The 72,089-nt window shown below is 44.1% G+C and overlaps 1 protein-coding gene and 1 pseudogene across 2 annotated transcripts; both read left to right on the top strand.

The window, feature by feature from the left end:
• Positions 1-6,099: 6,099 nt before the first annotated feature.
• LOC147602998 (membrane-bound O-acyltransferase gup1-like) lies at positions 6,100-11,987 on the top strand (annotated as a pseudogene).
• A 25,703-nt stretch (positions 11,988-37,690) lies between these two features.
• On the top strand, positions 37,691-68,802 carry LOC147602997 (PHD finger protein ALFIN-LIKE 2-like). 2 transcript variants are annotated; one of them, XM_086797055.1, is made up of 5 exons: positions 37,691-38,006; positions 38,120-38,152; positions 38,806-39,028; positions 68,026-68,143; positions 68,364-68,802. In XM_086797055.1, exons 1-5 carry the CDS (start codon positions 37,844-37,846, stop codon positions 68,613-68,615), a joined length of 789 nt encoding a protein of 262 aa, XP_086653181.1. In that variant the 5' UTR covers positions 37,691-37,843; the 3' UTR covers positions 68,616-68,802. The 2 variants fall into 2 exon arrangements, with proteins under 2 accessions (XP_086653181.1, XP_086653180.1); XM_086797054.1 differs by lacking the exon at positions 38,120-38,152 and having other exon boundaries at positions 37,772-38,006.
• Positions 68,803-72,089: the final 3,287 nt, after the last annotated feature.

The raw sequence follows: 72,089 nt of genomic DNA, 5'->3' as shown, positions 1-72,089 counted from the left end.
ACGAAAGATGAGGAGGATGACACACTAGACCTACTGTCAGACCATTTCAAAACATACACCATGGATGAATGAAAGGTGGTCCAATTGATGGCTAAAAGAGTAAAGGAAGATGGCCAATTGACGTCTTACAATGGTCTAGCTAAAGTTAAGGACGTTGATATTGCAGAGCCAAGGGAGGCCACCAAACCTATCTACATTGCTAAAGACTTAACTGTGGCTAAAGAAGAAGAGCTCATTACTCTCTTAAAAGAATTTAAGAACTATTTTTATTGGAATTACATGGAAATGAAGGGTGTACCACTCAAGGAACACACTATCCTGATCATGGAAGGATCGAGACCATCCAGGAAAAAACCGTATCAGATGAATCCGAAAGATGCGACAATTGTAAAGGAGGAAATTGATAAACTCATGCGGATTTCATCCATGAAATTGAGCACAGAGATTGACTTTCACCAATCGGGATTGTGCCAAAGAAAAATGGAAAATTGAGAGTCTGTGTTGACCTCAAAAAGGTCAATGCAACCACAAGAAAAGGTGACTACCCATTGCCATATACAGAACATGTATTTGAATGGGTAGCAAGTGAAGAAGCCTACAATTTCTTAGATGGATTTTTAGGCTATAATCAGGGGTCCATAGCACCAGAAGACCAGCACAAGATGGCTTTCAATACGATGTGGGGGACATATGCTTATAAGGGTATGCTTTTTGGCCTCAACAATGCCCCAGCAACGTTCCAATGGCTGATGTACACGGCCTTCAAGGACTACTTGCAAAATTGGCTAGAGGTATTCATTGACAATCTGTGTGCACACTCACGCTGGACTGAGCACTTGGCTTGCTTGAGGAATGTGTTTAAGAGATGTCGATTATATCGTATATCCTTAAACCCTTTAAAGTTTCAATTCTAGGTCAAGCACATGGTGTAATCTTAGGGCACATTGTGTCTAAAAATGGTATTTCCACAGATGAGAGCAAGGTAAAATTGATCTTGGAATTACCCCCCACCAACCAACTACAAATTCTATGTTGAAATTGTCATGCCATTGTATAGACCACTCATTGTCTTTGAATGGACTGAGGAATGCCAAGAGGCCTACGATAAGTTGAAGAATACACTAGCTAGTGCACCAATCCTCAAATCACCCAACTAGGATCTTGTATTCCACGTGCACATCGATGCATCAAACTTCGCTATAGGATGCGTATTGGCACAACCTAGGGAATTCAAATTGGATTACCCAGTTTGCTTTGCCAGTTCATCAAAATTGAATGATCTAGAGATAAACTACACCACCACTGAGCGTGAAGGGTTGGCCATCATTTATGCTGTAAAGAAATACATACATTACCTGCTGGCCAACAAATTTGTATTCTTTGTGGACCATCAAACCCTATTATATCTGGTGAACAAGCCTTGCACCATAGGAAGAATCACAAGATGGTCGCTTCTACTCCTAGAATTTGACTTTATAATCACGGAGAAAAGAAACACAACATTTTTTGGCGGACCATATGTCTAGAATTCCTAACAAAGAACCGACAAAACAGGCATTGATGTGAGCAATCTAGATGCTTGTCTATTCAAACTTGACATGGTGCCTGAGTGGAGTGAGAAAATATCCAACTATCTAGCTCATGGGTTCCCACAAGATCAACCCTTGAACAAAGATAAGATGTGTTGGCTTATTAAGCTAGCCACACCTTATTGATTGATTGCTGGAGAATTATATAAGCTAGGCAAGGATGATATCCTCAGGAGATGTCTGCGAGAAGATGAGTTTATCACACGATCTTAGAAGAAGCACACGTAAGAATAGCCGAAGGACATTTTGCTGAAAAAGTTACAGTTTGCAAAGTGCTTCTTCAAAGCGGGACTATGGTGACCTATGGTATTTGGGGATGCCATAGAATTTGTGAAGAGATGTGAGGAATGTCAATGTTTCACTATCCCACAACAAAAGGACAGGATGCCACTCGCCCCTGTGATTGTGAGACGACAACCCTTTGAGAAATGGGATATTGATTTTGTTGGACCCATTAGCCTAGCAGCGCATCCATCATTACAAGCCCATCATGTGATCGTGGCCACAGATTATTTCACTAAGTGGTCAGAGAGGCGAGCGCCTCTAAAAGAGCTGATGCTCAAACTATGACCAAGTTCCTATATGAACACATCATTTCCAGATTTGGCTGCCCACTTGAATTAGTTAATGATCGGGGTTCACATTTCATTAATGAGATGATTGAACAATTACTTTTACAGGATTCCTTGTAGTACACCGTAAATCATCACCTTATTACCCACAAGCAAATGGCCAAGTAGTAGGGAGCACAAATAAGATTTTATGTGTTATCTTGAAACCTTAGAAGCCAGTCTCACAGATTGGGAACATAAGCTGACTGCAACACTATGGGCCTATTGTACATCATATAAGGTAGCAACGAGATATACTCCGTTTCATCTAGCTTATGGCATTGATGCAGTAATTCCTATGGAATCTTCAGTTCCAAGCCTACGAATTGCCGTACAAGAAAGGCTCACTGAAAATGTGTTAACCAAGAGGTTGGTTGACTTGGAGAAACTCGATGAAACCTGACTGATTACATCGTATGAGCTTATGGTCAATAAACTACAGAGAAAACAGTAGTTTGACCATAACCTAGAACACAAAGAACTGAAAACGGGGGACCTCGTCCTCATGTATGGTGTGGGAAGCACCAAGAAAAAGAAACTAAAATATAGAGGGTTGGGGCCTTTTAGAGTATCCGAAATCACCCCTCAAGGGTCAGCCCGAATTGAAACTAGCAAAGTGGTGGAAATGGAAGGGTATATCAATGGAAGCAAACTCAAGAAATATTATGGACCCCTGAGGTCCAGGAAATGCTCACACAAGAGCATCTCCTAAAATAAAAGAAAGAGCTAGTCAAGGAAAAGATCAAACAAGCTTAAGAGGAATCTAAGGCGAGGAAAGCCAAGGCAAAACAAAGACTCCAAGGGAGAACGCTACACGTAAACATGGCTTCACTCACCTTGTTGGGCAAGGATAACTTGGATATTGAACCTGCATGACTCAGTGTAAAAGTCTCTACAAAGTCACATGACAAGCATCGCACTAATTGATACAAGGTCAAGTCATAACTTGATACCTTGCTGGACAAGGATGACTTGGATATTGAACCTGCAAGAAGCAGTGTAAAAGTCTCTACAAAAAGGAGGGTCACATGACAAGCATCGCACTAATTGATACGGGGTCAAGTCATAACTTGATTTCCTATGAGACATGGGTAGCCTTAAACAAACCCCCCCTAGAGGTAACTAATACATAGGTTCATAGTGCGCATCCATCTGTTACACAAACAATAGGACTTTTGAGTATAAACATCTCAATCAAAAATAATCCATTGGTTGGGAAGGTGTTTGTGATGCTTGCAAGAACCATGGAAGAGGAAATGCTTCTTGGACGATCCTAGATTTGCGCTAGCCAACTGCCACATCCAATGGGAAAAATGGAAAGTATAACTCAATGATGGCAAGGACATCATCACTGTGCCATTATGAAGTCTATTAAATTAGGGAAAATAGGCAGTGGCATATGACATGAAGTCTCCAATGCCACGAAAAACAGAAGGCTTAACAGAACAAGCATCCACATTGAAAGATCATCCCTCTTCAAGAGAACCAAAGCAAAGGCAGCAAATGTATCCAGGCAAAAATAGTGGGTTCCAAAAGCCTAACTTCAAGTACAAGGATACTATGAGACAGAGAAAAACTCATCGTTAATCAAGGCAAAAAAGCCATGCTACAAGCAAGATATAAGGAAATCCAAACAAGGACAGTAAGCTGTATTCCAAGCAAGCCTGCACACAACCCAACATTCAATAGTTGTGGGTCCAAAAAGACTTACTAGTAGCATGGGGCTATTATCAAGGAAATGAAACGGTATGGGTACCAAAAACCAATCCAAAACCCAATTCTGCATGTACCTCTAGAAGAACAGAAGAGAGCCATGACCACAAATGGGAGAGCCATGAGCACAGATGGGACCAAGGCCTAGCTAAATCAAGTGCTAAGGAAGCACCAAAGTTGGTCTAGAGAAAGAAACAAGTTCAACCAAGTAAACAAGGGAGTGCGACACCGCCAATGCCACCACCAATGAGGAAAAGCTGAACCAAGCCGTGGACTAGGGTAAGGAAGACGTGCACTCACATGCACAGGAAACAAAACAGGTTCACGAGGATTCGGTGGATGTACTCCACTAGGTGGAAGGAAAAATCAAAAGTTCTCACTCAAAACTTAAGTGGTTTCTGTTAACAACACATACCCACAGGCTCCAAAGTATAACATGGTTCCCATGGCAATAAAAGAAAGGAGAATGACGAGGGGTACCCAGCTCCAAAGCAACCAGGTAAAGGTAAAGGGGCATGCTTTTCATGCCATGAAACATGTTCATTTATTTCATGTGTACACTTCTACTCCTCAGAATGCATAACATATGGCCTTGGAGTGTTTGAGCATATAGGAAACAAGAGAGTATCAATATTTGCATGCATAAAGGTACAAGTTGTTTCACGTCACTCATGAACCGGTTCTGGCTAGTTCACGTCGTGAATCACTCAGGACTATTTCATGTCATGAAACACTTCAAAATAGTTCACATCGTGAACCGACTCTCATGCCAGCTTACGCCGTGAAACGGTTAAAAAAACTCCACAAATTGCAGGCAAACATGTGGCATACCCAATTAAGATGGCCGCCAGGGCCAACGGCTAGATCATAAATACATCTTTTTTTCCTTTTTTGTCATTTTTCATCGATCGGCTTCCATCGCTTCTTGGCATCATCATCTTCATCGTCTTCTGGAGTGCATCCGTCAATCAATGTTCTTGCTCACTTGATTGCTTGCGACCATCGATTCTTCGGTAGTAGGAGCTCCTCACATGCTTTTGATTATTTCATTCCTTTTCATAAAATCATTGGTGAACCATGGAAACATCTTTGTGCTTACGCACACATTGCATGCATCTGTGCCTTTTCTTGTTTTCATCTTGTCATTCCATCATCACTCAAAGTGACATCACCCACCAAATCTCATCATAAAGGCATACAAGAATGGCCTGTGAAATAGTAGTTTGCTATTTTACGGAGTCAACTGAAAATCTTGAGTTTGGGGAGAATAGACTAATTGCTAAAATTATATTGCTTACACCATAGGCTACATATCAACACTTATTCAACACTAATAAACCATCACAACACAACCTACTATTTCACGAATTAACAACTGCTCTCCTGCATGTTTTAAGCCTTTCACGGCTTAAGCCCTTCATGGGTTAATCCTTTCACCGCTTAAGCCCCTCACATCTTAACACTTCACACTTTAACCTTTCACGGGTTAAGCTTTCACGAAATAACCTTTCACGAGTTAACACCTCATGGATTAACCTTTCACGCACAACTACTTCACGCTCGGTCATTTCACAGCCTGCTACTTCACGGATTAGGACCAATTCCTGACAAACACTAATTCACACACATCCCTTCTTGATTCATTGCTCACCACACTAATACTCTTCCCATCATACACCCACGAATAAAAATCACTAACACACACATACAAAAAAAACCCCCAAAAAAAACGAGAATAAGAAAAAGAAGGACCACGAGCTCCTACCAGTCACAATGACTGATGTTCTTTTCACATGTAGATGGCCTCCTCGGCTACTTCCGAACCAGAGGTTGAGGGAAACCCGAACGTAACTCAGGCCAGTACCACAAGGTCACTAGCAGAAAAGAGGAAAAGAGCACCACGTGGCACCAAGTTCACTTACCTTGGGCCGTATGCATAGACGGTCCAAGGTACCATCATCCACAAAGACATTTAGATAGCTCATGGGAAGATTATGTTCTAGTATCATAGCCCAGAGTGTTTGAAGATCTTAGAAGATACAGATGTCAAAATAAGCTGGAGAAGGTAGGACTTGGCAGAATGGTAGAGGTCCTCCCCCACAGTAGGTCCTCATCACAGAGGAAATGATACAAGAATCTCTGTAGTTACCCCCACCATACCGACACATGTACATACAATCGATCAGATGCCCATGGAGGACATGTTGAAGAGGGTTTCCTTTAACTCAAATGGGGTGAAGTACGAGAATATAAAGGATGAAGTAGATGAGAAAGCTTGTAGAGTAATGTCAATGCTAATGAAAGTAAAGCCAATGGACAAATATAACAAGGTCCCTCTCAATCGCATAGCAAAGGTCCATGAGGAAAAACAAGAGGATTGGGCTTGGTATATCCATCGTAAAATGGAGAATCACCTCAAGTCACTCCAATCCAAGGTGTGTAATCCATATCTCCTAACTAAAGTACTCAGCCATACAACTAATCTTCCCATTTGGCACTCAAGAGGCAGGGGTACCTTAGGCTAAAGGATCCATGGAGCCATCTACCCTCATTTCAAAAGAGCTACAGAAGGGACAAGCGGTCCTAAAGGAGACTAAGAAGTTAATTCAAGATTTGTGAAGGGTGGTAAGAGGCCAAAGAAATGTAAAAAGATGTGGGGCAACCTCCAACAATTAGAATTAAAAATGCAACGTATGGAAGAAGAGATACCAAGGAGAAAGAAGAGCAACATACACAGCAACTAAAGGAAGCACATGCCACATTCCAAGAAAAGGAAGACGGATATATAGGGCAGATCAACACACTCACTGAAGCCATTACTAAAGTAGAACAGAGAGTGGTAAGCCTTCAAACAGAAAGAGAGAAACTGAACAAAGCATATGCTGAGAAATTGAAATCCCTCAACGAGGTGATCGCTGCAAAGTCGATGGAGATAGATCAAATACTACCATCAACAAGTGCTTGAGCATGTACACCAGCAATTAACTAGTAGCCAAAGCTTGGTAGAGGAGTGGCAAAGGCAAATTGAAGAGGCTAATGTTCAAGCCATATTTTCCAGGATTGCAACAAAGGACGTTGCACGAAGATATGCAGAGCTGGCCGCTACTTGAGATGTGCGGGAAGCAACCATATCCACACTACTCACCACCAAAGACTCCAAAATATAGGATCTAGAATGTCAGCTCACCCTCCAATAAAGATCTCAAAGAACTAATCAACCGGATGAATTACGCCAACTCATTGAACGTGCCTTGAAGATAGGTTCGTTTTGCCAGTAACTCATCGGGCCTGTCACATCAGAATCTAAATTTATTTTTATCTACACTAACCCTCTCTCTTCTTCAATGCAAAATTAACTTAACCAAAGACCTTAGTTTGGGAGACCTAACCCTAATACATTAGAACATAGAAAGGGATGTAGACCCAACCATAATAATGGAAATCCTACAGAGGGATATAGTTCTAATTGACCCAGCTGATATTTTCTTTTTCCCCTTACATCCCATAGTGCTAAACCTTTGTAATTGGTGTCGGGTGCTACAACAATCAGATATCCTAGATGACAATGTCGATAAACTCGACCTATTTCTACTAGCAGATGATATCCCAATGACATCGGCCAACTACGAGGTTGTTGCACAAAGATACCAATGGGTTATTAGCCATGGTTGGACTGAAGTATATAATACCCATCAGCATCTAAACCTCTCAGAATCCACATTAAATCATCCTTTTAGTATTATAAAACTTTATCAAAATATCCATAAGCATTTGGAGGCTATGCTCACACTAACATGATTTATAGTTTTGATAAAGAGCATATAGAATATCCTAATATAACCACCAATGATATAATTGACCTCCAAGAATTTATGAAAACTAACAAGCCCAACTTACCGCCCCCCAAGTTTCGGAGAGGTTCAAGAAGACACACCAGGAACCTCCTCATCTTTTACTTATCCAATGTTCTCTCTGCCATCTTCAGTAAGTTATTAAATCCCTTTCCTAGTGTATCTCCTGCTAACAAAACTGAGGCCAATTGTATCTTCTCTCATTTCTCTTCTATCCTCGTTGATTTTCCCACTAACACTCTCACCCCCGAGGAGATGCCGGCACCAACTCTATCTCCACCAAGGCCGATCGATGAGGTATGTAACCATCTCCCTCAGGATGATATCCAAGGTTTTCCTGATGCAAATATTCTTGAAACTTTGTCAGCTCTACAGTACAAGGGCTTCATCCACGCAGACAACCCACTCTTGAAACCAAAACTCATGTTCAAGGTGCTGATGCAAATCACACCATTTGAGCCTACCAAAAGGATCCTACCGGATGCAAACTCCAACATGGAGTCATGGAGGCATCCTTATGTTCCATACCCTCTCTGAGCCCCAATGCTAGAATTAGAAGATATTTTACCAATAGGAGGAGAGGGGACCTTGTGGGAGAATGTGGCTCGTCACACCAAGCTGGCCAATCCACACTTGGCTGATCTGCTAGAGATCCAAATTGTGACATTCATGATCAGCTATTGTTTCCATAGATTGCGCAAAAAACAACACCCACTGCATACAAGGGGAGGCCATACGACAATCCAAATAGATGATACCAAGCATACAGCTGGATTGGTGCAAGGAGTATCTGGCAGTCCTAGAATACAGTTATCAGTACCAGTGCTCCCCACTAACACAATGAGTGAATCCCTTATTCATGCCAATCAAAAGAAAACTGACTCCACTCCAATTCCATGAAGTAAAGAAACAGGACTCTCATGTATGTTATAACTTCCCTCACTTCTCGCCATCCACATTCGAGGATATAACAAGTCAACGACACTAATTGCTCACATAGATATGAGCATGGCATAAAATTCCAAATCTAGATATAGTAGCTACTGTATAAGATTCATGAATTTGATCATAGTTCTCATCAATCAACCAAAGGAAAGGCATGATAGATTTGAGGCAGAGCAGCTTTGCTTTGACATGAACAAGGGCCTAACTGAAGGAGGCATGATGCTTTATTATCATCGCCTAAGGTGTCTTCCGAGTTACATACATGTCACGTTTGAAGACCAGGTCGACACCGGGTTCTGGACGTCCCACTCAGCATTCCAAAGTACCCTTAAAGCATCAATCTCGCTGTTGCAACTTCTACAGACACGAGTTCGATGACCAGGTCTTTTGACCTAGGTAAAGGTTGTGTGAGGAAAGAACCTACATTAGGTAGGGGGGATGTTAATCCCATCTTGGATTAACAAAGATGCCTCTCCATTAATAATTGTTATGTAAAGGCACTATAAAAGTTATACATTTTGAGGTATTGGCCACCAAAGGCCTGTAAGTTTTGGACGCCCAAGTGTGAATAAGGGCCAGATGTATAAAAGGTAATTTCTCATAATGAAAGAACACAATCCCCCTTTGTGCTATGAGAGCTCTTGCTTTATCTTGTGTGTGTGTGTGTGTGTGTGTGTGTGTGTGTGAGAGAGAGAGAGAGAGAGAGTGTGTGTGTGTACGCTAGTGCATGTTTCTCTTCTATGCATGTGTGTGTGAAAGAGTGGAGCTTCTAAAAGTGAGCTTGGGGAGCCTTAAAGGACGTGAGCTCAAAACATTGGTAAGTACCCAACGATCACCTCTCATCCCCTTTCTAGGGAGATCAAGGTCTTGGCTTCAAAAGTTATATAAGGTGTGAGTGGTGATGATGCGAGTGTCGCACGTGGAGGATCGTACCTTGTGTCAACTCGAATTATTATTTCATATGGTTATTTTATGGCAATGTGCCATGATTTTAATGTAATATTTTATCCGCCCCTTATGTGTATAGGCATGGACATTTAAATTATATATGCACGTTAATAAAGTCTATGGTAGAAGGCACATAGGTGTGAACAGAATAAGTGCCTTACCAATTTTGTAAAATAAAAACCCCAATCTTGTATGTGCACTCTCTTATTAGCTCAAGGGCTAAATTTTGGAATATGATTAAAATACCCATGTCATAGAGAGAGAGCCTCAACGCATGGGAGGGGGGGGAATGGTTTGTCTTGTGTGGTGAAGTATTATTTCTATTCAAGTGTTTACATTCATCTCTTCTGTGCTTTTTATATTATTTTCTCCATTCAATTCAATTAAGTTATTGAGAGTATATGGTGGTATTACAGCTTTTGCAAGTACAAAGGGGATCTCTTCAAGGTTTTAAATCAAAAATATATTTTTAAAGCAATTCCAAAAATTCAAGGTATGCCTATTCTCTTGTAAATTTTGATTTTATTTATTCAATTGAGAAAAAGCCTATCAAGTTCAGTGTCAAGTTCACCCTAAGGGAGAACAAGTTATTAAAAAGAGAGGACAAACAAAAAGGGGTTTAACCAATGGTTAAAGAGAAGCAAAGGGGTAGAGACCTTGGGGGCAAAGGATTGTAGACTTTGCTAGATTTTCTACTCCATGGGATCAAATCAAGGGTAAGGACCCTTATATGAAGAAAACCACTTTTGCAATTAAGAAAACCACTCTTCAGGTTTAAACGTGGTTTCTCCAAATTAAGCTTGGTAATCAGATCTATAGATCTATCCGTATGGATTGGATGAGCTAGTCAAAAGCAAGAACATCCTACTCTCATCAGATTCTGAATTGGTGTGGCGAGAGCAAGGAATCCATGAATGGCCACTAGAAATTCCTGTGTTCTTCTCTTAATTTGCATGTTGTGCAAGAGGAAAAGAAAGAATATATATATATATTAAAGGAATTACGCAATGCTGCCCGGCACACAAATCCGGTTGGTGTTTTTGTTGTGTCTTGAAAAGAAGTGCCAACTTAAAAGGGCGATATTATTATTCCATCAGAGGAGGGATCCTGTATCTTTTCAAGACAAGGCTATGAATTCGCACAAAAGAAAGCGCGCCTATGGAAACATCGTGTTCCTCTTGGCATATGCTACGTGCGGGCGATCGCTAAACTCACGAACACACACACAAGCAGCTATTAAAGTGGTGGATCGCGGGGGTTGTGATAAAGAAATATTTTAGACACCCCTCAATGATGTGTTTGATATAGCAACATTCATGAGAACTTGCTAGTACTCACACTAGTGATGGTTGTTTTCCTTCTCATAGGCAACGCTGTCAAAGGACTTTTTTTTTTTTACATGATGGCAAAGTGTGTTGCTCCTATCCTGACTCGTTTATATTCTTTACATGCATGGAGCATGCTCCTTTTTTTTTTTGCTTGCCACCATTGTGGTAGGCAATTATGTGATGTTATAAATGAGCGCACTGTTGGTACATCAATTTATAAAGGAGCGCACTGTTATGTGATGTTATAAAGGAGCGCACTGTTGGTACATCAATTTCAATTTTATCATGTTACGCATGGTTAGCTTTGGCCTAAATTATCATTGGACTTGCATTTCTTGGTCATCAACAATTGATTGGGAGAAGCATAGCAAAAGCTGTGACGTTTGTCGTTCAGAAGCAGCATGTTACTTAATTAAGCAAGAGAAATCCCTATGCTTGAGCAGCTATTCACCTGAAATTTACATGCCCTATCTCTTCTACCCACCTATATACATTGCAAGACCCATAATATCATTCAATGCTTTGCTTCACAACTAGGCTCACCTCATAAAAGCCATGGCAAATTTGACATCAGTTTGTATGGCTTGTGGTTGGGGATCAATTGCTTAGTCTTGATGAGATGCTGACCCATTATTTCTAGTATAACAGTTTGGCAACCAATGGAGTTTGGCAAACTTTATCACCATGAGAGATATTCATTGTCAAATATGGGGTGTTGAATTTTACGTGGCTCAAATTCCTTTTTATTTGGCGCTTCTTCAAGTTTTGGGTGTTAGTTGGTGGTGTTGAGGTCGTAGAGAACATGCCACATTACATCCAACAACTGCTATGATCTTGAGGGTTTCTGGAAGAGTTAGCATGCATCTTACAACTGTTGGGGCTTGTGAGATACTTATACATCCCTCTTGGAGTTTGTTGGAGATTTATGAACATTTAGGTAGTGTTTACATTGGTTGTGCAATATGGGACAATTTGAAATGGAAACTTGGGGCTAGCTACTAATGAGCCTTAATAACCACATGACTATAGCCTCTCAGGCTATTAATTAAGCTGTGAAAACCTCTCACACCATTGGTCGAGAACTAAACTCTTGATGAGCCTAAGAAACATAATGGCACTAGTGAGAATTGTAAGGTACTATGGTTGACCTCAATTACCTATAGGATTTTAAATTTTGATAGTTAAAGAATTTTAGTGAAAAAGTTAAATTTATATCTTCATTTACCATTTAATCAAAGCTACTAGTCAACCATTATTGTATGTTTATATCATGTTTAAAACTTTGAGTGTATCGAAAGTACTACTTACTCTCTTCACATTGCCATGGGATTGGGGGGGGGTAGGTTGGTTGGCCCTCTTGAAATCTGTGAAAAGGGTGGGCAGCCAAGTCGAAGCATTAAAATATATTCCTACGTAGGTGGCACTACTACTACTACTACTACTACTACTACTACTACTACTACTACTACTACTACTACTACTACTACTACTACTACTACTACTACTACTACTACTACTACTACTACTACTACTACTACTACTACTACTACTACTACTACTACTACTACTACTACTACTACTACTACTACTACTACTACTACTACTACTACTACTACTACTACTACTACTACTACTACTACTACTACTACTACTAGTCTTATAGTAACTGACGACGACGAGACACTTAGGTAGTGTGCTATCAATCAAGATCATGGGCCGAGCCGGAACAAAGGTTGAGTGAGTGAGCCCTCAGGCTCACCTTTACTTGCAAGCTACAAATATGATGATGCGAGGCTTCTGGAATGAATGTAGATCTCCCTCGCTCTCTCTCTTTGAGTGTCTTATTTTTAGTATTAGCTCTGCAAGGAAGAGAACTAAGGGTGGCTAGCCACACGGACATGCTCATGTATGTATTAATATTATTATGTTTTTTACTACTTCTCCAGACTCTAAAGAACACTCATTACATTTGATTGGACGACGAGCAGTTTGCAGTTTGATTTGTTAAGGTATGGTGGAGAGCATACCTATGCATTCATTCACACATACACCCGACACTTGTCTGTTACCACTTCTCTCCCCCTCTCTCTCTCTCTCTCTATATATATATATATATTACGGGTAAGTGCCTTTAGACTTACCATGGAAGGAAAGGTAGGTCAATGGTTCCAATCTTTGAAACCAGAAGAACAGGCTGACTTCGGCACCATAAAGATTGTTTTCACAATTGGTTACTCCCACCAAGGAACTTCATAGAATCCAATCGATCAACTTAACCATGTCAAACAACAAGAGAAAGAATCGATCATAGACTACATAAATAGAGTGAGATACCTTCACTCTCAATTCTCTAGCAATGAAAATTATATGATAAACAATTAACTGGGAGATTCTTGGAAGGAATCCTCGATTCAACCTTGCATGATGCCTCATACTCAGAAAAGCATAAAAACTTTGAGCCATGATGTAAAAGTGCCATAGACTTTGACGATAAAATTATGGGAAATTCTTCAAGGAATCTCTCTGAACCCCTTCTGAAGTATCCTTTGGCACAATACCTTCAAAGATTGACAACAAAGGAAAAGAGCCACATGTCCCACCAGTTCCACTGAAGACCTAGCGGCTACACTCATACAATAAATGACTGAGCAGTGGAAGGTTGGGGTAAGAAAAGATAAACATAGGCCAATTGCTTATGTACCCTAGACGTGAGTTGGTCTAGTGTTCAATATGCCACATCAGCCACATAAGTACAGAATTCCCCCGCTAGACAAAAAAAGGAGAAATCAGGTATAGGCATGCATTACATGAGGATGGGAAACCATGATACTATCCATTGCTTACAAGAATCGACCTCAGAGACAATAGCTCGCTCTAGTAACAAACAATTTCCCCCCACCCAACACTTAGCTTTGCTGGCTCCATCAGTGGGCCCATGCTTGCCAACGCACCTCACTCGGGGTAGTATGTGCCTTAAAGAGGAGTTCTAAGAATTCCAAAATTACTCCCACTGCCTTTGCCATAATAACCACCCATTCTTAGAGTGGTCACCCCATGAACTAATTAACCCTTGACGGGAATACCTAAGGGAAAGGAAGAAGGAATGGGGGGACGCTAACTACCTAGAACCACTAGAGGCCCAAAGTCCTCCAGTTCAAATCCTAAGTCACTACATTCAAGATGGCGATAGTGTCTACCCTATATATATATATATATATATATATATATATATATATATATATATATATATATATATATATATATATATATATATATAGATATAGCCGCAATACAATCAAATAAGGGGAGGGACATCAATGTCTTAGGTTCCTAACACTTGCTAACCTTAAAAAGATTAATGTAACCATGGTGAACAACCATTACCCATTACCATTCACTAAGCATGTGCTAGAACGAGTAGTAGGCAAGGAGGCCTATAGCTACCTTGATGGGTTCTCAAGCTATAACCAAGTGGAAATATATTTAAATGATTAACATAAGACTGCATTTGCCATAGAGTGGGGCACTTATGCACACAGAGATAGGCCATTTGGCCTATCCAATTTCCTAAGGACTTTCCAAAGGCTTATGTGCATAGCATACAAGAAATACCTTAAAGAGTTTCTTCAGGTTTTCATGGATGACCTTTGCGTCAATTCCAAATGAAAATCACATCTCCAGTGCCTTAGAAAGGTACTGGAAAGATGCAGATTGTACAGAATATTCCTTAACCCACTCAAATGAAAATTTTGTGTGAGGCATGGAGTGATACGAGGCCACATTGTTTCTAAACATGATATCTCTACTGACAATAGCAAGGTGAAGCTAATACTTAAGCTTCCATCACCCACTAACTTTAAGGGTGTCCAACATTTCATGGGAAATGTGATATACTATTGAAGATTTATAATCCTATACGTTGACATATAGCAAGACCCTTGTATAGCTTACTTGTCATCTTTGAGTGGATAGATGAGTGCCAAAAAGCCTATGACACTCTTAAGAAAGCCTTAGCAAATTCACCAATCCTAAGAAACCCCAACTTGGATATTATTTTCCATGTGTACATAGATGCCTCGAATTTCATAATTGGCTACATTTTGGCATAATCAGGAGAGCATAGCATGGATTTTCTTGTTAGTTTTACCAGCTACCACAATTGAACGCCAAAACTACATCACCATAAAAACGAAAGGACTCTCAATGGTTTATGCTATAAAGAAGTACCACCATTATCTCATGGTAAATAAATTTGCATTTTTCATAGACCATTATGTGCTTACCAATGGCTCCTAATCTTAGAGTTTGATTTCACTATGACCGTGCAAAAATGCTCACAACATGTGTATGCCATCACATGTCGTGAATCCACAAATGGAGAACTATCAGTTAGACTGGAGGAAAAACTACCTCATGCCCTACTATTTAAACTCTACATTGTTCCAGAATGGGCCGAAGAGATTGCCCATTATTTGGCTAATGATTTTCCCCTAAAGACCCCTCAAAAGAGACAGAGCATGGCGTCTTAAAAGGAGTCCCTTATCAATTGATTACCGAGAGCAATTAAACAAGTTAGGCCAAGATAGGATTATGAGGTGTTGTTCTCAAGAATTTGAATACATTGATATCCTTGAGCAAGCCCACTCTAGCGTAGCTAGAGAAAATTTATCAAAGGCTTCTTTGGTAGTGGGACACACCACCAAAAAAGATTCTATTAGCAGGCTTGTGGTGGCCCACTTTGTTTAGAGATGTAGTTGAATTTGTAAAATATTGTAACAACAAATGTCACTGATTCTATGGGATTCATAGCCATGATAAAATGCCCTTGCACCCTGTAGTGTCTACAACCATTTGAGAAATGGGGCATTGACTTTGTTGGGCTAATTAGTCTCGCAACCCAAGGAACTCAAGCGTGATTTAACGTCGCTACTACGGACTACTATACCAAATGGGTTGAGGCTCGTACTACCTCAAAGGCTAATGCTAGGGAAACAACCAAATTTCTTTATAAAAATATAATTACTAGATTTGGGTGTCCACTCAAACTACTAAGCAATAGAGGGACTCGCTTCATCAATGATGTAATCAAGTTCCTAATAAGCAAACTCATGGTAGTGTATAATAAATCCTCACCCTATTACCTCCAAGCCAATGGCTTCGCCGAGAGCACCAATAAGATTATTTTTCCTATCTACAAAAAATAATGGAAGCCTCTCATATCATTGGGAACAAAAGCTACAAATGCTCTTTGGGCTTACAAAATGGCCTATAAGGTAGCCATCTACAAGACATCTACAAGACATCTACAAAATGGCCTATAAGGTAGCCAGCTACAAATGCTCTTTGGGCCTACAAAATGGCCTATAAGGTAGCCATCTACAAGACACCTTTCAACTTGACATACAGAACAAACTCCATCATGCAAATGGAATTATTAATACTAAGCTTAAGAATTACCACGTCAATGAAAGGTTTGATAGGAAATGTACTAACCGATCAATTGTTTGAACTTGAATGCTTGGAAGAAGCTAGACTATGTGCCGACGGAATGATAATCAAAAAACCAAGGCACAAGGAATTGTTTGATGAAAAGCTCAAAGACAAAGATATTAAAGTTTGGGACATGGCTCTCATGTATAGCACAAAAAACTAACAGCACGAGCTAAAGTATAAAGGGATGTGATGATGATCGTTCCTGGTCTATGATCTCACCTTGCAAGGATCAGTATGTATTAAAACCCTTAGCGGTGTGGAAATACATGGATTCTTCAATGGTAGCAAACTTAGATGCTACTATGGCCCTTTAACTATAAATGCCTTGAAGGTCATTCATCAGAAGATAAAGAAGAAAATAAAAGAAACTGCACTAAAACATGGGGCCCAATGAGAAGCTAAGACTAGACAAGAAAAGTTATGCAACCGTCACATTTCTCTTAATATGGCCCTTGCACCATGTAGTGTCTTTACAACCATTTGAGAAAAGGAGGACTAGGAGGTGAAGGCTGCTAGATCCGACTGAGCATGACCACAAAGACTGGCCTAGAACACAAGTTCGCACTCTTTGATATGGGTGCTAGTCATAACCTAATGTCCCATGCAACTTGGTGACACCCATAAAAGTGAGAGTTGAACAAGTAGACACATTCAAAACCTTATGTATAGTATTGCTCCCTCACTGATATGTCCTACACTGGAAATAACCCCTTAGAAGGAAAGTTCTATGTTATGCCTATAGGTACCATGCATGAAGAAGTGCTTCTCAAACGAGGATGGATGGGGCATAATTGATGCCAAATAGATTGGGACTCATGAATTGCTATCTTTGCAACCACCAATTAGGTAACTATCCTAATGACAGATAAGGAGCCCATTTCTTATCAAACTTTAACATAAGAGAACTATTTTCTCATCAAAGAAGTACTCCAACCCATCGAACATCTAAAGGTATCCCACACACTCTAACCATGCCCAATTTATCTTCTCTCCTGCTTCTACTACCCTGAGCAGCTTGTAGTTTTTGTTTGCATGTCCTCTAGATTTCCCATGAACATCACATTCTGTAAGAAGAAGATAAATTGTTCTCTCCAAGTCTCATCTGCCACATCCTTCACCTGGTGCATGTTGCCTGTCTTTGGGATCTTTTCCTCCACCGTGGGCTTCATGTTAGTGTCTAGTGCACCGTCCATCGGTAACCCTAGTGCATGATGCACTGCGAGCTCTAAGATTTTTATAGGCTCCTTCCCCTTCACATGCACAGTGTTTGTTTCAAGAAGCAGATTGATCGGTTTGCCCCCATCTTTGTAAGTCCTCCCACTGGCGATTCAATAGCTTTTTGAAGCTGTACTTCCTCGCCCACTCCTGCTGGTGTTCCTTCTTTCTCATGTCAGGGACCATCATCGACCATGTAGAGGCTTTTCTCTGGCCTTAGAGTCTTGCTGATTTTTGGTATGGCTCTCCCTTCAGAGAGAGTGCTATGAATTGGTGAGAAAGCTGTGAGCAAGAAAGCGGGTTGAGAGTGTGCACGTTTTGGCTCCTTGTGCTCTTTTTTGCGATGTTTTTTCCTCTTTCTTTCCTTTCTTGGGGCATTGTCATTTTTGGCTTCTCATTTTTTGATGTGACTTGACCCTTGATTCGTATCATTCCCATCGTCTTGGCTTAAAGGCATTAAACTTTTCTCCCCGCCTCCCCATCTTACCATTGCATGTGGAGTTTTAATGATGTGAACAATTGTCCTCCATGCAGCCACTTATGCCGACTTGTGGCCATTTACATTGCTGACATGGATCTGGCTGGCGTACACTTGGTTGCTTGCTTCTTTACTGACCTGGCCTTGTTTGGTTGCGGAATTGTGATCTTTCATAGACTGGAAACTCTTACAAAATTCTTCTGCAGCTTTGTTGCTTTTTGGATGTTCCGCATCAATCTCTACTGGTGGTGAGATCATGCCACAACAGATGCTCCAGGCACGCTCCTTGTTATTCTTCTTGGTGTGACTACCACCAGTTGGCCCATGTACTTTCTCATCCTGAAGCCGTTCACTATTTTGGGAAAAGGTATGCCATCCAAGATTTCTAATGTAAAGGCATTTTGATTGACCGGGTTTTTCACCCCATGAATGGCCCTATCCACCGGATCTTGAATTTTCTAGGGTGTGATCCCAACTTGGAGTTATAGACCAATACCATGTCTCCTTGCTTGAAAATTTTATACTTGAGATGCCTGTCAATCCAGGCTTTCCTTCTCCGCCTGTAGAGAGTTGTGTTGTCTTTCTTCCTCTAAAGAAGCTAGGAGCTCTTGTATTCTATGCTCCTGGGATTCCTCCATTGGTAGCTTTTCTTAGATGGCCACTCTTAGAGTGGGAACCACAAATTCCATGGGCATTACTGCCTCTAGACCATAAACTAGTTTGAATGGTGTTTGCCCCATTGAGATTTTGTAGGATGTGCCCATAAGGCAGCATCTAGCTTCTGGTCCCAATCATTTTTATTGGCATTTATAATCTTCTTTAAAATTATGGTCAGAACCTTGTTGTTGGTATATTCTGCCTAGCCATTACACTGTGGGTAATAGGTTGAGGACTTCTTGTGATTGATGAGGTACCTTTCCATCAACCCTTTCATTACCTTGTTCATGAAATGTGTGCCCTGGTCACTGACTATTTCCACTGGCAATCCATGCCTAGCAATGATATCCTTAAAGAGGAACTTCTCCACCTCTTTGGCAGAATTGCTTTTCATAGCTTTAGCTTCCAGCCATTTGGTGAAATAGTTGGTTGCCAAAATGTATTCACACCTACTACCTTTCGTGGGCGGATTTATTGGTCTAGCAAAGTCCAATCCCCACTTCATGAATGGAAACAATGGTAGTATGGGCGAGATGGGCAATCTATCAAAATCACCAGGTTGACCCATCCGCTGATAGACATCACATTGCTTTCCTTCACTATTGGCATCCTTTATAACCTTTGGCCACTAGAGGCTTACTTGCAAATTTTTTCAGGATATGATTTCTCTACCCATGTGTCCTTTGATTATGCCACAAGTATGCTTCCCTCAATACCGCTTACTGCTCATGGTCCGAGACACACCTTTGTAGGATGTGGTCTATGCCTCTTTTGTAGAGCTTACTGGCAATCATTTGTGAAGTTTCTGCTCCTCAAGGTGATCCTTTTCTTTCTGTCAACAGTGTAACCTTTTGGGAATGTTCCATCCTTTAGAAATTGCATCATATCATAATACCAATTCTCTCCCACTTCTATAGCTACTGTGGTGAATATGTTGGTATCCGAGAGTTGGTCATCCACTCCATCTAGAGTCGGTTTTCCAAAATCCAGTCTGGACAAAAAGTCCGCCATTGCATTTTCTTTTTTGGGCGTGTGTTAGATGGTGAACTCAAATTCTTGAAGCAGGAGCATCCACCTTGCCATCTTCCCCAGCAGAAAAGCTTTGTTCACCAGATAAATCAAGGCTTGATGGTCCACATGGAAACCAAATTTGTTTCCCAAGAGGTAGTGTCAAAACTTGTTCACAGCTTATATTATTGAGAGAGCTTCCCGCTCTGTTGTGTTGTAGTTCCTTTCTACCCTTGTGAGGGTTTTGTTTGCATAGTGAATAGCTTCCCGCTCTATTGTGATGTAGTTCCTTTCCGCCCTTGTAAGGGCTTTGCTTGCATAGTGAATAGATTGCATATACCCCTCTTGCTTCTCCTACATCATCAGTGCACTGCCCACTACTTTGTCTAAAGCATCTACATATACATGGAATATCTCATTCCAGTCTGGGGGGTGGTCACCACCACTGGTGACACCATTCTCTTTAGCCATTGTAATGCTTTTTGACACTCTGTATTCTATTCATACTTTGCATCTTTCTTGTTAAGTGCATACAATGGGTTGGCCATGTGCTAAATATTTTAAAAATCTAGCATGCCACTTAACCTTACCAAGGAACCTCTCTAGTTACTTAATGTTCTCTAAAGCAGACATTCTGGATATGGCCTCTGTTTTAGCCGGATCTATGGCCAATCCTTAGGCTGACACTATGTGTCCTAACAATGTTCCTGATTTTATTGCAAATGCACACTTGGCTGAATCTAGCTTGAACCTTGTATCTCTGCATCTCTGTTGTTGCAGACACTGTCTCAAATGATAGATGTGTTTTGTCTTATCTCTAGATACACTGAAGTAATCCACAAAAGCTTTCATGAAGTATGTTAGGTAATCATAGAAAATCTCTTGCACCATTCTTTAAAAAGTAGCTGGTGCATTTTTCAAGCCGAACATCATGACAGTCGCCACCCCACGAAGACAGCCCATTCAGTGATAAAGGTTGTTTTCTCCTTGTCTTCTAGTGCCACTTTTACCTGGTTATACCCATTGAATCCATCTAGAAATGAGTACATTTCCTTCCTAACCACCTCATCCAACAAGGAGTCTGTAAACAGAAGTGGAAAGGGATCCAAAGTAATTGTGGCATTCAGCTTGCAGTGTTCCACACAGATTCTGATCTTCATGTTCTTTTTAGGGACTACCACAATTGGGGATATCCAAGTAGCTTTCTGTACTGGCACAATGAAACCTACTCTTAGCAGTCTATCAATTTCTTCTTTGGCTTATTTGGCATAGTTAGGGTTCATTTTGTACCTCTGTTGTCTGACTGGTATGGCTCCTTCTCTTAAATTGATGGTGCCTGGAAGAATTTAGGGTCAATGTCCTCCATGTCCTCATACGACCAAGTAAAGACATCTTGGTATTCTTTTAGTAAAAGGACACCAACTCTTGCTTGAATTCTTCTTCTAATTCTAAACTAATCTTCACCGGCTTTTCTTCTTTTTCATTTCCTAGATTCACCTCTTGTAGTCTATCTGGTCTTACTTTTACAGCATTTCCCTTCTTACTTATGCACCCAATCATGGATCTCTTGCATTTCCTCTTGTTGTAGATTTTAGACCCATTCAACCTCTTTTCTGAGGCTTTCTCTTGCATGGTTTTGCTCAGTTTTTCTCTCCTTGAGCCCTCTGGTTTTGTAAAATTTGATATTTTTTTCTTCATTTCTTTGGCTGCTTCTTTCGCTTCTCCATCTTTTGCTTCCACATAGTGCCCCATCGCTTCATCTACATGTAACATGTACAAGGGCACCAGGTCGAGATGTTCACAGAGTATTTTGTCCTCTTCATCATCATCAAATCCTTCTAACATATTGAATGTTTTTGCATGAATTGGCCTTTAAGCAGGTTTTACTGATCCCTTTACACCGAAAAGGTGAACATGAACTTTCCACCATCCAATACTGCATCATTGATGAGCACATTTTTTAGTTGGATTGTGACTTTAGCCACTTCATCATCTATGGATACTAGGGGTTCCTCAGCTTGCATTCTACTGCATTCCAGGGTTTCTTCTTCTTCTGAGTGTTTCAATTCTTTTCCAGTTCTTCAGTGCCTACCATCAAGATTTTAGCCTTGAATCTTGGGCATAAATTCACCACTTGTCTCAATAGAACCTATCTATCCAGTAGCATTGATACTACATTGGTTTGTAACCAATCAGCATCCTCCTTGCTTTCTTTCAAGCATATATTTATTGTTGTGCTCTACACGCATCTTGTGCAAATTTTCGCTTGGTTCCAAGAAGATCTACAACGACTTCACATGAGCTATCCTCCTTTTGCTTTCCTTGCCTTCTTTCTATTTCCTTAGTGGTTTGCATCCTCACCTTCTTTTGATGATCCCAATCCACAACTACCTTCTTGCAGGATTTGGGTGAGTCTGGTTTATCTATCAAAGTTATTCCTACACTAGATTCATTAGCTTTAGCCCTTGTGACTACCAAGATGTCTTAAACCTCCGTCTGTATGTCATCTGGCTACATCATAATGGCACTTGGCAGATTTTCTTTAAGTTGCATCATCAATTCCGCCTATCTTTCTTCATCATGCTTTTTCTTCATGGCACATTCCACCTTGGTGTGCCCAGGTTATTGGCAATCGTAGCATGTGAAGGTGGTAGATCCACCGGCATGTCCTTGGATTCTTCTTCCTGAGTAATTTCCATGGCCTCTGCTCCCATACCTTCCCATTGGGGGTCTTCTTTCTTCTCCTTCCATGATGTTGACTATGGGAGCTCTATTTTTCATGTTGTGTGCAATTCCATGTACTACTATGATTGTATATGTTACAAATGGTACACGTTGGTGGCACTGTGCATTCCTCCCTGAGGTGGGCTTCTTATTTGCACATTGAGAGCAAAACACGTTTTTGCGGAATTCTGAGCTTTTGCTCTATTTTATCTCTTGCATCAGCTGCTTCACCTCCAACACAAGTTCTCCAGGGCTCATTTTTTCCTTTATGGTTTTCTTCTTTTTGTTCTTCTTTTTCTTCACTACCACTCGAGTGTCATGTGAGGTGTCACTTGAATCATCCTCCTCAGTTGTGCCACTTTTCCTGGGCTTCCTCTTTTGTCTTCTTTCTTGGCTTCTTTTTTCTACCATTTTGGCCAGCTCGACCAGTTCCTCAAACTCCTCTTCGGTTTCGGCCTGCTTTGTGCTGACCGCTATGTGGATGTCCAACTTAAGCCCTTGGACAAACCAATATGCAAAAACTATTTGCAATGAGGGTCGGGTTTGTTCCGCCACTCTTTGCCTCAAGCTTAGCAGTTTTATTGCATAGGCTTCTACATCCATGTCTTCTTGTCGAAGTTCTCTCATTTGATTACAAAGTTAAGTTACAAACTTTATTTTACGAAATCTTCCCTGAAAAGCAGTCATGGCCTCTTCATAAGTATGAAAATGGTTGTCTTGTTATCTTGATACCCACTACGTAGCCCTGTCTTCGAAGGTGTTCATAAAAGCATCTCACGGATTTCACTCAGCTCTGGCTCTTCCACATCCCGAGGTCTGGCCACTTTCCAATATTGGTCAAACCTCCTTACATGTAGATCTGCATCTTCTCCTTTCTCTCCTGAGAACACCAAGAAATTTTTGGCTAATGATGCCATGGCTCCCTTGAACCTTTTTCGAGGGTTTTGTTATTGTGGTTTTCCAAATTTTGATGCTCCACCCTTCTTGGGCTTCCTAAACCTCGACTGTGCACAACTTCTAGCTTTGGCACTCCTTTTCTTGGTCCAAATTATGCTTGAAACATGACACTCTCTCTTGCTCATGTGGTGTTGTAGAAGTTTCTGCATTATCTTCCTGGTTGGAATGGTGCGAGACACTCCCAGCTTTGCGAGCTTCCTAGGGGGTTTCTTGGAAGGCATTACTTTTCTTCATTCTTAGGTTCACAATCATGCAAAAGGAATGCTTGAATCCATTTTTGCTGGTTGGATTGTGTGGTGAAAGGTTCTCCGCACTGACTTTCCCAGAAAATCCCCTCCATGTTATGGCTTCTCGCAAACTTGTTTTGGGGATTTGTTTCTAGCAAGATTAGTATGTGCGAAACCATAACTTTCTTTTTTAGGATGTCATTTGCTTGAAGATACAGAATGCTACTCAGCAGAGATTTTTTCGCTTCATCGCAATTCTCAAAAAAGGAAAGATTCCCAGCCTAGTTGTGGTAGAGGTTTCCCTCTATAGGGAGTTTTCCAGCAGAGTTTCCAGAGTTCCCCAGCAAGATCGCCAGGTGTTTCTCACTGATTTTCCTCTCAGTGAAATGAAAAGACAACAGTTTGGGGTATTAGACCAGTTAGGCAATGCCGTGGGAGACGTGTAGCCATCCGCCATTGCTCCTGGATTCAGACACCAACTCTAGAGTGGTCATGGGGACACTCAGAACACGACTCAGCTTTGGAACTTCACATGCTCACACTCTCTCTTGGGCACACAACATGTTTCTTAAAACAGAGACACAACATTCTGATTCAACACATTGCGATGTGTACACAGAGATAAAGTGAGTAGTAGCATTACTCTTTGATAAATGTATTACTTCCAAAATTAGTACAAGTTTACTATAGAGCAATTACTCGACAAAAGGTTAGGACCTCCTAAGAGCTATGGCCATAGTATGTTTCACATCAATGGTTGTCCACTAGACAGCATGTACTGCTACAACCTTCAGCTAGCGCTCTCGCTACTCACCTTGCTCCATCCTTTTAAGCTTGGTCTTCTTGATCTTGGCAATAGCTACTCTGGTGGTTATAGCTCGCCATCTTCACACATGCAGTACCAAGGTGGTGGTCATGATGTGGAAAGTGGTCATACTAATAAGCGCTCCTGTTGCCACTGAGCTGCTAAGCGCAACAATGGTGGTTCCCCAAAGTAATGCTCTAAGCACAATGCTACTATGAAGGGCAAAGGAAGATCTAGGTGCCCAAGAGAAAGGTCTAACATATGCTAGTTAGAGCCACACCACCAATTGGACCATATAGCAAAACACTAAATCCCAACCCAAGACTAAAAAGATGGTTTGTCAAAAGGGAGTTGTTGGAAGCCCAAGGGTATTACGTTGGATAAAAATAACTCTGGCTACCCAAAGCAATCTAGTCCATGCCGATCCGTCAAATAAGACATTCTCGACAAAAATGTGCTACCCAAAGTTGGTGGGTGCTTGACACGCTCCTAGTGGCCTAAGGGAATTATGGAGGTAACAAAAGCATTTGGGTCTTTAAGGTCATACCATTGATTTTCCCAACCTCTTCTTAACAACAAAAAGAACTAAAGAGAGATGGAAATGGCAACCTGAGGAGGCTACTAATAACATGAAAACCCCAAATGAAACTAGTTCATGGAGCCCCATGACCATCTCCAAACATACCCTAGATAGGATATTCCTTCCACCACCTTAAACTTAGTAGCCTATGATGTAGGCAAGGCCCTACATCACCCATTTCCCTACCATAAATGATATCCCTCTTAAGCCTCACCAAGTGGGCCAAAAGTAGGTACCTCACCTGTGCCAGATGAAGAGGGATACCAATAAAAAAAAACTCATAAAAAATGTCCAAGAAAGTGAAAAAAGAGTCAAGGAAAATAGTAGAAAAGGAGAAAAAGAAAGCAAAAAACAGAAGAAAGTAAAAGGATGGAGACTTGTGGAGGAGAGTCAGCAAGAAGGCCAACACTTATTATGTAAAATGGTTCTCTAATCATCACACGCCTTCTATGTACATCTCAAGATGGGGACAACATGGTAGGTGAAAACCTAGACCATGGTACAACCCATCACCTTAATTGCTAGTGATGATCAGAATACAACTAACTAAGGCACTCCATCACCAAGAAATAAATAAATGTGTAAGATGCACAACACATTCACATCTCTGTGCACATGTACGTTCACATTTTTACATCCCACACATGTTCTTATCTGTGTATGCATGTTCACATCTCAGCATGTACATTCAAAGTTGAGAATGCACATATGTTTGAAGTTGAGAATACACATATATTTGAAGTTGGGAACGCACATATGTTATTCTACATATGTATGTTCACATCTAAGCATGTACGTTTGAAGTTGAGAATGCATAAAACATTCTGCATATGCACGTTCACATCTTAACATGTACGTTTGAAGTTGAGAATGCACTTATTCTACATACACACGCCTCTAAGAATGGTTTGCGAATGTATGTACCCACTACATGTGTACGTTCTCAAGCAAAAGCTATAAATATAGAGGTCCCTCCTCTCATTTTCTAATATTCACTCTCCAGCCAAACTATTACCAAATTTATATAGAATCCTCCCCACCTCCCTCCAACCTTTTGCCTTCTCATGGGCGATTGTGGCAAGGGCCTTAGAGACCTCTTTAGATATTGTTCTCCTCACACCCACCAAGAAGAGGAAGGCCACCAAGGTCACCAAGCTCTTGGAATACCAGGTAGCGGCCACATGATTCACATCCACATTCAATCCAACAAGAGCTACTCTGTGAAGTCAGTGTGGCCACATGATTCACAATCGCATTCAGTTTGACAAGAAGCCAGAGCACAAGCTTACCTACCACACCTGAGCGGCGCTACCAAATTTATAGGAGACGAGACGTCATGGAGCACCTACACAAACTTGGACTCAGTGGTAGCTCTTACTTCTTGGAGCCCCAACCTCAAAGCCTATTTTAGATTCATCTATTGTTATGATACCCACCTAAGCACGCTGGCATAGTCTATGATGCTACGGTGCTGACTCGACCTTGGCCCTCACAATCAATGAGATCCATGAGGCTGACACCTGCCCTACACTACAAAGCCTTACCAGAAGCTGAATGGAACACACAAGGCATGGTCAAAGACATTATCAGCAGCGTGGTCAATAAAGATGGAGTCAAATGGGAGGACATCATCACCACTCAGCCTGACCTGCATACCCTAGCCTAAATTCTCACCAAGCTAACTAGTCTCCGATGTGGATGGATAGGTATAGCATATGCAACCTCTCACTCCTTGCCTGCCTCAAGTAAGGTCTACCAGTGAACTGGGCCGACCATTTCCACCATAAGCTCTATAGCATCTATGCAAACATGGCCAGCAAGTTTGGGGTAGCCATGATCCTCACAAAAGTTCTCTACTATGCTGCTAGTGGATGGGAAGATCTCCTCAAACCCTAGAGCTACCAAAGCACTGCCACCCCATGCAAGCCCCTTCCTCAACAAACCCTAATAGCTCCCTCCCCATCCAACTCTCCTAACCCTAGGAAGTAGAGGTTATGAAGAAGAGACCACTCCCAGTGAGGCCTTTCTTGACTTTTTGGAAACAAACCTGATGGATACCCCACATAGTTTGACAGCAGCAAAATCGTATAGGCACAAGTACCAGATTGAGAAGAGCCAGTGTAGTTCAATGGCCCCTTACATAGATCGATCCTTGTTGCTGAGAACGTCCTAGGAAGTGCCAAGCATCCATTTTGAGAGAATCAACTTTTTTAGCTCTCAAGAGGCATAGAATATTACTAAAACTCATTTGATAGATATAGGAAGGACACCTCTCCTCCATCAAAAGCTTTTCATAGGCCCTCTTTCACTCTTAGGGACACCTTTTTCCTTTTCCTGCTGATCCAAAAATTAGCCCTGAGAACATGACCGCATACATGGCTAGAGAAAAGTAGACGAGAATGTGACCCAGCCCCACTCCTCTAGTGCATGCCGACATCACCTAACTGGAGACTCTGAAGAACACCACCATCACCCTTAATAATCAGCTAGGCCCTTGAGGCTAACTCCTATATCACTTGTCTATGTAGTACAAGCTAGAAGTCACACATGGAAGTAGATGTCTTGATAGGAGCATTCTTCAAGGAACCCTACCAATGATGAGAATGCTTATGTATACCTATATATCGAGATATCTAATAGTTATAAGGCTTTGTGATCATGGATGTATGTTATTCCCCTAAGTACTATGATTTTACCCAATCTGGATATGGACATGTGATTTAGGTAGAATTGACATTGAGGATTCAACTTCATCCAATTTCCAAAGGATATTAACTCAAGGAAAGATTACTAATTAAGGGTTTTTCCTCTTGAACTTGTTGCTGTGGTTGAGGATTTTATCTTGTGTTCCACTTAGGGTGGAGCTTGCATGAAATTTTTAGGGACCATAAGAGCTTAAGTGAGCTGATCTTGAGAGTAGGCAAGGGTGAGCTCATCCTGAGAGTCTGATTTCTAGTAGGAATTTCCCATATTCATTTACAATTGTGAGTAAATGCTTTCTAAGGAGAAGTATATTATGTATCTAAGGCTAACCATAGGGTTAGGTTGGCTAGTCTAGGGTTAGGGGGCAAAAAAATTAGTAAGCAAGCTGATCATAGGGTTAAGGCTCATAAAAGCTTATAACTTTTATTAGCTATTGGAGAAAGCTATATAAGTGTGGGTTATTGTTGTTTTGTGTTATCAGTGGGTTATTGTATACCCATATTCAGGCTCCAGTGATAATAATTAATTAGCACCCTTACGAGTGCTAATTAATTATTATCACTATAAGGTTTAAACCTTAGAGTCCTAAGGTTTTCACCTAAGCAGAGCACAGGTAAAAGAAAACAAGCAGCGCAGCAAAACAAAAAACAAAAACGGGAAAAAAAAAGTTGTCTCGCATTCTTTCTCTCCCCACGTTCGTTCGCTTAAACTACCTTTCGATTTTTACTTTAAAAAAAGATCAAAGCAAATCATTCTCTCTCCTAGACAACACAAGATGAATCTCTCTCTCTCTCTCTCTCTCTCTCTCTCTCTCTCTCTCTCTCTCTCTCTCTCTCTCTCACCCAAGTGTGGTAGATTGGTTAGCTCATTTCCCTCTTGAATCAAAGGTCTTGAGTTCAAATCTTGTCGGATAGATCAATTTGGCCTCTTGGGATAGTTTCCTACGACGTTAAAAAGTTCTCTTCTCTTCTCGTTCTTCAGCGTTCTCTCTCTCTCTCTCTCTCTCTCTCTCTCTCTCTCTCTCTCTCTCTCTCTCTCTCTAGAGGCCACAGCCTCAAAATGGCCTCCACAGCCTCAAAATGGCCTCAGCCTCTTTCCATTTTATTGCTACCTCAGGTGGTCAAGGAAAAATCTAGAGAAAACATGAGAATTCGATTTTTTCCCCCCTAAGGTCCTCATTCTAAGGCCCCAACCTAAGGTTTATTCAACTTCTAAGGTTCCTTCTCTTCAAGTAATTAATTAATGTAAAACTTTATTTTGGTGCCATATTATGTATACATGGGGTCTATATCTAGACCATGAGTACTAACACACTCATATTAGTCCGTCATGATGCAGATGGTGTATCGATAGCCTTATTATGCTAGGTCCTAGTGGTATGGGATGCCAGGGTTGATTATGTATGGATGGAGCCTTACCCCTATGCTTAGGGGTGATCCTATTATTGGGATCAATGGTGGGTGGTCAGCTAGCATGCCAACCCTAATTGGGAACTAACCTTATATTTGTCTCGTGGCATTCTCTTTAGATACCGACAAGGATGGAGATTATTCCCGACGGCAAGGGGGGCAAGCATGCTTCCCGTGTTCTTTATGTCCCTGCTCTGGGTTTTCATCTTCTGTCAGTGCATGAGGTATGCAAGACTGGCTTTCGGGTGGAATATGAGGAGCATTCAGTTGCTCTAAGGGACCGTGAGACAGGCAAAGTTGTTTGGGAAGGCGGTGTGGAGAATGGCATCTACAAGCTCTCTGCACTCTCCTCATTGACAGGCTCTCAGGTCGGAGATTTGTGGCACTTTCGTTTTGGCCACTTAAATGTGGATGCTTTGAGGCGCGCCTTCTGGGACCAGATGGTGGTTGGCTTGCCAGAGGTTGGTACTAGGCAAGGACGCTGCAGTTCTTGCATACGTGGTAAGCAGCACAGGGAATCCTTTCCGAAGTAGGCTTCCAGGCGGGCGGGCTTCAAAACCATTGGAGTTGATTCACACTGACTTGTGTGGACCATAGCAGATACCATCCTTGGGAGGATCTCTCTACTTCATGCTGCTTGATGATTGTACCAGATTCACGTGGGTCTACTTTCTTTCCCAGAACGACCAGGCTTTTGCTCGGTTCAAGGATTGGCACATGATGGTGGAGAAAGAGTCTGGATATCAGGTTAAGACTCTCAGGGCTGATAAAGGAGGTGAATTCTCCTCGACTGTATTTTTCAAGTTTTGTGCAGGCATCAAAAGGGAATTGGCCAATACCGGATCGCCTTTGGAGAATGGAGTTGTTGAACGTAAGAACAGGACTGTGGTGGAGATGGCGAGGACAATGCCAGAGCATCGTGATCTTCCTCGTCCACTTTGGGGTGAGGCTATGGCAACGACTGTCCATACCATTAACCGCTCTCAGACGACTTCTGTACCCCATATAACTCCATTTGAGGCATATTTTGGCAGGAAACCCGATGTCTCGCACTTCAGTGTTTTTGGGAGTGACGCGTATGTACATATTCTGAAGAAGCAGAGGGGGAAGCTTGACTCCAAGTCCCGCAAGCTGGTATTTGTGGGGTATAACTCTCTTTCCAAGGGATACAGGTTGTATGATCCAGAGAGGAACAAGATTGTTGTCAGCCGGGATGTGGTCTTTGACGAGCATGTTCCAGCATCCACTGTCGAGGAGCTGCCACTTCTTGGAGATCCAAAGGAGTCTGATGATGATTCCCAGTCTATCACTCCAATTGATCCACCTCAGTCATCAAAGGAGGTTGAGCCGCAGCTAGAGTTGAGCCCCCGCGACCACAGGAGGCTCCACGATCTGTTCGAGTACCTAAGTGGTGGTTAGACACCCTTCGGGAGTCAGGTGTCACGGAGCTACCCTCCGAGTGGACCACAGAGGACGGCCCTCGAAGATCACATCGAGTCCGAGATAAAAGCAACACGGCGGAGTTTCTTCAGGTGAACTATGCTTTGATGTCTCGTATCTTGCGGGACAAAGAGCCCACTTCCGTAAAGGAAGCCCTTTCACAGGATACTTGGAGGAAAGCCATACAGGTGGAACTTGATGCCATCGAGAAGAACAACACTTGGGAGTTGATACCGAGGCCGTCAAAGCGGTCTGTCATTGGTGTCAAATGGGTCTTTAAGACCAAATACGCGTCTGATGGGTCAGTGGACAAACACAAAGCCAGGCTTGTGGCTAAAGGTTACGCTCAACGGCCAGGCATCGACTACGAGGATACCTTTGCACCGACAGCGCGGATGTCCACGATTCGGACTGTTCTTGCCCTTGCTTCTTCTCAGAGAGGTGGCCCGTGTATCAGATGGATGTAAAATCTGCGTTCCTTAATGGTGACCTGCGGGAGGAGGTGTACGTTGAGCAGCCTCCCGGCTTTATTGTTCCAGGATCGAAAGGGATGGTTTACAGGTTACGTAAGGCCTTGTATGGTCTTAAGCAGGCTCCCAGGGCTTGGAATCAGAAGATTGATTCCTTCTTTATTCGGACTGGATTTCAGAGATCGATCAGATCCGAACCTGTATCTCTTTTTCGGGAAAGCGGCATGGTCACACTTATCATCCTTTATGTGGATGATCTCATTCTCACCGGCGGTCATGTGGAGCACATTGGAGTGACGAAGGCTGCCTTGTCAAAGGAGTTTGAGATGACCGATTAAGGCTTACTCCCCTTCTTTTTGGGATTGGAGATCTAGCAGACCCAGAGGGGGTTTTTCGTCTCTCACAGCAACGGTATGTTCATGAGTTGCTCGAGGCCTTTGGGATGGAGAACTGCAAGCCTATTACTTCGCCGATGGACCCGAACACAAAGTTAACCGTTACAGATCCTTGTGAGCCAGTTGATGCCTCGCAGTACCGAAAGTTGGTTGGTTCATTGATCTGGTTGCAGATTGGACTTGAGCTTCTCAGTGGGGCTGTTGAGCTCTTTTATGCATACGCCATTGAAGTCTCATTGGGACGCAGGATTGCGGATCTTGCGGTATCTGCAGAGTACGAAGGATCTGGGACTCTTTTACACAGGAGGGAATGGAGTCAAGCTCCAAAGTTGGAGTGACTCAGATTGGGGAGGAGATCCAGACACGAGGAGATCTACTTCAGGATACAGTTTTACCCTCAGCTCAGGAGCAGTTTCTTGGAGCAGCAAGAGGCAGCCAACTATTGCCCTTTCTTCGACAGAGGCAGAGTATCGGGCTGCTTGTGGTGCTGCTTGTGAGGTTGTATGGCTGTGGAGGCTGCTAGGGGAGATTGGGTTTCCACAGAGGGAGCCCACAGTCATCCAGTGTGATAACTAGAGTTGTATAGCTATTGCTCGGAACCCGGTTTTCCATGCCCGGACCAAGTATATAGAGATACAGTATCACTTTGTACGTGAGAAGATCTTGGCTAGTGACATCTTGCTACTTTATTGTTCGACGGAGGACAATGCGGCGGACCTCTTCACGAAGTCTCTACCTCAGGCTACGCTCAGGCTACGCTCAGGCGGCACTCCAGCTCCCTTGGGTTGGTTTCACAGCCAGGAGCTGAGAGGGGGTGTTAGAAGTCATCTCCTGTCTATATTCATACACCAGGGCCTCTGTTGTGGGTGTGCCCGCCCTGTATAAGGTGTTTTATCATTTTTCCACACTCCTCGTATTTTTTCCTATTTTTTCCCATTTTTCCTAGTGGTGGGGAGGGTTGCCAGAGGGTGCCAGGAGCACTCCAGTGTTGGCCGACTGCACACAGGTCAGTCGTGGGCTACTGGACAGCTGGTCGACTGTACTTTCTCAGTCGTGGGCATCCCTCTGCTGGCCGACTACATTTATGCAGTCGTGGACATTAATCAGCAGTCGTGGGCACTCTATATGCTGGCCGATTGCTCTCCCTGGGATGTATATATAGCCCCCTTGCCCCCACCACTTCCTCATTTAGTTTTCTCGGGATCTTGTGTATAGAGAAGAGTTTACACTCCTATCTCTCTGTGTTTCTTGTGCTGTTTATTTTCTGCAGTCTACTTGCTTTTGTCTACCCAAGTTTGGTTATCATTTCCGCTGCATATTCTAACAAAACCATATGGTCTTTTTTTTTCAAATGTCCTTTGGCCCAAGATCCTCCCATAGTTACCAATTTTCACCGTCCGTAGACAGCCACCTGTAGGCGCTTATTTATCCACTTGTAGGCGATGCCGCCGAGGAAGCACGAAGGGGGGGTTTTGAACCAAGGACCTCTTGTTCCTAGGCAAACACCTTCGCCACTTGAGCTATCACCTCATTGGCAACCATATGGTCTTTTAATGCCCTGGCCAATTCTAAATGGTCCATAGGAAGAAATTTCAATGGATTTCATTATGGTATTACCTACTACCTTGTCACATAATGATATGATCTGGACTATAGTAGATAGATTTAACAGACAATAATATTTTGTTCCATGTAAGAAAACATTAATTACTCCACTTGCTGCTAAGCTGTTTATTAAAACTTTTTTCAATCATGATTTTCCTAGACTCATTGTCTTTGATAGAGGCTCCCACTTTTGTAATCATTTTTGGATAGCGTTATTCTTTAATTTAGGTACTAAAATGGACTTCAATTTTGCTTTACATCTTAAGAGCAATGGCCAATCCGAGGCTACTAATAGCACTATCATGGATCTTATGTAATATTATACTATTATTTCATCCTCTAAATGGGATGAGCATTTACGTATCTTAGAATTTGCTTAAAGCAATACCCCATATTTTGCCACATGCAAAGCCCTGGTTAGTGACTTACGGGCAAGGTACTGATTACACCGTGTTGGGTAGATAGTCACTGGATATAATATTATACTATTATTTCATCCTCTAAATGGGATGAGCATTTACATATCTTAGAATTTGCTTAAAGCAATACCCCATATTTTGCCACATGCAAAGCCCTGGTTAGTGACTTACGGGCAAGGTACCGAATACACCGTGTTGGGTAGATAGTCACTGGATATAATATTTGGCATGTGTTTTTGATAGCAGATCAGTGGCTGGGCTAGTGCCGGCGGCGACTTGATGAGGGTTGCGCACGTGTGTACATCTTTAGCAACATTATATTTATGTGACATTATATTTTTGTAACAGATTTATTGTTGTTATTACTTTGAATTTATGGCCGTCATTATTTTATAGCCGAGTGGCGGCAAGCACATTTGTTCATATGGTTTATTTACCCTTTGTAGGTTCATGGACCAACTTATTTAAAGTTATAGCAAGGTTCATGCATAAAATCTTAGACTTTTCTATTTTTTGAATTTTATGTATTATATAAAACTGTGAATGCTTGGAATATCAGAATTTTCCAACAAGCATTAACCTTATGTTTTTGCCTCCAATGCTGTTTGAATTTTTTGATATTCAAAAAATTTTCTATGTATTATATAAAACTCCCAAGCATGTACATATACTATCATGGTACATCTTTGGAGGGTTGTTTTTGGTGGCTACTCTTGAGGCATTGGGTTCGTAGAGGATGGATTACTCTCTTGGACAAATTTAGGCTCATTGACATCTACTCATCATTGGATGGATTTTTTAGGTTCATAGTGCTACTAATATTTTCCTTCACTTAATAGAGTTTTATGGACTCTTGCTTCTACCATATACATGGTTTCGAGGATGAAACCTATTTAGGTGGGGATGGCTTGTAATGTGGTAGCCTATGGACTCTTGCTTCTACCATATACATGGTTTTATGGACTCTTGCTTCTACCATATACATGGTTTCGAGGATGAAACCTATTTAGGTGGGGATGGCTTGTAATGTGGTAGCCTATGGGCATGAGTCTTTTACATATGAATTTATGTTTAGGACAAAGGCTAAGGGGAATAATTGTAATGAGCCAATGGACACGGTCATGTGTGAAGGCCAAGGAGTAATGTAGGGGGCTAGATATAAAGGAAAATGGGTAAAACCCCTAATGAGATTAATGAATGATAATCATAATTTGAGAGCTTCTTGCTCAAGCTTTTCAGTGTGAAGTGGGGGATAGATATAAAGGACAATGGGTTAAACCCCTAATGAGATTAATGAATGATAACCATCATTTGAGAGCTTGTTGTTGTTGAAGCTACCATGGGTGTACTCCCTTTGAGTGCATGTGATACTCCATCGTGAGTCCAAATCCCATCTCTCTCCCTCCTTTCTTGTAGGCCCATGCATCACAACCTCTAAAGAAGCTTCTTTAAAAGAGAATCACTTGTCAAGGGATTTACAATGTGATGCTCATTTCACAAGTTAAAAAAATTGGTAAAAGAAGTTATCATTTTATAATATCCCAATCGATCAAAGAAGCTGTCCTTTGAAAATATCCCAATTTTTAACTTTCATATATTGATGCCTCAAATAAGAGAGACTAGGAGAAATGTTGTTATAACATGATAAAAAAGGAGGTTAGGGTCTAATTTGCTTAAGCATAACAAAAGTTGAACAAAATTATTGAACCATTGAAAATGATTTACTTGCCATTGTGTGGTCGTTTTAACAATTGAAAAGGATTTACTTGCCATGGTTCAGTGTTACAGTTGGGAACTAATCATTGGGCCACTCATTTCTTTGATCATCAAGTCAGCTGCTCAAATGGGTACTAGCAGTACAAGATTACACATTCATGCTCCAAAACTATAAATGAAAGAAAAATAAATTGGTAGGATGAGCTGTCGCGCATGTGATTGCCAGAATGCTCAAAGCGCTAGGCATATGAAAACAAATGGTAGCCATGTAACAAACTGATGCCACTATAATAAATCATTATGGAACCCTGCTCTTAGCCACAAGAAAATGTGTATCAAAGATTTGTGATAGAGGATCATGTGCTTTGCTTTGTTGATTGCAGGGGGTATAAAATTTATATACAAAATGTCTTACAAGATTGCTACATAGATTATATTTGGCCATTTTGAATTTCATAATCCCTTTTACAAAACTACCAGGATTACTACAATCTATTTAGGTCACAACCTTTCCAGTTAGTCATTTGGGATGTGATTGGTCCTCTGCTTGAATCTGTAAATGAAAATCGATATATTATGTTACTTGCATAATACTTGACTAGGTGGTGCAACTGAAGGGCTATTCTGGATGCTATAACACATACTATGGCAAAGTTCCTAATGGAGGACCTTATTGTGAGACATGCATGTTCCACCACTCTATCATTTGATCAAGGGACTTATTTCATATCATAGGTAATGAAGGTCCTCAGTTCAGTGTTTAGGATGGAACAAAAGTTTGCATCAACCCTATCATTCTCAAACAAATGGTCTCACGGAGTAAATAAAAAAACTGTGAAGTTGATCATATCCCTGTATGTAGATCTACTCTATGACACCAGATTGGGATGACATTTTCCATACCATATGTCTTACATGATGTAATGTACAAGCCTCAACTAGAATCAATCCATTTAGAGCATTGTATGCTAGGGATCTAACATTACATTTGGAGTTATCCTTTTGCATACTAATCCAAAGTTTAAGGATGATGTGGATTAGTACCATCATTTGCAACACAACTTATGCACATGAAACCTCTCTATGGCTTAATCAAGATAGAAGTAACTTTATCGCATGGGCATGACATTTGTACAATAATATGCCCTTGGGAGAAAAGGTTTTAATCTACTATCCTAACCCTAAACTAGATTAACGAGAATCTTGCATGTACAAATAGGCCCCTAGTAGAAAAGGTTATAATCTACTCTAAATCAGATTAACAATAATCTTTCATGCACATATGGATTGGCCCGTGTATTGTGATTCACAACAATTACGACAAAGACATATGTAGTGCCTCGAGATCAAAATGGATTAAAAGCAGTAGCACACAAGTTGTCTAGATTAAATCATATTTTCACATACAAGGAGTACTAACTAAAAGTGATGCATCCACAATAGAGAAAACATGCAACAATAGTGGAACAAATCAAAACTTGGACAATCATTTAGAAAACAATCTACCTCACACCATAAGGGGTCAGGTCGTGGTTGATGTAGCCTCATGATGACTAAGTGACACATCATGAATCAAGAGGGATCTATGGTTGGAAAGAGGCATCACGATCGGGATTTGATCAACACCTTTGGATTCCCAAGTGAACTACGAGTGAACTGTGGGGTAAACTCAGGGGTGAACTTGCGAGGTGAACTAGGGGTGAACTAGGGAGACCTTTTCCGGCAAGAAAGTGAACTAGGGAAATATTTTCCGGTAAGAAAGTGACCTAGGGACCAAAATATCAAGATTTAAATTTAAAAACACTCTCCACAACCTGCTGGAAAGGAAGCTTAAGCGGATGTTGGAAGCTTGAGCGGATGGTTCCAAGTTCGAATCCTCTTTTGCATTGAGCTCAACCCCTCCAAAATTTTCCAAGTCCCAAAAATCCCCATGGTATACCCTCAGTTCACCCCTAGTTCACTTGCCCAACGGGAATCCGAAGGTCTAGATTAGGCAAGATTGGGATGCCTCTTTTCAGCCCTTAGATCCCTCCTGATTCATAATGTGTCATTTAGTCCCGTGGGTTGATGTAGTAGGTGGATGACGACGACGACATGTAAGAGCAACAACCACTGGGATAAAAAGCCGCCTCCATTAGTGAACTTTGACTAGGAAGAATTTGCATTTGGATGGTTGGGGGCAAATTTGAAGAACGGAGTAGAGAGTCTTAGATGGAGAATGTACCTGACAAGCATTATTCCACACTGTAGTCGCACAAGAGTCGGTCGGGGAGGAGCCATTAAGCCAATGAACACGAGAAGGGAGTCACTCCCATGAAGCCGGAGTTGCTGATGAAGAGAACTACTATAATTGAGTTCAGAGGGATTTATGAATGGAGGTGGGTTGTGGGAGCATTTAGCTCAGTGGAATTAAAAAGAAAAATTGATAGGTGTCCTTCAAATTTTACGATGACACAAACCTATAAACGTATATAATTTTCATTGCCTTTCCCTCCCCCTGCTGCATTACCCCTCTTCTACGTAAGTTGGGACCGCTGGCTGATTGATTATCGCGTGGATGGTTTTGTTAGCCTTTCTGAGCGCTCTTGAGAGTAGAGTAAATCAATCAAAATCAGCGATGGAAGGCGCCTCCATGTCTCAGAGCAACCCTCGCACAGTGGACGAGATCTTCAGGGATTACAAAGCTCGTCGCTCGGGACTGCTCAGAGCCCTTACCTCCGGTAAGCTTGCCCCTCCTCCTCCCCTTTTCTAGGCAAGAAAGCAACTACCATATGGTAAGAGCTCTGATTCGCTGGGTTTTGTGGCCGGAACTTCCAACCATCCAATCTTTCAGAGGTGGAGGACTTCTATCAATTGTGTGACCCTGGTAAGCCCTCATTCCGCAGTAACAAAATTCTCCTAAGAACACACGGTGCAAATCTGACAATTTGAAACGTGAGAATCAAACAGTTGTGCGAAGAATTTTGTGCTTTCTCCCCTTTCTTTATTCGGTTAGCATGTTTTACCCTAGTATTGTAGGGAACAAGTCCGGGATCTCCATTCGGGAATAAACTTTCAATCCCATGTAAGAATCTACTTAAGAAAAAAACTGGAGGTACAGGAAATTCAGGTCTGGTTTGCAAGGTTTCAGCGCATCCTAAAAGGATTGGAAAAACAAGCCTAACAAAAAGTACTAGAAATACAAGAGATTAGGTTGGAGTGTCTTTGTGCACGTGTGTTAATCTGTCTGGTTGTTGTGCTGCTGGGGAAGGAGTGGGTTATGCTTGCGCAGTGGCAGAGCCATTTTTTTTTTCCTGATTGTAATCTCCACACCTTTTTTCCAACAAGAGGTAACACACACTTTTGAATGCTGCCAGTGGGGATCTTCCTTGATAGTAGGGTAGGTTTGCTCCCATCCCTACCTTTGAACTCCAAAGGCGGCATTTAGCATGTCAACAACATGTCTTAATGCTGATTTGTTTTTTGAGTTGGCCTTTACATGATGTTAACTCCTGTTATTTTGTGCACAAATATGTTCAGAGAAAGACAATCTATGCTTGTATGGTTATGCGGATGGAACGTGGGAAGTCAATCTACCTGCAGAGGAGATCCCACCAGAGCTTCCAGAACCAGCACTTGGCATCAACTTCGCAAGAGATGGCATGCAAAGGAAGGATTGGCTGTCTCTGGTTGCTGTTCATAGTGATGCCTGGATTTTAGCTGTTGCATACTATTTTGGAGCACGCCTCGAGAAAATAGAAAGGTAATGATATCTAAAGATAAAACTTATGGCATCTGCATGACTTTCCTTCTTATTCTGTATCTGTGGTTCACAGTTTTTATGTTTAGAATTGCTAAGCTCACAAGATAGTTTATGCAAGAGCCTGTCATGGCTTCTTAATCTGACATGGTTTTACTTGGGACCATGTAAAAGCAAGAAGTTAAGAATGGTTTTCAATGCGACTTTCCTACCCTTTTAAACCACTTTCATATCCAGTAAACTGCCGCTGATTTCTCTTGCTTCATACTGCCCTTGGTAGCTTTCTTGCAAACATCCTGATTTCGGGTGCTTGGAGACTTTCGTGGGCTGCATTTTTGCTTCTTCGAGCAGTTTCGCAGCGGCTGGTGGTGTTTGGACTGTGTTTTCTGCTGTATCAGGGGGCTACATTGGTGATCGATAAATGGTGGATTCTTCCATGGTCTAAAATCATCATATAAGAACAAGTCTACATCCTCAGTCAAGCATGTGTGCTTAGGCAGCCCACCTTTGCATATCCGAAGATAGCTGCACAGTCGCCTATAGCTTATGCACAGTTCTGCCCAACGTTTGGTCACTTTGTCCTTGCGTTTGGGGGTCAGTCAGTCAGCTTGTCCGCTTAGTCATGTGGACACAGTTCAGCTTGTATTCAGTTCTCGAGAAGAAATACAGCAAATACTCGTGCTTGCAGGGTGGGGCCTATGAGGGCAAAAGGACAAAGTAACCATATGTACGAGAGATCAGAGCAAAACAACACAGCATGAAATATGTGAGTGAGTCTATATATAATGGTGAATGATGTTAGAAGTCATCTCCTGTCTATTTTTATACACCAGGGCCTTTGTTGTGGGTGTGCCCGCCCTTATGAGGTGTTTTCTCATTTTTCCCCACTCCGTATTTTTCCCCTATTTTTCCCATTTTTTATGTGGCTTGGGAGGCAGCCCTGAGGTGGCAGGAGGACCCAGTAGTTGGCCGACTGATGGCACTGGTCCATGACTCCATTTCTGAGATGGCCGACTGCTGACACCTAGCCGACTGGTCGTGGAGATTCAGGACCAGTCGGCTGCCTGTAGCACAGGCCGACTGGTATATGGGGCCATATAAATAGGCCCCCAGCCCCCCATTCCATTTTGTATCATACTCCGGGATCTTCTTGTGTATATAGAGCAGAGTTACACGCCTATATCTCTTTCTCTCTTGTGCTGTATTTTTCTGCGTGCGTTTTGCTCTAGTGTTCCCAGATTTGGTCATCATCTCTGCTACGTATTCTGACATGGTATCAGAGCCTAGGCTCTAGATAGTTCTTGGGATTTGTGTGAGCAAGAGGGGGACTGTTGTGTTGCTGATTGGTGGACCGTACGAGACTGTTCGGGAAGAGGAGAAGCAAGAGGACGGCGGGCTGATTTGCTGGACAGCCACTTGTGCAGGTGTTAGTTCTTCTTTGTTCCCACCCACCCACCCTTTTTAGAGTACATCCCCGCAATGGCAGATCTGTTTGAGATGGCCGAGAGGCATGTGAAGATCCCGACACTCCCCACGTTCCCGGTGGACCGTCAGTTGGACGGAAGCAGCTACGGCATATGGAAGGTTATGATGGAATCTGTTCTGGAGTCTTACGACCTCGTTGATTTCGTCGTTGTTGGGGTTCCGCGGCCGGAAGTAGAGGAAGGGGAGTTACCGTCGATTCGAAAGGACCGAGAGGCTCAGACACAGATGTGGGATCGTGTCAACGCCAGGGTCCGTTCGTTTATCTTTCTCAACTACACACCACAGGTAATCAATCATGTAAAGCATATGATGCTGGCCAGAGGTATATGGCAGCATTTGGCCTCTCTTTACAACAGGGTGTCGCCCATGAAGAGGATTTCCTTGGAAGTACAGATGTGGATTATGAACCTTGCAAAGTCGTCGACGATGCGGGAGCATATTAACAAGTTGCAGGCTCTTCAGCAGGAAGTTCTTCAGGCTGGGAAGGAGATATCGTCAGAGGACATGGCCATAACGTGGCTGTCACACGTGCCCTCTCAGTACTCAGCATTTTACTCGTCTTTGATTTTACCAGTGGGGCAGGCTCAGCACCATCACGTGGGAGGAGCTTGTGCCCATGGTCCTGGACCAGGAGGAACGATTCATGAACGCTCCTCAAGGTGGAGGTTTGGAGGCCTTAACTGGCCAACGATCGAAAGGCCGTAACACGGGCAAAGGGAAGGCTTCGTCGGAGAAGTCTTCTGAGAAGAAGTCCGTTACTGACCGCGAGAAACTAAAGGCAGAGAGGACCTATAATGATTGTGGCGAGAAAGGCCACTATTGGAGGCAGTGTCCCAAGCGGAAGACCGAGAAGGGTGAAGATTCCTCAGCAGCAATCATGTAGACTCCGGCTTTTGTGCACCTAGAGGTGGTGGACTCTGATGTTTCATTTTCTTCAGGCAAGGAGGAGATTGGAGGACTCTCCGCAACTGATACTCGGGAGTGGATTCTAGATAGCGGTGCTTCCAGGCACATGACTCCTCGTTCCGGTTTACAGGATCTGTGCAGGCTTTCTGGTCACATTCTTACTGGGGATACATCCACTATCCCAGTTCACAGTGAGGGCAGGATGGAGATAGTTCCCGATGGCAGAGGGGGGAAGCATTCCTCCCAGGTGTTGTATGTTCCGTCACTTGGTTTTCACGTGTTGTCAGTGCATTAGGTTTGCAAGACTGGCGTACGGGTGGAGTTTGATGAGCATTTTGTTGCTCTCCGGGACAAAGCAACAGGCCAAGTGGTTTGGGAAGGCGGAGTGGAGAATGGAGTTTACAAGCTTTCAGCACTCTCTCTCCTAGGTCCTCAGCTTTGTGATGAGTGGCAGTCTGGTAATGGCCACTTGTGTGTGGATACGTTGCAGGTGCAGGCTTTCCGGGACCAGATGGTGGATAGCTTGCCAGTAGATGGCAGCAGTTGGCAGGAACTTTCCAGTACTGATGTTGGTAGTTCTTGTGTTCGTCAGTCAGAGGAAACTGAACAGGTAACTTATGCTTTGATGTCTCGTAGTATGGGGGACAAAGAACCTCCATGAGGATGTTCTTTCCACGGGGACCTTTCGGAAAGCCAGGCGGGTGGCAGTTGATTACTTGCAGAAGGAGGTGTATACTCCAGGCTTTATGGTTCCGGATTCAGAGGGGGTGGTTGACAGGTTTCAGAAGGCCTTGCGTGGTCTTCAGCAGGTTTCCAGGACTTGTTTTTGCACCGTAATAGGTGTTGATCCTTGTGAGCAGTGTGATGCCTCTTTGACTCAGAAGCAGAATGGTTCATTGATCTGGTTGATGGACACCAGATTGGACGGGAGCTTCCTTATGAGGCAGTTGAGCTCATGGTTGCGGATGACTCTTTGGGAGGCAGGATTGCGTTTCCTGTGGTTTCTGCGGCATGCGAAGGATTATGGACTCTTGTACACAAGAGGGGGTTGTTGGATGGAGTCCGACTCCACGGTTGGAGTGACTCAGTTTGGGGAGGAGATCCGGACACGAGGAGATCTACTTCAGGCCCAGGAGAAGTTTTACGGAGCAGTAAGAGACAGTCATCTTTTGCCTTGTCGAGGACAGAGGCAGAGTACCGGGCTGTTTGTGATGCTGCTTGTGAGGTGGTCAGGATGCAAAGGTTGCATTGCAGGTTTGGGCTTCCACTGGAGGAACCCATGGTTATCCATAGGCACTTTGTTCGTGAACAGATCGTTGCTGATGACATCTTGCTAGAGTTCTGTTCGACGGAGGACAGTACGGTGAACCTCTTCACGAAGTCGCTATCTCAAGATTTGCTCAGATGGCACCCCAGCTCCCTGTGGTTGGTTTCACAGCCAAGAGCTGAGAGGGGGTGTTAGAAGTCATCCCCTGTCTATTTTTATACACCAAGGCCTTTGTTGTGGGTGTGCCCGCCCTTATGAGGTGTTTTCTCATTTTTCCCCACTCTCCGTATTTTTTCCCTATTTTTCCCATTTTTTCTGTGGGAGGCAACCCTGAGGTGGCAGGAGGACCCAGTAGCTGGCCGACTGATGGCACTGGTCCACGACTCCATTTCTGAGATGGCCGACTGTTCACGCCTGGCCAACTGGCTGTTTTTTGCTGGTCGTGGAGATTCAGGACCAGTCGGCTGCCTGTAGCACAGGCCGACTGGTATATGGGGCCATATAAATAGGCCCCCAGCCCCCCATTCCATTTTGTATCATACTCCGGGATCTTCTTGTGTATATAGAGCAGAGTTACACGCCTATATCTCTCTCTCTCTTGTGCTGTATTTTTCTGCATGCGTTTTGCTCTAGTGTTCCCAGATCTGGTCATCATCTCCGGTGCGTATTCTGACAAATGAACATATGTACAAGAGCCCTTTGATGTGAGGTGACTCTGAGTAGAAAGACCAATGCAAAAGCAGAGATGATGTCGGAGAGATGAAGCACCGTTGATGACGAAGGCTCGCATCGATGTGAGGCAAAGCACTCCGAGAGGTGGTCTGTGTCGAAGGCTCGTGTCGATGGAAGCAAAGGCACTCCGAGGTGGTAGTGGCAGTGGAAGATGAGGTGATGCAGGCTCTGGTGACAAGGGTGTTGCTGTACCTGAGGTGGTAGATGAAAAAGAGCAGAGAGGGTTGCCGTCCCGAGTGGTGGTGCTGCAAGCTCTGATGACAAGGGTGCTGCAAGCCCCCCTGAAGGTGCATGCACTGATGACAAGGGTGCTGCGTACCTAAGGGGTGCAAGCTCTATTGACAAGGGTGTTGCGTACCTGAGCGGTGGTGAGGAGCTGAGAGGGCTGCTGTCCCGAGTGGTGCAAGCTTTGGTGACACGGGTGCTGCGTACCTAAGGTGGTAAGGAGCAGAGAGGGCTGCCGTCCCGAGTGGTGCAAGCTCTAGTGACACGGGTGCTGCGTACCTGAGGTGGTGTGGATGGTGAAGATAAGCAAGAGTGGGCTGCCGTCCCGATGGTGTGATGTAGTAGAGTGGGCTGCTGTCTTGATGGTGAGAGCTGAAGAAAAACACTGAAGTGCTCTATGTAGCAGAGGGGGCTGGAGCTGTGATAAAACACTGATATGCTGATGTAAATGCTGATGATGTGCCGATGTATGCTGATGTAAAACGCTGATGATGTGCTGATGTAAGCGCTGATGAATGCTGATGTAAAACGCTGATGACTGCTGATGTAAGCGCTGATGAATGCTGATGATGTGCTGAATGTAGCAGAGAGGGCTGCTGTCCCACGGTGTGGCCTGTAGCAGAGAGTCGGCTGCTGTCCCATGATGTGGCCAGATGAGAAAACGCTGAGGTGCTGTCTTGTTAGGTGAGGATGATGAAGCTATGTGATGTCGAGCCCGGCAGAAGAAGCAGCACCATATGAAGTGGTACCGGGTATGATCAATGATATGGTACACAAAGGATGACTGATAAGGAAAAGCAATATATACTGTGGGGGACTGATGGTCGGTCAGCCTAAAGGCTATCGGCCAGCAGCAAAGACACAAAATCCCCAAATAAAACCAAAAATACCCAAAAAAATCCCCTTTTTAGGGCTGGGAAAAATACTGTTTTCACACAGGCCCTTCAGTGGGTAATTGGGACCCCATTTGGTGTTGTTGCGACTACTCTTTTAGTTCATGTATGATGTTTAAAGGATTGCTAAAGAGTCACTAAACTTAGGTATAAAGAAGGCCTCGTTGTTTCACACGGCCCTAGCTCGGCATATGCTACATTGGTATCAGAGCTTGGGACGTGATTCAACCTGGCGACCTAGGGTGAGAGCATCCTGTGGATGGTAAAGCTGAGATTGGGAAAAACCAGAGGCCCAACCACCATGGCATCAAGCTCCGAAGACATTCCAAAAGAAGACATCCCCAAAGATGATGAATGTCATGTGCATCCTGCACTTGGATGCCACATGGACATATCTGAACAAGAAGGTGCAGACTTGGAGTGGAAAGTGGTCACATGTGAGGCTAGTCCGGGTTGAGTCAGCTAGGGTTCCAGTCTATGCTTGCGAGGTCAGGTGTGCATTGTCGTGCACATGAAGTAGTGCCGGTCCGTGCTGTGAGTCTCCCTCTAGAATGATGTCAGGTGTTCTGAGTGTTTGGTTTGCAGCTAGACACCAAGCAGCTGCATAGGAAGCATGGCAGCTGCATAGAAGGGGGCAGCCCTTAGGGCTACCCTAGAAAGGGGTATTATATCCCGTGAATGCAACCCAGGGGGCCCAAGAGGCCCATGGCCTTTTCCCACCAGCCAAGGATGCTGTAGCCCTGTCGGCTAGGCCATAGAAAAGCTTGGCCAGCCACCCGACATGCTTTGAAGGCTAGCCCAGTGAGTCGGCTAGCCCATGGGCAGCCAAGATTGTTGGCGGCCAGGGCATAAGGGCTGCCCATCAGCCTGGACTGTATGCGCAAAAGCAGCCAGCAAGGCTTGGTGTGAGAGATCAGAGCACCCCTTGGAGGATCTTAGAGGTTGCACTTTGCAGAGGGTGAGGGTGTGGTTTTCGGGCATGGGAATGGCGCAGAGATCCAGCAATGGCTGAGGAGAGATTATGGCGGCTATGGATTTGGGAGTGTCGACCTCTCACGTGGCTGCAGTGGGACCTGGGAGAGTGGACTTGGCACGTTTGGGCCATCGAGGCTAGAGTGGTTAGGACTTATGAGGAGGATTGGGGAGAACTAGCCCTTCAGGTCTCCCACCGTCGTCCTTATACGATCTCTTGTTTTCCGCCCTTATATGAGGGGAGTTTGTATCTAGATAATTGTGGTTGTACCTAGCCCCTTGTGGCTGATTTTTCTTCAACTAATTGAAGGATCTTTTTCTCGGGAAAAAAAAAGGCTTGGTGTGAAAGCATTTGATTAAATGGACTTTTTCAGAAGTCGTGGAGAATATTGCTGTTCGCCGACTTATTTCTGCTGGCTGACCTGAAGCTTTAGAGGGTATATAAACCCAACCATGATTTCATTGATTCCATCTCGTATTTCACAAAGTGCTGAAGCATCTCAAGGGCCCGGACAGCCAAGGGAGAAGCTAACGCAAGGGTGAAAGCTGAAGGTCAAGGGTAGAGATTTATCTCAGCCAAACAGGTCAAGATTCAGTCTTTATTTTCTGATTTGCATCATTCTAATAAAGCAAATACACCATTCGTGGTGGGGGCGCTACAGAGGAGGGTATTCGGGACCCAATATTGTGTCCTCTTCTCCCTCTCTCTCTCTCTCTCTCTCTCTCTCTCTCTCTCTATTTTTCTGCACATCTACTTCAGTTTTGTGCATTATTCTCGTCGTGATAGATTGCTGAATTTTGAGCATTGAAGTTGCCGATTTGAACCCGAAGCTTCCACATGCTACATTGGTATCAGAGCCTTCTTCAAGTGTGAAGATTCAGCCAGAAAAACCAGAAAAAAATTTAGGCTCTGGAAGGCTCCCACAGACATAGTGGATGGTCAGATTGTGCTTCGGAAAGGAAGTGCATTTTCTTGCTATTGCGAGTTACGACGACAAGAGAGAATGACGACCTTGGGACCAAAGTGCACCAGGCAGTCCATCTAGGGCTTCAGGCATGAGTGTATCAGAGATGTTCCAAGACCGTTCTCCTGCTCCTCTTTTTCCGTCTCCTCCTCCCTCTCCTCCCTCTCCTTTCGTTTCCTAGATTCCAGATCCTCTACAAAATGACCCTTTTGAAGGGTCACGATTGCAGTCGAGTTCTTTGCTCGAGGTGCAAATGCGTGCATTGGAGATTCGACAAATGGAAGATTGTGCAGCAGTAGCCCATGCTACTGCACAAGACGACGCCAGTCGACGCGTGGAACACAAAAGATACCTTATGGCTTTGGATGCAAGAATGACACCAGCGGCTTTGTCGAGTCATTTTCGTGAGAAAATGAACTTCAGTAAGTATAATGGTAAACTCGACTCCACAACTTTGTATTCTTGGTTGCATCAGTTTGAAGCTTATTTTGCCGCAATTAGAAAAAGTGATACTAACACAGAGTGATCTTGGCTAGTTGGTATTTGGAAGGTGAGGCCATTCCTTGGTGGACCCAGTGGGCTTATTCCTTGGTGGACCCAGTGGGCTCATGTCCACACCAGATTAGGTATGACAGCTTATGTTCGGGACGAGTTTGTCTTCGACCTGAAGCGGCGGTTCTACCACCCCATTACCTTGAGCGACTCAAAGACGAGTTTAGGGGAGCGCGTTAAAATGCGCAACTAGTCCTTCAGTTTGCCAATAAGATTTCAAACTTATGTTTGCAGTCGGGCTTCTCTAACAAGGACAAGAAAGGCTAGTTCCTTTATGCATATAGTCACAGGGGACGGAAGGGACGGTTGCTTGGAACGCGGGGACGCCGAATCGGGACGGAACAGCGACGGGGACGGACGGACGTCCCCCATGACGCGTCACTGACAGGGGACGGTGACGGGGATGCCGGTGGGGGACGGCTCTGTGAGGGGACGGCAGAGAGCCGTTGCTGGCTGTGTTTTTGCCGTTGCGCTCGCCATTTTTGGCCGTTGCGCTTGCCGTTTCTAGCCGTTTATGGTTGTTGGCTTGGCCTTGGGCCTTGGCCCTTGAGTCTTGAGCCTTTGAGGCTTGGCCCTCTCTCTCTCTCTCTTGCCCTTGAGGCTTTCCTCTCTCTCTCTCTTGCCTATCTATATAAGAACAAGCCTCTACAAGGCTACAAGCACACACAACTCTCAAGGCTCAAGCTTTCAAGCTTCTTCTAGCTTCCAACTTCCAAGTTCCAAGCCTCTAGGCTCTCACACAAGGCCCGCGGGCCGCCGCCCTACTATCTAGATTCTAGAATCTAGACTCTCTCTCTCTCTCTCTCTCTCTGCGCCCCCCCCCCCTTCGCTGCCTGTCCCCGCTGCCTGTCCCTTCGCCCCCCCTTCGCTCTCTCTCCCGCTGCCTGCCTGCGCCCCCCCCCTTCGCTGCCTGTCCCTGCTGCCTGCCCTTCGCCCCCCCCCTTCGCTGCCTGTCCCCGCTGCCTGCTGTGCGCCCCCCCCTTTCTTTCTCTCTCTCTTCGCTGCCTGTCCCCGTTGCCTGTCCTTCGCCCGGCCCATCTCGACAGGCCCATCTCGACATCGGCGGAGACTACAACAGAGGATCAGGACCATACTAGCACGGCATGGGAGACGTCCAGTCAGAGTACTCACCATGGAGGACATTGAGGATATCCGCCATCGACCGATGAGAGACATCTTTGGATAGTGATGTGTATGATGCTTACCTTTGTTGCTGGAGTTTTCCTCCCAGATGTTATCCATTAGGAGCTCCTTGTACCGTACTTTTTCCTCATAGTTGTTTCAGTTTCAGTTAGTTGTTTAGTTATTTTTAGCTTTTCTTACACAGACATTGTATCAGATCCACCAATTGTTGTAACCTTTTTGGTCTCATAGGTCATTTTGGCCTTCTGAAGACGTTAATATATCATTTCATTTCATTTCTCACCTCTCCCTCAAGCCTCTTGAGTCTTCCAACTTCCAAGCCTCTAGGCTCTAGGCCTCTCTCTCTCTCTCTCTCTCTCTCACCTCTCCCTCACAAGCCTGGAGTCTTCCAACTTCCAAGCCTCTAGGTCTCTCTCTCTCTCTCTCTCTCTCTCTCTCTCTCATTCCGCAAGGCTCAAGAGTCAAGCCATCTTCAACCATGGCATCCTCCTCACGTGCCGGGGCTTCTCGTAGAAGGACAACGGGATGGACATGGTGGGAGGAGGTTAACTACACTCCATCCGCTCATGGAGGCGGTTCTCGGCCATGGGTATGCAAGCTTTGCCCGTACCGGCGAACGGGTGGCGCCGACAAAGTGCGAGCCCACCTCTTGCATGAGAGTGGGCATGAGGTGAGGTTTTGCACGAATGTCACGCCCGAGAAGAGACGGGAACTTCTTGACAAGCTTAGCGTCTACGAAGCGGTTGAAGCGACAAGAAGGACACCACGAGTGGCCGTGGATCCCGCGACGATGGGGAGAGGAACTCAAGCCTCTACAATGGAGTCATGTGGTGGATTGGGATCATGCACACCATCACCTTCACCATCAAATCGGAATGTTACTCCATCCACGACGCCGGCACCCTCCATCTCCACGGCCTCTCAATCATTACGTGGCCCACGACGACAATCTACACTTGAGGAGAATTGGAACCCCAAGTTGAAGGAGGAGGTGGATATGGCGGTGGCCCGCTTCTTCTTCCACGACCACATTGCCTGACCATGACCTCGCAGCACCTCACTTATGAGGTCTACCTCCAGAAGTTTCGGGACTTGCAGATGAAAGCTACAAAGATGGATTCCACTACTCTTTTGGGGTTCTTCGTAGCTGGTTTACCAGACTCATACTGTTTGCAGGTTAAAAATAACAAATGCAAAACATTGGACGAGGCCATTCATTCAGCTCGTATCTATGATGATACAATGGTCTCTTCCAAGTCGAAACCCGTTACCGACCAGGGGAACAAGCATAAAAGAAAGTTCTCCGCACCTATGACTAACACGACAGAAGGAAAGTCTTTGGACCAACCTTCGAAGAATTCAAGTTCGACACCAGCGAAGAAGAAACGACTCCTTAGGGCTTTAAAGCTCAAGAAGGAAGGATGTTGTTTTATCTGCGAAGAAAAAGGACACATGCATAACGAGTGCCCAAAGCAAAAGGGTGCAAAGACGAACGCAGGATCCAAGCCAAAGGCAGCTAACTAGTTGTCTTTGACAGGTACGTCAATTACTGTACTTTCTCGCCCTAGTACATGTTCTGATTGTCTGTTCAACTCTAAAGTATTTGGCTTGCAGGATCTTCTCCGAGTTTATGGAGAAGTGAATGGCCATAAAATTCACATTCTTCTAGACCCTGGCAGTTCACACAACTTTCTTAACTACAAACTTGTGCAGAAATTGAGTCTTGATACGACACCCAACGATCATATTTATGAGGTACGCTTACCTGCGAGAAGGCAAGTATGGGATCGAAAGGTGGAGATGCTTCCAATCCAGATTCAGGACTACAAAGATACTCTGGAATGCTATGTAATGCACCTAGAGAATGTAGACTTGTTATTAGGGATTGAGTGGTTTAAGACTCTTCAAGTCCAGATAGATTGGTCTAGTCATATTTTTTCTTTTCAGCATAAGGACACCCAGTATAGTATTTTAGGTGATTGTATTCATCCCTCTCAGGGACCTCTTGTAAATACAATTGATTTTGGAAATATAATGGATTCTTCTTTGTATACCGCTTTCCATTGTGTATTGATTCCACTTTCTTCATTTCTCATATCTTCCATGGATGTCAATGAATTAAGTGTGTTTGAAAGTAAAGAATTACAGAAGATACTTGATTCGTTTCAAGACGTATTTTCTAAGGAACTGCCATCGGGTTTACCACCTGAACGAACAGTAGATCATCGTATTGACTTGATCCCTGGTGCTCATCCTGTCAGTATTCCACCTTACAGAATGAGCCAAGACGAGGAAGATGAGTTGGCTAAACAACTCGAAGATTATTTAAGGATGGGCCAGATCCGTCCAAGTAAATCACCTTGGGGTGCACCTGTGTTGCTTAAGAGAAAGAAGGACAACACTTGGAGAATGTGTATAGATTACAAGAGATTGAACAAGCTGACCATTTAGAACCGTTATCCTCTCCCTAGATCAGATGACTTGATTGACCGGTTAGCAGGAGCGAAATATTTCACGAAGATCGATTTACGTACTGGCTATCACCAGATACGTATTCATGAAAGGCATGTCGAAAGAACCACCTTTCGGACTAGATATGGCCATTACGAGTTTCTTGTATTACCTTTTGGGTTAACCAATGCTCCAGCCACTTTCCAGCAAATGATGAACGATCTTTTTCGTGAACATTTGGGGAAATTTGTGGTGGTATTCCTAGATGATATTTTGATATATAGTCGTACTCTTGAGGATCATGTTAGACACCTCACGATTGTCTTATCTATTTTAAGACAGAATCGACTATATGCTAAGTTAAGTAAATGTGAGTTCTTTATGACTGACATCATTTATTTGGGACACAAGATCACTCGAATGTCATGTGCACAGTGTGTATCTACCGTGTGCTACACGCACGCAAGACTAGCTTCGAGGTTTGGGGAAGCTTGGAGCTAGGCAGGCTGATTGACGAGCTGAGTTAGGGATAAACTAACGGGCGGGTACCCAAGTATGGATGGGCGGGCGCCCAAGTGTGGACCCGATGACCGGCCAAGAGCCTATAAAAGGGTGGCCAAGGTTAGTTATTGAGATATATAGAGTCTTGCGAGTTTGTGAGAGCTCTATGGTCTCGGAGCTTGGATCTAGTGCAGACGTGCACTTGCTTTATGCAGCCGAGGCCGGCAACAATCTCGAGGCCCGTGATGGTAGCTTTGTGGCGGTATGGGACGTCGCGAAGAGGAGATTGGTCGGTACGTCAACCTAGTTAGCTCAGCTCGTGGCTCGGTGGGGACAGCCAAGACTGTGGGCTTGTCCACGGCTGTCATGGTTGGGAGGTGAGTCAGGCCTGCACCCCCTTGTTGTTTGTTTGTTTGTTTGCAGGTTTCGAGTCTCGTACCAGGAACGATCACGAGGAGATCCTTGGGGATTTGACAGTAATACGAAATGGTCCACAGTATCTAGGGGATAATTTCGGAGATCGACCTGTCCGTAAAGTCTCGGAATCTTTCGGAACTCGCAAATACACCATCGTTCCTTCAGAGAACTCTCTGGGTGAACGATGTCTATTAGAATAAAATCGGTCTTGATCTTGAGCACTTCTAATAGATTCCTTCGCAACTCGTAACATTTCGTGCATATCTTGCAAAAAATTACGTGCTTATCATGCTGAAGTCCTGAGAATCCTACTGTAACAGGTGATCTAGGTTGAAAACCGTACATAAGCATGAAAGGACTAAAACCTATACTCGTATGCTTAGTACTGTTATATGCAAATTCTAACATAGGAAGATAATCCTCCCATGAACTCTGTCTTTTGGATACATATGCTCGAAGCATATCCTCCAAAATCTGATTCACTCTTTCAGTTTGGCCATCAGATTGAGGATGATCAGAGGAACTTAAATTCAAAGTTGTTTCCAACTTCTCAAAAACAAGTTTCTAAAAATCACTCGTAAACTTAGAGTCCCTATCACTCACTATGTCCTGCGGTAACACCGTACAGTCTAAACAATTGCTCGATAAACTGCCGTGCTAATTGCGTAGCTGTAATAGTCTTCCGGGTCGGTAAAAATCTAGCCATTTTTGTCAAGCGATCTACCACAACCCAAGTGTGGACGCCCGATGACCGGCCAAGAGCCTATAAAAGGGTGGCCAAGGTTAGTTATTGAGATATAGAGAGTCTTGCAAGTTTGTGAGAGCTCTATGGTCTTGGAGCCTGAATCTAGTGCAGACGTGCACCTGCTTTACGCAGCCGAGGCCGGCAACAATCTCGAGGCCCGCGAGGGTAGCTTCGTGGCGGTATGGGACGTCGCGAGGAGGAGATTGGTCGGTACGTCAACCTAGTTAGCTCAGCTCGTGGCTCGGTGGGGACAACCAAGACTGTGGGCTTGCCCACGGCTGTCATGGTTGGGAGGTGAGTCAGGCCTGCACCCCCTTGTTGTTTATTCGTTTGTTTGCAGGATTCGAGTCTCGTACCAGGAACGATCACGAGGAGATCCTTGGGGATTTGACAGCTCCGCCCAACGAGGTTTCCTTTCTCTCAAATCATCCGCATCACACACATACTTGATTGATTGATGATCAGTCAATACCACAAACTTGGAGCCATATAAATAATGTCTCCAAACCTTGAGAGCATGAATCACAGCATAAAGCTTCTTCTCAAGGGTTGGCCAACGAGATTGAGTGTCGTCTAGCTTTTTACTTTCAAAAGCAATCGGTCTATCATCTTGAAATAGAGCAGCCCCGATAGCATAGTCACTGGCATCAGTTTCAAGAACATAAGGCCGACTAGGATCAGGTAATGCTAAGATAGGTGCTTCCTTGACTTTATCTTTCAAAAGTTTGAAGGCCATATCCAAATCGTTATTCCAAGTGATAGGCTGATTTGACTTACGTCCACGACCTTTCAATAAGTCGGTCATCGGTAGTGTGAGCTGAGAGTACTCCCGTACAGATTTCCGAAGAAAAACAACAAAACCGAGAAAAGAACGAAGTTGTTTCACTGTTCGCGGTATAGGCCAGTCTAGAACCTTCTGAACTTGGTCATAGTCAATGCTCAATCCATCTCGAGTGATCTTGTGTCCCAAGTAAATGATGTAGCTGAGAGTACTCCCGTACAGATTTCCGAAGAAAAACAACAAAAGCGAGAAAAGAACGAAGTTGTTTCACTGTTCGCGGTATAGGCCAGTCTAGAACCTTCTGAACTTGGTCATAGTCAATGCTCAATCCATCTCGAGTGATCTTGTGTCCCAAGTAAATGATGTCGGTCATAAAGAACTCACATTTACTTAATTTAGCATATAGTCGATTTTGTCTTAAAATAGATAAGACAATCGTGAGGTGTCTAACATGATCCTCAAGAGTACGACTATATATCAAAATATCATCTAGGAACACCACCACAAATTTCCCCAAATGTTCACGAAAAAGATCGTTCATCATTTGCTGGAAAGTGGCTGGAGCATTGGTTAACCCAAAAGGTAATACGAGAAACTCGTAATAGCCATACCTAGTCCGAAAGGCGGTTCTTTCGACATGCCTTTCATGAATACGTATCTGGTGATAGCCAGTACGTAAATCGATCTTCATGAAATATTTCGCTCTTGCTAGCCGGTCAATCAGGTCATCTGATCTAGGGAGAGGATAACGGTTCTTAATGGTCAGCTTGTTCAATCTCTTGTAATCTATACACATTCTCCAGGTGTTGTCCTTCTTTCTCTTAAGCAACACAGGTGCACCCCAAGGTGATTTACTTGGACGGATCTGGCCCATCCTTAAATAATCTTCGAGTTGTTTAGCCAACTCATCTTCCTCGTCTTGGCTCATTGAAAGTCATGCTCCACCGTATGCAGGTCATAGAGGTATTGATGCCACGGTAAAAGCAGTTGAGACTTTCTTTTATTGGCCGACCTTGAGAAGAGATGTTGATGCTTTTGTTAGGCAATGCATCGTATGTCAGAAGGTGAAGTTTGACCGTCAAAAGACACCAGGGTTACTTCAGCCTTTACCTATTCCAGATAGACCATGGGAGAGCATTGCCATGGATTTTATATTTGATCTTCCACGGACACAAACGGGGAATGATGGCATTTGGACTATCATATGCAGGTTCAATAAGCAGGCTCATTTCATTCCCGTGCGTAAGACGATCAAAGTTGATCATATGGTGAAGTTGTTCATGGCGAACATCTTCAAGTATCATGGCTTGCCTTCGTCTATCATCAGTGACCGTGATCCACGAACGACGAGTTTATTCTGGAGAGGGTTGTTTGACAACATGGGTACAACTCTCAAGTTTTCATCTTCGTTTCATCCACAAACAGATGGTCAATCGGAAGAGGCTAATTCTACAGTGTTAGATCTTCTTAAGTGTTATGTGTCAGAGCACAAGCAACAATGGGAAAAGTATCTTCCTTTGGTGGAGTTTGCCTATAACAACACCGTCCATACCTCGACGGGCAAGGCGCCTTTTGAGATTGTGAAAGGAGGGAAGAAGGTACCACCTATTTTGCACGCAAAGGATAAGATCTTTGAGGCTGATCAGTATGTGGAGAACATGGATGAAGCTTATTGGAGAGTTAAGTTGGCACTCCAAAAAACTCAGCAAAAGCAAAAGAAAGCAGCAGACCGTCACAGACGTGCATTAGAGTTTGCATTGGGTGATTGGGTTCTTTTGCGATTTGAAAAAGCTAGGCTCAAGAAAATGAAGGGTAAAGAGCACTTATTCCCTAAGTTGAGCATGCGCTATTATGGACCTTTTCAGGTATTGGAAAAGATTGGTGAGGTGGCCTATCGCTTGAAGCTACCAGATCACTGGAAGATTCACAATGTATTTCATGTGCGTCTACTTAGACCTTTCCATGGAGATGTGCTTGAGGATGTATCAGATGAGGCTCAGCCGGAAGTTGAGGAACTTGATGAGGTTCTTATTCCAGACCAGATACTGGCACATAAAGAAAGAAAGGTACGAGGTAAAGTTTCCCGTCGCTATCTTCTGAAGTTCAAGAAATTCACCGATGGATGTGAAGTGGATGGAGGAAGGTGACTTAACAGATTCACCTTAGGTTTTGCAGCTTTATCTCGATGCCTTTGAGTTGGAGCCGACTCTTGTTACGGCTCATTCAGGTTCAGCAGAGCATGGGTCTGGAGCATTGCCTGATGCTCAAGAGGGGGGTAGCACCTCCACTCCCTTGATACAGACAGGCTCAGATGACATCTAGATATCGCTTGGTGCAACTTTTGTCTCACCCGAAAGGTATTGATGGCTGACAGTACATCTGTTTATGGGACTTCTATGATATATGTGTACTAGTCACATTGGATGTTGTGGTTGTGTATGGTTCACAGTGGTATACAACTTGGACTACTACTACACCATTGGTTTGTAGTGAATGTTGTTATATATGCATGGCTTAGAGAGATTGGGACGCTGATCTTGCCATATTGTATTTTTCACTTTGGATATTTCGCTGTATCACCAGATTGCAATCGAGGATGCTTGCCATGTTTCAAGAGGGGGGTATGTCATGACCCTGTGAAATTGGAACAGCACAAGTGTGGGCATGGTGGGCGGTGAGCAAGATAAATATTTCACGATTCATATTTGGGGGCCCGGACAAATGGTAACATGTGTGGACATCCCCAAGTGTGAAGGGGGACCAAGGGAATTAATATTAATAATGTTTTAACCTTGGGTGGCCCCTAGGGATAAGTTTTAATAAACTTAAAAGGGCCTTAGGGCCTTAGATATTTTTATGGATAATTTTGGGGGAGGAGCTATTCCATTTTTGGAGGTACACGCCTCTTTCCCCTCTCCATCTCTCTCTTGCTTTTTGGGAAAAAAAAGAAAGGAGGTCGGCTGGCTGCGTGAAGGAGAGGACGTGCAGGTTGGCTGCGTGGTGACCAAGTACAGGTTGCTGCACGTCATCTGGCGCAGGGCTGCAAGGCGACCAGGTACAGGCTGCTGCACGTCATCTGCCGCCGCAGGTGGCTACAGGGCGACCAGGTACATGCTGCTACTACTGTGCGGGCGGCTGCAGGTGCTATCCTGTATGGACAGGTGCAGGCGCATCATACAGGCTTCTGCAGGACGAATACTGTGCTGGCAGCGCATCAGACAGGCGGCTGCAGGTGTTGACCTATACGGACAGGTACAGGTGGGTATTGACAGCCCTGTCCAGCAGGTACAGACGGGTACAGTTTAGTCCCGTACAGCTGGTACAAGCGGCACATCACAAGGGAACAGGCGGTGCATCACAAGGACAACTGCAGATATAGTACTGAGGCGACTGTAAGGAGAAAAGTACAGACAGGTACACACGTGTGCTGCAAGTACAAACCTGTACGGACAGGTGCACATGCGTGCTGCAGAGTTGCTGACACAAGCGGTTGCAAGTACAGACTGGTATGGTCAATCCCTCCGGTGCAAAACTGCGCGCATAACAGTTGGTAAACTCTGAACATATCTTTCTTTCTTTCTTTCCACTGGCTTATGTCTGCTACAGAGTTGTTTCTTCTGGCCCTTTGTGAGAGGAGGGGTATGGCAGTTTGAAGGGTGGAAACAGAGATTGGACAGTGGATTTGTATTTAGGCTGAGTTTGAAGCCATGTTCATGGAACAGCCAGATGTGTGCTCAAGGCTGCCCTGTTGTATTGTCTTGGTTGATTAGAGGAAACCACGGTGTGTTGCTTTTGTGGGACACAGATCTGTATGTGAATCCTCTATGCTAAGAGGTCTTGAGGGCTGCCAGATTGGACATGCAGGTTTACTTTCCCTGACTGGCTTTGTTGTACTCAGTTAAACTTTCCATTGAATTTGAATAAAGAAATACCGAAAGGGGCGCCAAGCTTTGGGGCCAACAGGTGTCGTTTCCTTTTTTGTTCTGGAGCATTCTAGCTCCTGTTCATTTGTTATTTGACTGGACTACTTTTGGAAAGGTGACTGCTACCAGAGTCCGGTTTCACCAGGACATGGCACCAAGTCAGGCAGTCTTGTGGAGTTGGTCATACTTAGAGTTGCCTAGGCCAAGATTTCGGGAAGGCTATAGACAGTCAATTGTGCTGACTACGCGAGTTCATGACACAAATTGGGGTGTGGTGGTATCTTCAGGTTATTCGAGGACAAGGGACATATGCCAGATTGTTTGAAAGTCGTATGTGATCTTCAGGCTTTCGAGCACATGGGACTAAGCAAAATTTGACGAGAAGTTTTATGCTTGCCATAAAGTTTGGTATGACAGACGTATTGTGCTATGGGTCTGTGCTTTTGTTGTTTTGGTAAAACTGTCACGTTTGCAATTGGATGTTCCTCGTGGTGTACTATGAAGTAAGCAATTGGATCTTTATACCAAGTTCTGTAAGAGGAGTATCATACTGGCTTAGATAAGAGGCAATGGACTTGAGTAGATGATATTCAGATCTAAGGATTTGTTTATAGAAGCTTTTTCTCCTTATGCATTCGCGAGGACACGAATTAAATTAAGGAGCGAAGTATGTTACGTCTTGACTGACCTAGGGCTAGGGCGGGGAATACATGTCATTAACACGTGAACTAACCTAGGATTAGGGTTAGGGTTAGGGTTAATCTAGAATTAGGGTTAAGACTTAGCCAAGGGTGTGGGGACTTGGAGGGTTCACACGTGGGTGGAGAGCGCTAGCAAGAAGAGGTCTAGATTGGTTGAGAGTTTGTAAATAATAGCCTAGGGCTAATAATGACTAAAAGCTTATAAATAAAGTAAGAAACTTGTAAATAAAGCATGAAAGAATTATAAATAAAAGCAAGCCACTTATAGCGAGGTTATTACTATAAAAGTGACTTGGGGTCACTTATTAGACACAAGATCAAGGAGCCATGTGGTAGCTTGGGGCTACCAAGGAAACGTGCAAGATCTCGTAACCATGGAGTTGATAGTGGGTGGCTACAGCTTGGTGGTATGGGATGCCAGGTTGGGGTCATCGGTGATTGGCAGGCTCGTGGCAATCTGAGCTCAGGATCAGGGGTGGTTCGAGGTACTGAACCTACGGTTGGGTGGTGATTCGCTAGCCACAATCTATCACGGTCATGCGATGAGTATGATATCATATTATCAAGTCAATGGAAACCTCACTCGGGTTTCTCAGGTTTGTTTCTGTAATCCTCATCTTGGTGGTTCTATGCGAGTTATCCTTGGGATGGTAGCCTAGGGCTAATAATGACTAAAAGCTTATAAATAAAGCAAGAAAGCTTGTAAATAAAGCATGAAAGGAATATAAATAAAAGCAGGCCATGTATAGACTACAACGAGGTTATTACTATAAAAGTGACTTGGGGTCACTTATTAGACACACAAGATCAAGGAGCCACGTGGTAGCTTGGAGCTACCAAGGAGATCTCGTAACCATGGAACTGACAGCGGGTGGCTAGAGCGTGGTGGTATGGGATGCCAGGTTGGGGTCATCGGTGATTGGCAGGCTCGTGGCAATTTGATCTCAGGATCAGGGGTGGTTCGAGGTACTGAACCTACGGTTGGGTGGTGATTCACTAACCACAATCTATCACGATCATGCGATGAGTATGATATCGGGTCAATGGAAACCTCACTCGGGTTTCTCTGGTTTGTTTCTCTAATCCTCCTCCTGGTGGTTCTATGCCAGATAATCCTTGGGACGGTCTAGTGAAGAACTTACATCAAGTTCTCAAGCTTAAGGTGAAGGAAGCACTTGTATTGGCCTTGTTGGATCCTAGTAGAACAATTGTGGTTGTGACTGATGCTAGTGATTTCGCGATAGACGCGGCATTGTTCCAAGATGGCCGACTTGTGGCATTTGAAAGCAAGAAGCTTGATGATACATAGGTCAGACGTCACTTTAAGGAGAAAGAGTTGTATGCGGTTATATATGCTCTAAAAACTTGGTGACATTATCTTTGTGGAACTAAGTTTGTTGTGCTAATCGACCACGAGGAACTGTCAAATGCCTTCAGTTCCTCAAACTATACTTTGGGTGTTTTCGGGATTCACTGTCTTTCTCAAGAAGTTGGTGAGGGATTATTCACAGGTAATCGCAAGCCTTCTTGGAGGAAGAAGACACAAGTCTAACAACCCAATTTCTTGGAACGAGAAGCTTGATGAGGCTTTCGAGTTCTCAAGCTTAAGGTGAAGATACATGCCAAATGCACATAATCATTTAGATGTATCCTTACTCGCATCTTCCTTGATCTCGGTCAAATGGGCTCCCTTCGACTTTGACTTGCTCTGAGCCTGCGGGGCAGTTTGTCTTCATGTGGCGCAATTGACCCTTCCTAATGTACTGGAGAGTCTGAAAAGTTTTCCCATGCTTAAACTTTCGTTTATGTTGGGATTCTTGTTGATTTGATAAAGAGGGTTGTCGGGTATTCTTTGGCTTTTTCTTCATCATGGTCTCATGTAATTGGATAGCATCATCCAATGTCTTGCTTCGATTATTCTTGACCTGGAGCGCAAATACTCATCATGCAATCCATCCACGAAGAATCCAAGTATCGTGTTATGGGGTCCATATGGGTTCTGTGCCTGCAATTCCGTAAACTTTTGCTGATAGGTGTGAAAAGAAAGGCATATTTCATGTCCGAGCTTTTAAACTTGGGCGCTATGTCGTACTCGTCTTCGGCCTACAGGATTTCTTCTCAGAACACACTCGAAATCGACCCACGTCGTGGGTTTAACTCTTTCCACTAGGCTACGCCACTTTTTTCTCTCTGTTGTGTTTGGTCCTGCACTGCCTTCTACCAATCGATGCCTCTCTGCTTTGCCCTACTCTACTGCCTCTAGCCACTTGTGCTCTGCTCTGCCTTTAGTAGACAAGCCTCAGCTCTGGTTGCCTGCCTTGGTTGACCTGAGCTGACTGACTTAGGCTTGCATGGGCTGGCCCTGGGTCGCCATAGCCTTAGCCTACTTAGCCTTGGCTGGCCTACCCCATGGGTTGGCCAAGAGAACCTCCCCTTCGTCCCATTGATCCCATGCCCACCCTACTAGGGTTCCTGCAGTGTGGGTAAGCTTGGGAGATCGCAGGAAATTTCTCAGAGGACCGCCTCCTACACACCTTTACTTGATGCCAGCAGATCCTTGAAAAATCAGGCTTCATCGTGCTCTCGTAGGAAAGAGAAATCTCGAGAGGAATACCTGGAATCCCGACATCTGACGCCTAAAACACGCATACCTCATGTGAGCTTTTGTGCTCTGATACCAACTATAATAATCCTTTGACAAGATCTGTTCTAATGACAACCAAGGTTAGCAAACAAAATGGGGTGCAGAGTAGCCCACTCCCCAACCGTAGGTTTTGTCTATCGAACCACCCCCAAGCCGAAGCTAGGGCTCCAACAACTACCACGGATCCATGCCATAGACCGGGTGTACCACATCCAGCCATTAGGCCTTTGGCAAGCTTGTCCAGGTCTGCTATGTCTCTGGCAGGAGAGATCTATTCTCTTGGTCCAAGCCAAACCACCAATAGTGCTTGCACAACCGTGTCTCATAACAACCCACGCTCTCACTTATAGATAACTATGCCATAAATAGATGTCCTGCTATAAATAACCATTAAGCCTGTTTTATTAAACTTAGAACCCTAGCCTTGTATAAGTCTGCTAGTCCCCTAATCTAGGGGCCCTCTAACACCGCTGGATTAGGGCCCTAATCCGTAGATTAGTGTCCAAGTACATAACACACAGCTCGGCGAGCTAGGCACAATCAACAGCTGAGGAGGGGGTTTTGGAGTTGCGGCCAGAGATGGTGGGGGTCACATGCCATGAGGGCAGAGAGAGCAGCCGCAGATCTTATGCACATGCCCAAGGAGAGAGAGAGAGAGAGAGAGAGAGTAATATTAACGTCTATGAAAGATCCCAAGTGTCTATGAGATCAAAGGTGGTACAATGGTACCATGGATATACGGAGCCATGGAAAACTAAAAGAAAGTAAAAAGAAAACATCCAACACTAGTGTTTGTACATGTAATGAGCAGATGATCCCATGTGAAGTGAGACATGCCGTGATCAACTAATGATGATACTACCCGTAACCCGCTCAGCTAGAACGGAGCTGATGGCGGAGGAAATGTCAGGTCTCTGTGATGGGAGCATGTCATATCGGCAGAGAATCTCTTGGATTGGCCTTTGTCGTATGGGTAGAGAGAGAGAGAGAGAGAGAGAGAGAGAGAGAGAGAGAGAGAGAGTTTCTCCTCTGAATGATGTACAATGTAGCAATGTCCACCTCGTGTGGTGGTGCATCTCTATAGCATCTGAGGATTTCCTGCATTTGCAGCTGGTGAGAGGAAGAAGAAGAAGGAACTTTTAATGTTAGGTGGATAACCACAACTGCTAGAGAGAGAGAGAGAGAAATGAAATGATATATTAACGTCTCTAAGAGGCCATAATGGCCTATGAGACCAAAACTGAGAGTACATCTGAAGTTTGTGTCTCATCAAAGAGAACAACTAAATGAGACTAAAAAGTACAATAAATTGATTGTCTTACAGTTATAAAAAACGTGAGAGAGAGAGAGAGAGAGAGAGAGAGAGAGAGAGAGGTTGTATTAAACGTCTATGACAGACCCAAAGGGTCTATGAGACTATGATCCATGAATAATTGGATGTTGGAAACATGAAGAAAAAACATCTTCCAAATACAACAGGCCCTCGTATTACGTCTTCCAAATAAAATGGGCCATGCATTACATGAGCCCATGGAGAGAGAGAGAGAGAGAGAGAGAGAGAGAGAGAGAGATTGTATTAAACGTCTACAAAAGACCCAAAGGGTCTATGAGACTGAGAATGAGTACATATGATCCATGAATAATTGGATGTTGAAAAAAATAAACATCTACCAAATAAAACAGGCCCACGTAATACATGAGCCAGTGGATGCAAAAAGAGAGTCAAATCTCATCATGTACCGTCTAGCAATGATCACCTCTTGTGGCAGTTCATCTCTATAGCATCTGAGGCTGTCCTATATCTGTAGCTGGCTGGTGGAGGGTCTAGATCTTTGGGGGCAAAGACGTCGGGCCCTCTGGTGACTCCTCAAGTGCGTGGTGCTAGAGGGGGGTCATGGGCTCGTCGGAGTGTTTGTAGTCTCTTCCCTTTAGACAAGTCTTGGTGGTGGGCGTTGTGGTTGCCTAATGGAAACCAAAAGGTCTATGATCAAGTTTTGAGAGGTGTTTGGCTCATCATGTCTTTTTTTTTTTTTGAAAAACGATCCTTCTATTAGTTAATGAGAAGACGCCATAAGGCTACAAAGCTCACCTCACAAGGAGGGATAATATATACAGTGAACACCGGAGCTCCACCCTCGTGGCTGGCCGCTCTCTGGGGGGGGGTTACCTAGTAGTACATGCGGGAGGTGAGAAGAGCCAAACTGGAGGCCTGTAGTGCCAAGTGACATCCTCACCCCTCGCGGTGAGGAAAGGGCCAGGCTGCCAAGTGCGGAGGAACGCCTTGCGGCGACCTCTCATGCGATCCGAGTCGCCCCGAAGTTTCCCCCAGTGTCCTCTCAAGGTGTGAATGATGTCCACCCAGAGAGCCTGTATGACCTCCGCCGGTGGAATCGCCTGGCGGTCTATGGCCTCCCTGCATCGGGCTCTCCATATGTGCCAAGCCGTCATGCTGCTGATCATCTCCCATCTGTGCCCGTCTCCCTCCTGGGAGACTGCCGAAGAGAAGTCTGGCGTCGGAACCACAGCCATCGCTAGACGTAATGTAAATTAAGAAAGATAGGAATGGATGTTATGTGAAGTGAATGAATCCGATGTGATGGGATGGAAAATGATGTATCTGGTCAAGAATGGATACACATATGAATTGGAATTGGATTCAGTAATATGGATTGATATGGAATAATGTGGAATGACGAGAGTTCAATATAGAAACTGTATTTGTAAACTGTTTGCAAATGACTGTTTTATGTCAAAGATACTGGGGAAGCATTTTGACTGTCTTGAGTATGTGGTCGTAGAGACCTACCTTGATAAAGTTGCAACAGCTGACAGAGAGTCAATGGAGGACGTCTCGCGTAGCAAGGTCGGCCGAGGTCTTGACCAGCCTCGGTTCGATTTAAATGGTGAGCTTCCGGTATGGTGGATGAGGGACCAAGGAAGCGGCCTATGAGTGAAGCGCTAGGTGACCTGCGAAGGATCCTATAGGGTGCTGACCATACGGTGCTCGGGCTCTGGGTCGCCGAAGATACCTACACGTGCGTCGTGGAAGATATTGGAATAAGGAGTAAGAGTTGTTTTCTGAAACTGGGCATGGATCTAGTTGATTGACCTTGCTGGTCCTCAACGGATGAGTCCATAGCTCTTTTATATGGATCTGTTGGTTGATCTTGCTGATCTTCCACGGATATTCCATTTTGTTATGTGAATATATTGCCGGTTACTATGAGCTAGGAACTATCGAAAAGGCCCCTGAGTGAACAGGTGGTGAGCGTTTTGGTTGCCAATAATGCCATAAGTACACCGATGAATGAATGATTAGAAATATGGATTCAACCAGAGATTTTGAGGATAGTGATCAATGACATAATGGTTTCATTAAAGGATTGTTTTAAAGTTAGCTGATGCTGAGAAAAAGGCAATTTCATATTGGGTGCGTAAGTGGTGTGACTAGTTTTATGTTTGCATGAACTTCCGGCTAGGGGGCCTGGGAACTCTTTTCCTTGGTACCGGGGACAAAACCTAACCAAATTCCTAATTGGATCCCATCACTATAGTGGTTGGGCGGTTGGCTAACCCATGGGACTGGATGGGGTTAGGCTGGACTGATGGATCCTTAAATCGAGACTCAATTTCTGTTTAGTTCGGTAGATGAAGTAAATCCCGGACAAAAATTGTTCTATGGAAAAAGGATCAACGACTGTGCCTCTCGATGAGAAAAAAAGCGTTGGTCTCTATGATCCAAGTGCAATCTGTCCCTTGATCTGACTATGGAACTTACGAGTTCGGTCAGATCAGTTCAGTTTTTTTAAGGCTTTTGTAGTCGGGTCTTCTGAAGCTGGCCTCCCTCTCCCACCTCGAAGGTGAGTGGGGCGACTCTCTCTGCTGAGCCGCAGACCGCTAGAAGGATCTCATGCCGAGTAAAGACGCCCATCCACTGTGGAGGTGGAGGGTCCTGTACTGGAGTCCGCCACTCTCGGGGGATGGCCGCCTCAATGTCCTGCCTCATCAACTCTCTGCCCCTCATCCCGCTGAGTCTCCTCTCCTGAACCTCTAGAGGCAGCTGCTGAAAACATATCCAGTCGTCTAAGGACTGGGCTGGGCCGGAGCTCAACGGGCCCCACGACACATGAGATCGCGATCCAACCATATGACCACTGGGAAGTCGGATCAAGGGGTTCCAGATCAATGGCTGCCTCAGGCGCTCCTCATCGGTGCCCGGGGGAGTCTCGAAGAGTGACGGCCTCAGATGCTCCCAGGCCCTCAGAAGGCTAGCTGCAAAACGCTCCTCGAAACCAGGGCCCACTCCTCTGGATCGCTGCTCTGTAAAGATCCACCTGATGCTGGGGGTCCAGGGGCCGCTAAGAGGAGGAGTGCGGCTGAGAATCCTGGAAACAAGAAACTCCTTCCACGGCTCAGCGCCTGGTAGGAGGCCACGAACCACCAACTTGCCAAGCAAAGCTCGGCTCTGACAAATAGGATCAACTATGCCCAGGCCGCCTCTCTCCCTCGGCTGAGTGATCACAGCCCATGCCACCTTGGCCCTGGCGGGCCGCCCGTCGCCACCGGACCAAAGAAAGTTCCTGATGAGCCTCTGCACCTGGCCAATGCACGCCCGAGAGAAGGCCCAGCAAGAAGTGATGTACCACATGGTAGCAAGCAGAACCTGGTTGGCCACAACCACTCGGCCAGCCGGAGATAAACAAGCGGTACTCCAATACAGAAGCTTCTTCCGAATGCTCAGAAGAAGGGGGGCTATCTGCTGCTCCGGAGATATGTCAATGCCCACATAGCATCCCAAATAGCGCACTGCAGTGCCGGGGGCCAGCCATTGAAACCCATCAACTGGCCTCCAAGTCGGGGGGGGCACAGAACTGACCCACAACCCACACGACTTGTGCCGGTTGATCAAAGCGCCCAAAGCTCTGCAAAACCTATCCATGGCTGAGGCGAAGCGGCGGAGGTTCTCCTCCCCTCCCTGAAGATAGACAGCAGTGTCATCCGCAAACTCCGAGTCTAGGAGCTCCTCCGAGGTGCGGATGGGGAGCTGGAGGCCCCGCAAACCTGTATCCTGTGCCGTCAAGAAAGTGCTCATGGCCTCCGCCACAAAAAGAAAAAGAAAGGGCGCCAAGGGGCACCCCTGCCGCACCGAGCGCGAGAGCTGGAACCTCTCTCCGCGCACGCCCTGTATCAGCACCTGGCTATGAGCCGATGTGTAGAGTGCAGAGACCCCACGGATCCACTGAGCGGGGAAGCCCATCCTCTCCATAGTGCCTTCCAAGAAGGCCCAGTCCACCTGATCATATGCCTTCTCGAAGTCGAGAAGGAGCACTGCGAGATCCTCCTGCCGAAATCTAGCCAAAGCCGTAGCCTCCCAGAAAGAGAAGATGTTATCCAGGATGCTCCTATCCTGGATGAAGCCTGTCTGCGTGGAGTGGATGATGTCCGGAAGGTGAGGCTGAAGCCACCTGCTGATCGCCTTAGCTAGGACCTTGTAGGCAGTGCCTAGCAAGGTGATCGGTCTCCACTGTCTAATCTCCAGTCTGTCTCCTCCCTCTTTGGGGATCAAGTGAATCAACCCCTCTGCCATGCTGTCCGGCATGTTTTCCGACTCCATGATCTCCTGGAATGCCAATCTGAAACCCCTATGCAAGAGACCCCAGTACCTCTGGAAGAAAGCCACTGAAAGACCGTCCTCGCCTGGGCATTTGCCCCGAGGAAGTGCCTGAAGAGCCGCCTCCAGTTCCGCATCCAAGAAGGGGGAGAGAAGGGAGTGCTGCAAATAGGCCGGCACCAGTCCACCTTGAGTGGGGGAGTATCTCTATATCGCTAGAGAATCTCGAGCAACGGTGTGGAGAGCTATCGTGGGGCTCGTCGAGTGCACTATAGCTGGTGGGCGCAGTCCAAGGTGACTCTAGTGGGTCGAGGTGAGACATAGGGGCGGCTAGACCTCCTCTTACAACCCCACAGATCTCCTAAACACAAAACACAAGTGATTAGTACAAATCCCCTAAGAGAGACATGCTAGCTCACCTCCCAACCGCCGTAGGCTCTATGCTCCGAACCACCATCGAGCCAGGGGCTAAGGTATGACTCCCATAGATCCATGCCAGTTTGTCCCATAGAGGCCTTCGGCATGCCAATCTATGCTCTGCTACATGCGTGGACGGAGTCTTGATTGAACTCTGACCTATAGTGAGGTTATGACAATAATAACCCATGCTTCACTTATATAGTGCCCATTACTGTTGTAAATAACCATCCTACTATAAATAGCCAGTACACATGGATTTATTAATAATAACTTGAGCCGCCCGTATTAGCCTACTTTGTCCTAATCCGAGGGGCTCCCTAACCCTACCGGATTAGGCTGCGAATCTCGAGGATTAGCACTCGGTACATAATATCCTCCTCGGACATTTCCACTCTTCGAAACAAAATCTGTCTAAGAAATAAAACTCGGAAACATATGTTGTAAACTAGCAACTATGTCCCAAGTTGAGTCCTCCTTTGTCCTATCTTTCCATTGAAATCAATCACCATTTACCGCTTATGTGGAATATAAGAATGTCCTCAACCACACATGAGTGGCACATCGACCCTCGGCCTCTCATGCGTCTCCAGTGGGACGACCCAGGGGATTGGACATGGCATGATCCAGAGGACAGTGAGGAGACTCTTGGTACCCGCTTTTTTGCATACACTGCACGGGTGGGCCATAGGAGTCTTATCAATGAAGTCGGAGATGTCATCAATGTAGAGCCCAAATAGAGTCAGAGAAAGAGGGCAGCCCTATTTCACCCCAATAGTGCTAGTGACCTCTAATGACCATAGTTTCCAAAACGTTCCAACAGAATGGAAACAACAAACCCCCAAAGCATTTTGAAAACAGCAAAAAATGAAATTGGAAATGGATATCCCAACGGCATCATGCTATGTCATAGGGTTAGTTGTAACTTATATCCCACAGACAGGCTTACATGGACAAGTAGGATTTTATGCAATATCACAACACAAGAAATCATTATTCAATGACATAGCTGCACTTAGGACAGCACTCATGATCTTTCCATCGACAACTAGGTAGGACATTGTTTTCACAAGTGCAAGCTTAGTAATATATTCGGCACTCACTGTGCACTTCTATGGCGATTATTATTTCCTTCGTATGGCTTTCATGGGCCTATTTAGTCCTAGTCCAGTATGTCTTTATGCATCTATGGGAGGATGTGATACATGTGACATCATAATGCCAATCGTGGGAAACCACCTCACATGGTACAGTGGAAAGCAAGCAAATCTTTAAAGGATTGCCAAAGCTAGCTTTTGGGTCTTGCTAGGAAATTTCATGAGTTTATTTTTCAATAACTGACTAACATTGATGCACTACTGTACTCTAAGTGAGTGGTATGCAGAATCCTTGACTATCGTAAGGCTATTATGCTTCTCATTCTTTAAAAAGGTAAAATCCAAGCTTTTGCTCATTTTCAATGTAACAGATATCATCCTGTTCCACGTTTTCTGTGCCTTATCCCCCTCTTCCTAGCTGAGACTTCTTTAATACGCACCACTTTTGCACTCGCTTTGTTTGGGGCTGCTCTGCTTAATTTCATTGACTCTGCAGGCATCTCAATTTAGTTAAAAAATCATTTTGTAAAAAAGGTAAGAAGGCTATTAGTAATGTCCGTTGGTATGTGCAGGAAGCAGCTTTTCAACTTGATCAATGAACTTCCAACACTTTTTGACATTGTGACTGGAAGGAAAACCATCAAAGAAAAGGGGAATGCTAATAACACTAACAAGAACAAAGGAAAATCTGTAAGTTGAACAGACTCTATTAGTTTGGCTCGATACTCTGTTGGGCGGTCCCATACCGGAGTGGGGAGTGGTTATTGCACAATGCTGCCCACAAGGGGGTCTGACTTTAAACCCCTCCACCTTAACATATAAAGGCTGATAATTCAAATCATGAAGAATCTGCTTTCTTGCTTATGATTTGAAAGTTTCTAATTGTCATCTTGGATGCATGATCTCGAAGGATCGACCACCACAGCCTCATGGTACTCCAGAAGAAGGTGAAGAAGATTCTGCTGATGATGAAGATGATGAAGAGCATAGTGAGACAACATGTGGAAGTTGTGGGAAGAGGTATACAGCTGAAGAGTTTTGGATCTGCTGCGATATGTGCGAAAGATGGTTTCATGGCAAGTGTGTGAAAGTTACCCCGGCAAGAGCAGAGCATTTAAAACAGTATAAGTGTCCATCTTGCAGCAAGAGAGCCAGAGCGTAGTACAAAGATTTCAAGACCCAAGTGGTCATTGTTGCAAATCAGGGGATTTCCAGAAAGGTGTTGAAAGTTGTCAAACTGACCTTGCACTTTTCTTTTTAATACGACAATCTTTAGTTTCTAAATGTTAGATTGGAAATGTATTTTATTGAAATCACATGCAAGTAAGGCTTTGGTGAAGTTTGTCAAACTTTGCTGTCTTGATTAGTGGCTTTGGTGCGGTGAGCTATTTAACTAGGAGGCGCAATGCAGATTCTAGAGGCAGGGGAAACCGTTTCTAACTTTTGTCAAGTGAAAACCGGAGCTTGTTTATTTCCCTTCAGAGGAGGATGCGATTTTTTATTAGGGATATAGCTGGGCCAACATTTTCTAATCGGATGCATGTGAGCTGTGATGCACACCCGGCATTATTTGTTGAGAGCACCGTCCAAACAGTTGGAAGGATCTATGATGGAAAAAAGTTATGGAGGTAGTGTGTCGTGGTGCTTCAGGTGGTGTCAAACTATATATTTAAAACACTTTAGGAGGTTCTCACTCTCAAGGCCTCTTAAAGATGGCAAGTGTTATTAGCATTTATAGATGGCTGGGTGTGTGAACTTTTCAAGAGTAAGTATCAACATCTAGCTTGGTCAGACGTACAATGCAAGGGAATTTCCCATGTATGGTTTCAAACATCACCTCTTAGAGCTGAGACTTATTCTTAGAATATGTGAAGCAGTCTTTGGCCCTTCGGTACTATTGCCTGATGCATTGGCTCTACTTGTGAGGCTGAGAGGTGCAAAAATGATCCTGACAGGCTAAGGAGACTATCGGGGCTAGCTGTAATTTTGAATGATTTTATTTATTAGATCAATGTGGTAGTATGCTCACAAGCGAGAAGTCAAAATGGAGTGGTAGTAGCTCCAAAATGGGTTTTCTTACTTCATTATTTACTTAAGTTGCAACCAATGAAATGTGTTGCATAATTTAAGCTCATTTGTACATATGAACAAGCCAAGAAGCTTGAGTATGAGTTTTGGAGCATACCAGGTAATCCAAAATGTGGGGTGTGTGTAAGCCTCAACTACTCAATTAGTTGCTGGCTAGTATCAGTGTTGATTGGGTGGCATGCTTTTGGAGTAGCTTTTGTTGATTTGTGCCTCACTTTTGTCCTAGTTTGTCAAGCACAGTGAAAGCAGGCCAGCATTGTGATGCTTCTTTAAAAAATTGTTCTCATATAAATTATGAAGATTTAAAAATCTGAGGCCAAGGTTGTGTTGATTCTTTTCATAATCTCAACATTTCCTACAAGCGTCCCTAGAGGTTGAATGCAAGATTTGGAGCATCGTAACAGTAACGGCCTTTGGGGAGAGGAAGGATGCCTCAAAGTTGGCAGGGATGCCTTCAAACCCTAGATCCACGGTGATATGTAAGCAAGTTAATTAGGAAGATTGCTTTCCTCTCTAACAATCATCCCTGATTTTGTTGCCTCAATTATTGTAGTGTGTTGGCTCTTTTGGTTGCCTTTCAATCCTACTCATTATTAACTTTGTGGGTGTGCTTGATGGTGTGCAAGATCTTGACCATGAAAGTACCCAAAGTAAGATGATAAAAGATCCACGTTGGACCAAAGTTGCGACATTGGAAGAGAAATACTCGTACATCCCCCTCTTGATGTGCATCCAAAACAAAAGTGCACTAGTCAATTATTCCATTTGTGAAATATAAAATATGCCACTTCACTTTCAAAGTTAAAATTGAAGAAAGACATTATTTGTGCTTGTAAGTTCAATAGATGGTACAAAATGATTTCTTTCGATTGTGTCTTACAAGAATCTAGTAAACCTATTTATTGCACGCTATGTTAAGAAACTAATAGAAATTAAGCTAGCAATAGCTACCCTCAAGTACTAAAAGCACTCAATTTTACTCGTCAACATCTAATAAGATTCTTAACCTCATTTCTAGCTCAGATCCACAACAAATTGTGAAACAAGAGCAGAGTACTAGACAATCAATTTTACTAGTGTGTCTCAACATGTCTCAACATGGTCGGCACAAACATTGGGTCCCTAGTAGCTTCTAAGCATCCTTCCTCTTGTGCATAGAGTGTTTATTCTCTTTCCACTTCTCAGTTGTAAGATCATTGTCCTCTTGGCTCTTGCTGGAATCATATAGTGTACAACTTTCATTGATAGTGTACAACTTCACATTCCTTGCATAAAAAAATATACATATAAACAATAGTATACATGTATCTGCATGTATGGAAACATATATGGCAACGGTACACAATCCAGCAAGAAACTAAAGAGATTGGATAGAGACTACCTTATAGTCGTCGAGAAGACTTTTAGCCTTTTTTCGAGAAAAAGATCCATCTATTACTTACCGAGAAAAACAACCAAAATGGGTAAAGTACAAACTCATCCCCAAATGGGAGACGAGAGTCAAGATGTATAAAAGGGGAGGCTACTCTTCTGCTCCGGCAAGCCGCTCTAGGAGGAGAAGGTTATCTCATACAATGGGGAGAGGGGAAAAAACCACACAGGTGGTCTATAATCCCAAGTGGGCTCGCCATCACTATCTATAAGAAAGGGGTCGTGCCCACAGATCCTCAGGAAGGCCACGAGCACTTTCGCATGTAGTCTAAGCCACCCTGAAGTTGCTCCACTAACCATGGGGGATATGAATGATATCGAGTTAGATGCTCCAAATAGACTCTGCTGGCTAGGTGAGGGGGCCTTCGATGGCTTCGTTACATCGAGCTCTCCATATATGACACGCAGCTATATAGCTACAAATCCCCCATCTCTGACTAGAACCTGGAGTCCAACGACCTGAAGGAGGAATTGGAGCTAGCACAGTAGAAATATGAAGGTGAGAGACTTGAAGGGCTAGTCCCCCAACTTCCTCCTCATATGGCATGGTGATCATAGCCTCAATGGCCTAAGCAACTGTGACCCATGTAACAATACGGGAAGGGGCCCAATCCATAATGAAAATGCATAGGGTCCCTTGCCAAACCTGTTGAGCCTTTGGGCAATCCCAAAGACAATGAGGCTAAGACTCCTAGGGATGGCCACACCTCTGACCTAATCTGGTCTATCCCCAATGGCCAACCAAGTGCTAACTGTTGCCAAGACCCTATATGCCGATTGCCAGATGAAAAGAGTGATCTTCCATGGCTGAAAACTATTTCCAAAAATCTGAGAGAAAATGCCACAGGAGGCCTTGGGACTACCAATGTCCTCCTGCTGTCTGCTGGAGAGTCCTCATCCTTTGACATTTGAATCCTACGGCCCAACCGTATATAGTGTAAGCAAAAAGGGGATTCCACGCATCTCCTCACTATCCTTTGGATCTTGCCATGTCCACTGTCCTGGGTCCCAATGGCGACTCATAGAGGCCGACTCTCCCAAATCCATAACTACTAGAGCCTCTCTCTGGGCACCTTGACCGCTGGAGGATCAATGTGCCACTCATGTGCATGAAACA

This window comes from Cibotium barometz, chromosome 65 (assembly GCF_041138505.1).
Source record: "Cibotium barometz isolate CiBa-2024 chromosome 65, ASM4113850v1, whole genome shotgun sequence".
NCBI classification, from domain to species: domain Eukaryota; kingdom Viridiplantae; phylum Streptophyta; class Polypodiopsida; order Cyatheales; family Cibotiaceae; genus Cibotium; species Cibotium barometz.
This window is presented reverse-complemented; position numbering and strand designations above follow the sequence as displayed.

Coding starts and splice junctions, on each gene's coding strand:
- LOC147602997 (XM_086797055.1), top strand. CDS start 37,844: ATGGTTTTGTTAGCCTTTCTGAGCGCTCTTGAGAGTAGAGTAAATCAA. Junction 38,007..38,119: donor GCTCAGAGCCCTTACCTCCG/GTAAGCTTGCCC, acceptor CCAATCTTTCAG/AGGTGGAGGACTTCTATCAA. Junction 39,029..68,025: donor CGCCTCGAGAAAATAGAAAG/GTAATGATATCT, acceptor TGGTATGTGCAG/GAAGCAGCTTTTCAACTTGA.